We start from the raw sequence: 72,089 nt of genomic DNA on the forward strand, positions 1-72,089 counted from the left end.
ATGAAAAAGTTCCTGACATATTTATGTCTGTATAACAGGACTTAACAGAGTTTTCTCTCTGGCAAATAGAGGTTGGTCTGCTGTATACAAGACACCAAGTTGAACGTGGTTATCGCAACTGTGAGCATCCTGCTCCTCATCAAATATCAAACAATGGTCAGATGAATATTCACCAGAGCTTAATGGTGTTCTTACATTACGGTGAGAAAATATAATTCTGCTATTGTAAGGAAATTTAGTTCTGCTTCATAGATACTGTTGTAAGAAAATATAGTTCTGCTTTACGTTGCTACTGGAGCTTTGTCAAGATAGACTGTATAGAACTAGAAGGTAGTGGTCCTGCTCAGTTTATCATCTACAGAAGATAACAAGGGCTAATAACTATATACAGAGATTTTAATACGTTACCATTTATTATAGTGCTGATATTTAAGCACTCCCATGACCAATTAAGGTCACTGTGCTGTGAAGAAGACGCCAACTTGGGAACGGCTACTGCTCATTAAGTGTCCCATTCCTCATCAAGTGTGAGACAGTGGTCATATAACTGTTCTCCAGAGCTTAATGTTGTTGTTGTGTTGTTATGACAAGAAATATAGTTCTGCTACATAGTTGTTATTGTGGAAAGTTTTTGAATTTCGAACTGTACAGTAGGAAGTTAATATGCGAAGACACAAGAGCTGTGTCAAACTAGACAATATAGCACCAAAAGGCAGCAGTCCTTTATAACTACAGAAGCAATCATAAGCTAATGCTTATCTCTAGTAATTTTAATAAGTTGACATATTTTTATTGCTTTAGTTTTGCAATTTATTGAAGAAAAGTACCTCAGTTTTGATAGGAATAGTAGGAACTCGACAGGGAAGTCAGAAGAACTGCATCAGCATAGGTTGTATAGCACCCGGGGAGTGGTCCTGTTCACTTAGTCGTCTACTGAAACAAGCAGTAACTTACAACATTAATTATTGCGTATTTCTTTATGTATTCATCCTGACAAATGGAGGTCTTCCTGCAGTATTCAATACACCAACTCAAGACTGGTGTTACCTCTGTAAGCCTCCAACCGTGTTCGAATAAATATCCTCACAGAGGTTAAAGGTGTAAAAAATATTTTGATTAAATTATTATTCTCTTGTGAAGATACAGAAATCTGTTGGGAGTTTAGCACCACTTGTTGGCTCAAGGAGCAAAGACTTTTCATAAACTTAAGTACTGTATGTGATGCTTTACGTGTCATCTGAAATCATTTGCAGAAGGCGTAGCATTCTCAAGATCAAGAACAGAGTTTGCATTGCCACTTAATTTATTTGTGTCATGATCATGTTCGATCACGACCGGATATGAGACATAGCAACTACTAACAGAGAAACCTAAGGGACCAGACAGAGCTGGAAATTTTCTTTGCTATACTACACCACACGTTAAAAGAAATTTGATTTAAATCACAAACAAGGTAAATGGCAATGCGCCTTCTGCCTTAACTATGATGTTTGCCGACATGCAGTCAGTCCCTGGTAGCTGTATGAAAACTATAAAAACACCATTACTTCTGTTGTCATTAATAGGAGATGGATAGCATGGAAATACTTTAAGTAATAAGCAGCCACTACAGCATTTGCGAACACAGTAACCAATTTAATTACCTTAGTCAGTATTGCTAACAATAGGCTCTGTACAATTTCAATTTTCTATCTTGCTGGCTGTTTCTTTAAATAAAGTCCTTTAACATATTCAATATTTCATCTTAGATGCACACACAAATTATTACATAGCACTGAACAACAGTAATATTTTATAATAACCAATTAGTGGATGCAGACTGCGCAACATACATGTCCGCTGTCTTTAAAAAATATATCAGAGCTGTGGTAACGGAAGAGCAATACAATTCTTCAGCTGACAAAAAATAAGAAACACAAAATATTGCTATTGATACAATTTATGAACAACGCATATTCTGCACCGTGGCGCAGAAGATATTCTTTGAAATATCAGGTAATCGCTGCTCAGTGACGATCTGTGGTAGGAATCACTTGAAACAGTTGAATCCCTGATTCACTTTGTTTGTAAAGTAATATAAAACATCTCCTTTAGCTTTAACTAAGCACTGAAGAAAAAGGTAATGTGGATGTAAAGCCCCAGTTAGTTAACAAGAAAATAATAAATTTACCAATATTACAAAAAATATATGTACCAACACTTATAATATTTCTATAACATACAGTTTCAATAAACTGAATACGAAAGTTGATGTGCAGCAATGCCTAAGCATCTATGAGTCATTTGTTCAACATTAAGTTTATGCTCTGCTGTTAGATCAGTGATTACATTTAATACTAAGCTTTCTGTCAAAGCAGATGAAAACATTAATTGTGATACATAAATACATAAACTTTTTCCAGTAAATGAGAAGTAAATTTATGGCTAACTTTGCCTCAGTTAAGTAAACATAATCATATGACTGAAATAAATAAAAGTCCATTTTCCAACTCTGTGACTGGTGTGAGACACCCCTCATTGGTAATGATATTTTGGTACCCTCTAAATTAACTATCTTAACCTTCTCTAGACTGGTAAAATAAACAGAGCTTACATCCTCACCTCAACCTCTTAGATTAAATAATACACATATTAACACATACAGTCCATCTATTGAATGTAGCACAACCAGAAACAGCGCAGAGGTCACTACTAAAAAACTTTATTCCTTCAGTCAATGATAAACGACCTGGCACTTTATGTAACATGAATTCAGCACCCAATAATTCATGTGTATATTTGACCCATACTCATGCACTTACTGCCACAAAACTTAAAATTAGTGCATACTCCCTGGTAGGTCTACTTTTCTCATCTCCAGTGCACCTCAAGTGAAAATCTTCATTAGAAAACTTGTTACGGTTTAAAGCTTCCTTCAAATATTGATTTACATTCTCACACTGATTACCACAAAGCTTAAATTCATTATATCTATGGATACCTTTACTAGTTGAAATCAAAATTCACATCCTCTGCAGCACAAATATTTCTCAAACTGAGGGTCACAAGTGTCAGGGAATCACCATGATATATATATTCTATTTTGTTTTCTACAGTATTGGTCAAAGAATCGGGTGTAGAGATGACAAATTGAACTTTACATTATACTTTCTGCCTAACTAATGTCTATTTCAAGTCATCCAAATTAATTAAAGCATTTGGGTTACTGTTCTAGTTACTTGAAAAACTTTTGCATTGTGTTCTAGTGCCTTTTCATATTCTCACATAACTGAGATTAGGCCATTTATTATTACAAAGATATGAGTTCAAGAGTTTTCTAGCTCAGTAGGTAACTTCTTAGGTAAGTTTACCAAGGTGGCACCTGTATTGGAAGTTTTGCTATTTGAAGAGTCTGTTTTTCTAGATACCTCTTCTAAGGCCTGTCCTTGTGTTGTAATGCTGCATCATCTCTGCACAAACTAAAATGAAAGTGTGCACTGTGGAAATTCTCTACATGCTAAGTACCTAAGCAATAGTTTTACATGAACTTCTATTATCTGATTGTGAGGAAGAGGTGGAACAATCTGTTACTCCACATAGTAGATACAGTTACCAGTGATTTGCTGCCAATAGTGTAGTTTTGCAGTAGTGGATTTCTTTTCCTATGTGTGCACAATACTTTACATTTATTTACATCCTGGATCACCTGCCAGAGCCTGCACCACACAGTCATTGTCCAAACCAGTACTGTGTTCTGGGGTTGCTACTTTCTTGTAGCCAATGTCATCATCTGCAAACAGTCTTCAAGAGCTTCTGACAGTTCCTACTAGATCACTTATATACATTGTAAACAGTAAGGGTCTTATAGTAGTTTGTGTAGAAATATATGCTCTTGACTTTGTCTATTGCTGTAATCAGCCAAATGGCTGAAGACCACCACCACCACCACCACCACCACCACCACCACCACCACCACTATTATTATTATTATTATTATTATTATTATTATTATTATTATTATTATTACAACAACCCTTGTGGTACCACAGAAATTACCTTTACATCTGTTGATTATGCTCCATTAAGAGTGATGGGTCAACTTTCATCTGGCAAGGAAGTCTGGAATCCAGTCACAAATCTGGCCAGATACTTGGTAAGCTCATATTTTTTCACTAAATGGCAGTGCAGGATTGTGTCAACTGCCTTCCTGAAAACAACAAACTCGGCATCAACCTGAGTGGCACGGTCTACAGCACTACGAGTCTCATGGAGGAACAGAGCAAGCTGAGTTTAGCAAAATCTTTGTTGACTTTTATATCCTCAGTGAATATTTGATATTGACTACTAAGATACTCTGCAATTTGTATACCGTCACTCTTGTTAACTAAATACATTTTCCTAACTTTCTTAACATTCCTTATAATACTCATAGTCCTAGTTACTATTGAAGGCTTGTGATCACTGATACCTTCCTCTAAGTCAACTGATATAAGTGATTCGATTTTGCCACTGTAAGCATCCTGTTCCTCACCGAGTCTAAAGCGGTGGTTGAATAAGTATTTTTACAAAGCTTAACGGTGTTGACATGTTGTTATAATGAGACCATATACTTCTGTTTTGTCATAGGTATTGCAGAGAAAAATAGTTCTCCTTTACGATTGTTACTAATGAAAAGTTTCTTAATTGTGAAGAGAGTAATGTGAACTGATCATGGACAGTCACAAAAACTGTAGAGATAGAACATATAGCACCAGAAGGCAATGATCCTGTAAAATTGGTCATCTACAGAAGCAATCATGAGCTAATGCTCACGCGGAACGACGGCCAGGACAGACGACAGACAAGAGGTAGCTAACGTGGACGACACTCAGCAGGAAACATCCACCTCCCCGATAACGGTATCAATTGACATTGTCAAAATGTTACAGGAATTGATACTAGACAGACAGGAGAGGGAACAGCGCGAACGTGATCGCGAACAACGTGAGAAAGACAGAGACAAATTTATATCAGAGTTGAAAACGGATATGACAACACAGATTGACTCAGTTAGGAATGACGTAAATACCACCATTGATGTGAAAGTAGGTACCCTCACAGCACAGATAGATTCGGTTAAGGGTGACGTCACGGCACAAGTAACCACTTTGACAACACAGATAAGCACTCTGAATAACAAAATTGATAACATTGGTCAGAATCTCACAACTCAAATCGAAGCGTGTCGCAAAGAAACCGATTCGGTAAAACTTGCGTATAAAACAGTTGCACGACAGGTAGATGAGTTAGCGACAGCGGTAGCCACTGTAGAATCAAAAGTAAGTGCAATGGCAAATGACATTTCGGACCGAACTATTGAGGAAAGAGTTAACAGTAGTGTTGCTTCGCACACTAAAGCACTTACCGAACATTACAAAGAATGGATTGATGTACAAGAGAAGCTTGTTGAGGAGAAGGTTACACGTGACTTGAAAGATGTTGTTAAATCCGCAACCTTAGACATTATCTGCACCCGGCAGTTCAGGAGACACTGTTTGTTCTGAACTAGGCCAAATTAGATGAGTGTTTACCCGGGATTTGCCGGAATGGCGGAAGCAAGTAACAGATGAGATATCCGACCTGAAACAGCAAATTCAAACACTAAAGTATGATAACCAGAGTGACGGGAAACACTCACTACCTTCTGAGCCAGATGAACATCAATACCAGACAACACAACACACCACAGTACATTCCGCGACCGAAAAATGAATTTAACGATTCACACAACAACAACACTGAACAATTGACACTCACAACCCTCATGAAAGAGGAGAGTATTGAAACACAGAGTTTTTCAACCATTCCAAGCGGAAAAGCGAAATATTCATCCAGTCGTTTTCATAAAGAACTTTTCAGGAGTCTTTCCAGCTGCCTGGAATGACAAACAGAGAATACAATTCATTACCGGATACATACAAGGAGAAAGTGCTATATGGGGAACCGAGATGGTTGATAAGTGCAAAACATTTAGCGAGTTTGAGAAGAACTTTTTAAGCAAATTTTGGAGCGCAGGTGTTCAGCAACGCCTACGCAAAGAGGTCTACAACGCCGAACCTTTCCATTCGAACAGTGGCGGACTTCGCCAGTACTTTGAAAAGTACTTGAGAAAGATACAATATTGGGACACTCCCATAACAACAAAAGATGTTATGATTCTTAAGTCAAAACTACCCATTTCCATACGCGAAAAATTAGTGAACGTGTCAGAGGAAGATCAGGACGCATTTTTATCCGTCCTTGATTCGCTCGACCTTATACACGAAGATGCGCGTGCGAATGCTAACCGTAAGAACAACAACGCAGGCACGTATTCGAATGGAAACGGTAGTAATGGAAATGGCTCACACGAAACACAATACGGAAACAGTACAATAACCGCAATAGAGGCCGAAACAATGGTTACCGTAATGGTAAACACAAAAACAAGCATTACGGCAACCAACGGTACAATCCAATATACAACACGCAACAACAGTATTACGGGAATGCCCCATACCAATCAAACAATAACGGTAGTAACTTCTACCAGAATGGGAACAAATACAAGGGTAAACGTTGCAACAATCAAAATTGCGGAGGCCAGCTACCTCCACCACAACCCTATGGGCAGCCACAACACCAGCAACAACAGCAATACACGCGTCAGCAACAACCATTCATGCAACAAAAACAGTTCACGCCACCACAACAGGACTTTAGATACAATAACAATAAACCAAGAAAACAATACAATCCACCGGTATATTTTGCGCAGGCAAGTAATGTACCGATTTTTCAGCCTGGTAACCAAGTGCAGTACCAACAAGGGTTTGATACAAATCAACACACACAATGGGTAAAAAACCAGCGAGAATGGTCAAGTGATGTGACAGAAGAATCAAATCAGTCGCATCACAAGAAAGCGGAAAACTAAAGGCAGCACCTTTTCGCCTCCTTGGGGATGCTGCGGGACATAATGGGGGCAAACTCGACCTTGAACGACTTAACGTAATACGTTATGATCGCGACACTGACTTGAGAGACGATTTGTTGCAGGAAAATATTGAGACAGAATTGAATAACGTATGGGAAGACGAAGTACAAGCAATGACTAAAATTGACATAGCCAATACACCAATAGATGCTATTATTGATACTGGTGCAAACGTAAATGCTTTATCACTATGTATGTTTAAGAAAGTTTCTGCAGGGATGAAAATTTTAACGTTACCAGTACAAGGTTGTTCAGTAACAGGAGCGGTAGGATCTTTATCACAGCGAGTCAATTTGCAAGCTCAGGTACCGATAAGGATTAATTCTACTTCTTTCATGTGTGTATTTCTAGTAGTTAAGAATTTGTCAATGTCATGCTTATTAGGAATGGAGTTCCTGAGGAAGAATAAGGCAGTGATTGATATAGAAAAGGGTGTCTGTACAATCCGAGTAGGTGAACAGGAGGTAACGCTGCAATTGTTGCGCGGCAAGGTCAAAAGAGTCAACACTGAGCACAAAGTTAAGGTACGCAGACTGGTACAGCGAATGTTTTTGAACCAAGCACACATGACAAGACAGGGTAACAGTTGGACGGATTTTGATACTGATGACGGACTTCCGACTAGAGAAGAGATTTTGAATAAAGTAAGCGAATCAAGTGAACTTTATTACATACAAAGACAAGATTTACTGCACTTATGAGGTATCTTCATGTCTTTTCTTCAAAACCTGGAGTAATACGTGACTACGAATATGACACGAAGGTCGCTCCCCATTCTACTTTTTGCAAGACAACGTACTCTGTCCCGTATGCAAGGCGCGAGGCTGTGAAAAATGAAATACGTAAAATGCTTAAGTGGGAGATCATTGAACCGTCAGACTCACCTTACAGTAGTCCGTTATTGCCAGTTTTGAAGCAGGATGGTAGTGTATGTATAGTTTTGGATGCAAGAAACATAAATAAAATAATTATTCCAGTAAGAACTCGACCTGAGGCTATGGATGAACAATTACAAAGGTTTCATGGAGTAAAATTCCTCACATCGGTAGACTTGAGATCGAGCTACTGGCAGGTCAAGATGACATCACAGTCTCGAAAATATACAGCGTTTATATTTGCAGGTAGATCATACCAATTCAAAATAGTTCCATTTGGTTTGAATGTGAGTTCAGGCGTATTTATAGCTGCACTTGATCATGTATTAGGACCTGAACTGTTGGATCGAGTAACAGTGTATGTTGATGACTTACTGATTGCTACGAAATCTTGGGAAGAACATTTAGACATAATAAGCAAAGTTTTCCAGAGGTTTGTTGACTATGGAGTCACAGCTAATCTACATAAGTCTAAATTTGGTAAAAGCGAGATTAAATTTTTAGGACATCTTGTATCATCACGGGGAATTACCCCAGATCCAGACAAACTAGCAGCTATTAAAAACTTTCCTGTGCCCTCTTCTAAACGCCAGTTGAAAGGCTTCCTCGGAATGACTTCCTTTTTCAGAAAGTTTATTTCGGACCAGTCGATGAACAGTCAAGCATTGCATGATCTTCTAAAGAAAAATACTCACTGGCATTGGACGCCAGAGTGTCAGGCAGATTTTGATCGTATTAAACAAGCACTTCTTAACAGCAATATTTTGTTCCATCCAGACATGGATAAAGAATTCTGTATTTCGTCAGATGCTTCATTTCAGGGGCTTGGTTCTTGTTTGTTTCAAATAGAAGTAATTGATGGAAAAGAAGAGATAAGAGTTATCAGCTTTGCAAGTAGAGTTCTCACAGAATGTGAGAGGTCATACTCGGTGACAGAGTTGGAGGCTCTGGCCGTTGTATGGTCCTTTAAAAGGTTCAATTACTACATCCATGGTCGGAAAATTAAGGTCTTTTCTGATCACCAAGCTCTTAGTTTCTTGCTCTCGTGTAAACTTCTTCATCCTCGTCTTACACGATGGAGTCTCTTCTTGCAAGAGTATGATTTTGAAATAGTATACATCAAGGGTAAAAACAACATTATCGCGGATGCTTTGTCACGCATGCCGCAAGGACTTCCCGAGTCCAGTGAAGTTATTGAGCAGATGTCTAACTACCGAATTCTTCTAATGAAAGACCCACTACATAGAAAGTATTTCCTTCAGCTCTGCAAGCAGATGTGTATACTCCAAGAAACAGATCCCAAATGGCGTAAGGTCAAACAACTTCTTCTAACAAAACCCGATCACCACTTGTCCAAATTTTATAAACTACACAACGATGTTTTATTCCATCGAACTTCTCTCCTCTCTGGTAGATGGTGCGTGTGTATACCACACGCATACGTTGAACACCTTATCTGGTACACACATCTTTCCTGGGGTCATTGTGGACCTGAAAAATGCAAACGAAAGATTTCTGCGTATTGCTATGTACCAAACTTGCACCATCGAATCCACAAGTTGTTAAGTACCTGTCTTATCTGCCAGAAGGCAAAACCCTTCAACCATTCGAACCTCATTCCTCTGAATTCAATTATTACTGAGAGACCAAATCAAGTTCTGGCCCTTGATCTCGCCGGCCCCCTGCCGCAAGGGAGGGGAGGGGTGAAATACCTAGTCGCATTGTTGGATCTTTTCACAAAACATGTGAGACTTTATGCAGTGAAATCATCCAGTCCACTTCCGATCATCCGTCGAATCGAACAAGACTATATTCCTCGATTTGGCAAGCCGGAGGCCATTCTATCAGATAATGCATCGAATTTCACTGGCAGACAATGGCGCAATTTTCTTGCCAGATATGGCATCAAACAAATACTTATATCTCGTTTCAGACCGCAATCTAATCCCACCGAACGTATCTTCAAAGAATTCAATAGATTCATTCGAACCTACATACCTAATCGACAAACCCGTTGGATTGACTTTGTATCTTCATTCGAGCAGATTGTCAACAATCTTCCACACTTCTCAACTGGATTTACACCTGCGGAATTAATGACGAGTCATCGGGAAAGAAATGAATGGTTAGATCCCATACCTAAAATTGTAGAACCAGAATTAGATTTAGATGCAAAACTTAGGCAAGCATTGGTATCCTTAGCTGTGCAGGCGAATCTACGCAAGAAGTCTTATGACAAGAAAGTATCTAAGGCTCTTACATATGATATTAATGAAAAGGCGCTTTTACAGACATTTTAAGCCATCGAAGTTGTTGAAAAGAAATCGGAAATGGAGGCTATTGTACGACGGACCAGTTGTAGTAATTAGAAAACCACATACAGGATGTTATCTAATAGCGGATCCAGCATCTGGCAGAATTAAAGGATTGTATCACCACCAGGATCTCAAGAAGTATAACGAGGCAAAGTAACAAGTAAAGGTTTAACCTGTGAAACACTTCGGTATTCAAACACACCAATACGAGTACTCACACTTTGGCGAAAAACTATGGAGGTAATTGAAGATTTGATTTATTATGGCGTACGAAAAGGAAAGCACATTCCATTTGAGAGGACAGATTCTCAGTTTTAAGTTAGTCATAGGTGTAAGCAGTCCAAGTTGGCTGTTGGCATTGAGAAATGCCGTTATTGGTGAAAGGAGATACGGAAGGAAGTAGCAGATTGCCACCTTCCAACTCCAATGAATATATATGTGAAATATTAGGTTAAGCAATTTCTTTTTCAGCTCTCAAGATGGAATGTTAGTCTTTAAGTGTACAGAGTACAGCCTATTGCGTGTAAACTGTGCGTTATTGTAACACCGCCATGAACTATACCTTTTGTTAGCGCGATCTTTAGAATTAAACAGATTTGTGTAGCCAAGTGTTTGAACTGTCAAAAGCAGTAAATAACAGAGAGAGAGAGAGTATCACGTAGTATTTGAGAGTTTTCAGGAGATTCAATCTCAGATTCAAAGTATCATCTACGAACAATAAGCGTCAAAGATTTAATAGCTAAGCAACAAAGCATTTCCCTTATTCTGTTTTACAACAGCTGTTAGGTCATGTAGTCGAGAGTGCCACTACATGGAAACATACGTCGTACTGACAAGTCTGAAGTATTCCTGATGGTAAACGTTTCTTCTTTAAACATGTAAGATGCACTAAAGTAATTAGCTATTTCACAGCCAAACCCGACAATCGCCCAGAAGGAAGCGTGAGAAACTAGAAAGCTGTCACCAGATATGACTCACATTATAATAATAAAACTAAGATCTGATATTAGATTAAAGAATAGCCACTTGAAGGCACACGTGACGCATGTCATGCATCTAAGGTCACAAAAAATATCCTAGTGTAGTTGTGCTAGAATTTGTATATGTATATAGTGTATTTATGTTCATATTTGATCCTCTCCTCTTCCACTTCCCCATCCTATCCCATTAAAAAAAAGTGAGGATTAGAATTTGACAGGCTCATCTGAGTGCTCTTTAGACGGTTGAAGTGGAAACGAAATTTGTGGGAGAGATCCGTTAGCGAAAGTTTTGTTCTAATCGCGTATCGCGAGTAGCAATGTTGAGAGATTATAATACATTCCGCGAGTAGTACTTGCAGCCAGTAACTTTATGAAGCATGAATCTTCCGGAGAGAAATGCATGAGTATGCTCGACCAGTAGAGACAGAATTTGTTCAATCTGTGCTCTACATAAACAGTGACACTAAATTTTGAAGAGAAACGAAATAACAAGCTGCTTAAAAGATTTGTTTTAAGAAAAATTTTACCTTTGTAAAAGGGAGAGAGAATAACCGAAATAATCGTGCCTTGATGCACAAGTAGTGGTATTCAATACGCTAATCCGGCGTGGCGTGACTGAAAAGGTTAACAGAATTTTGTGACTGTAAGCAAACTTAAGAAATGTATGTATGTATGTATGTAATTTATGGACATTGTTTAATCTTGTAATGTATTTACCAGTGAGTAACTTGGACTGTGAACTTAGAAATCGCAATGTGAGATGGGAGATGTGAATTTGCAGACACTAAGACGTTCTAAACAAAATGCGAGTGATAAAGTGTACAAAATACGTGTGCAGTGACATATGTACACGCAAGTGCAGGTAGTGACAGCGATCACAGCAAAGCATTTTGCAAACTATATGTAAAACGTTGGCTTCACTTACCTGTGTGTAAGCAGCATGGCAGGTCGCAGGGACTGTCGTGTGAAATACTCGAAACAGACGGTGGTATTTTCTACCCAAGTTTTCGATACGCCGATCGACGATGGAGAAAGGACACTAGACGTGTGTTTTCCGCGTGTTCTCATTTTAGCAGAGCGCGAGTGACACGTTAAACTTCATACGAGCATACACGAGCGCGTGTTGCACTGGACTAGTAACCGGCAACAACGCGGAGCTGCTTGCAGTTGGACTCAACAATTAACATTTGAAACACAACCGACGCGCGCGCTGTGGAGGCGTGTCATTGACCTTATGAATGTTTTCCGTCTCGCAACTACGCAAGAGACATTGCTAAAGCTATCACAGTGAAACTTAATTATGAACTTTGTGTATTCTGTAAAAAGAGAAGTCTTAGCTTCAAATTAATTTCCATTTAATCAGTCACGTCGGATATTTTGCGATAGATAATTAAATAAAGACAAGGCATTACTGAGCACTGAAACGTTAACTGGAAGGGAAGGTTATCAATCCTGTCCAGAATCCTATAAAACTTTTACCTGTAAGTCCACATTATAGCACGAACCTAACACAGGTTTCTTTCTGTTTATTTGCATGTAAACGACATGACGCTTGATGCGAGACACTAGAGAGGCAACACGAGCGAACACAAAAAAGACGCTACCCAGGGTCGTGACCTCTCGGACGACGCCGCTCACCGAATGAGAATAGACGTTGCAGACTCCGGTTAAGTGAGCGCGTGACAAATAAAAGTGTACAGTGTAGTGTCAAGCGAAACGTCCTGATTAACAACATTCTAAAGGAATCTAATGAAACGGATAAAAAAACATTACGAGACCAAACAGGTCACAGACAATTTTAGAGGACTGTTTAAGTAATTATTTCAATGTATCTGTGTATGTTTGTCTGCTGACATGTTTTGTTTTCTATAGAGTATTATTCATTTATCTTTGTGTGTGTTAGACTTAAGATTGTTTTTTGTCATATTTTGTTTCACAGTAACAGCAATTAAGATAACAGTGCAAGGACACCTTACAATGAACAGAGAAGCGCCAAAGTGCACAAAAGACACTGAAAGACTTAATTTGTTTTCATAACTGTACTGGAAGCATAAAATAACTAGATGACAAACTCATTCCAATTTTATGTTAGAACGAAAGTTAACAGATGATAAACACAGTAATGTCTTGAAACTACATGTGAGTCCTGATGATCCTTCCGGAATCATCATGCCTCACATGGGAGGCATTGTGGCATTACAGCCTTTATCACTGCGATTTTTAATATGTAAAAGTTTTTTTTCTGTATTCGCGTCAGTATGTGCGAACTTTTAACATATACCAATGAATGTTGTAACCAGATATCTTTGCCGCGCTCCTGAAAAGCGCAGAATATCACGATAGCTATAAACTGTTATACGCTGCTATCGATCAGTAAAAAAAAAAAAAAAAAACGATGCACCTATGTTTCAAAATAACAATTGCCAGTTTTTACTTCTGCAGGGAGCCGCGCCGCTCTCTAGCTGTTCTGTGAATGTGTTGCGAGTCGGACGCGAAAGTATTGTGCTCCATTCTGATATAATCATTTTATTGTAACTTTAAGAGTTTAACTGATTAAAAAATATATGTAGCCACAAACAAGCGAGAATGTATATCATGAAAATTCGCTCCACCGCCACAATGGGTGGCCATGTTAATGTAAGTTTCCGTTTCATAATATAATACTTGAAGCCTTGAAGTTTATTTAATTTCAAAGAAAATCTCTCAACCTTATTTTCATTAATTATACTTGTGATAATCTTTCCTGTTTAAAAGATTTATGCAGCTTATGATCCAGCGTGTGTTCTGTCGGAACAGGAGGCTGTCGTGACGACATCGTTATAGTATTTATTCCAAGTTCTTTCAGTTCCTTTTATATGTTCGTACAAATCCAATTAGTTGGTCCCTTAGGTTTCTTTCATGTAACTTCTGTCTGTTTTCTCCGTGCGATCTTCCTCCGAAAAAAAATTTCGGTTCATTTTTTAGTAATTTTCGATATCGCGAATGAGAAAAGACAGCCGCCTCCTACTGCGAACGGAACACCACGACTTTTCTAACGTCGGAGAGTACCGCACGAATTTTCCGCTAAAAGGTAATAGAATTTCTTAAAGCTGGATCAGTTACACATGTTGCCGCTGTTCTCCGACAAATCTGGTGTGATTAACAGTAATTTATTCTGTCATGACAAAAGGAACCAATTTTATTTTTACCAAAGCAACAAAGCTTTCAGTTAAATTACTAGAAAAAAAAAAATCATACCAGATGCTGTACGAAACAACGTGGACAAGAAGGAAGTGCGGAACGAACCTGCTTCTGTGGTTGCCGTTTTCGCTGCGAGCGTGGCGGCCCAACGCGACATTGTTGACGTGAGTGAACCGCCGCCACATCGTCGTTCCCCTGTGAAACAGGCAAATTGTCCGTGTCAAAAGTTGTCTGTAGAGCGCCTACATCACGCCACGCGTCTATCTGCGCACCAGCAGCGTGAGACACTTCAAAAGATTGAGCGATGCTTAGCACTTCCGACAACGACGGGTTTGGTAGTTGTAAGGCACGTTGCCGAACTTCTTTATCAGGAGCAAGCCGTAGAATAGCGTCCCGAACCATTGAATCAGCATAAGACTCATGATGAGTGTCCGTGACAAACTGACATTTCCTACTCAGACCATGTAGTTACGCCGCCCAAGCCCGGTAAGATTGATGGGGCTGTTTACGACACCGGTAGAACGCCACACGGGCAGCAACGACGTGGGTGTTTTTTCGGTAATAGGTAGACAATAAGTCACACATTTCTTGGAAGGACAGAGAGGCAGGTTCCTGCAGAGGGGCTAACAGATAGCAGCTGATAGATCCGTGGGGAAATCCAAGATAGAAATAACGACTTACACATAGGAGCGTCGACAACGCCGAAAGCCAAGAAGTGTTGCCGCAAACGCTTCTCATAATCCTCCCAGTCTTCAGCGGCCTCGTTGTAAGGAGGGAACGGAGGCGGAGAAAAGGAAGGCAGACGATGAGTAAGTGACGTCGACAATGCCTGAATAGCAGCCGTCAGCTGTGTTTGTTGTTCAATGAGCGCTTGCATAAGCTGTTCCACGTCTGCCCCGACACGAACAGACAATTCCACAACGCAGGAAAAAAAATATCCGACTTCGTCGCCAAAAAGTGTTATAACCTTTAAGCACTAATAAATTGCGTGGATATGCAAATGTAGAACAATATCGGGTTACATGCTACCAACTCTGAATCTGTCATTAGACTGCCATGCCGTGACATGCGGCCGGCGCCGTTCATAGCCAGGTGGCGCTCCCGCGCTGAGCCGAGTTGCGGAGCGCCTCTATCGCCGTGTTCACGTACTGACGTAGCGGCACTGTTAAACTCGTGGCACTGTCACAACCTAAGCATGAGCTAATGCTTATATCTACAGATTTTCATAAGTTGCCATATTTGAGGACTGTATGGGAAAAGTGCCAGGGTGCCTAATTTTCAGATACTGCATTGAAATCTTTCTATTTACTGCTGGTAATACTGTATGAAACAATACTATTGCCATGACTTTCTCATTTAGTTCAAAGGGTTGTCCAAAGATGGCGCCTGGATTATCTCCATTACACTATCCATGGAGGCCAGTGTAAGAACCATCCAGTTGGACTGTTACTGCAGAGCCCTTCTTGACATTCTGTTCCCTGTGCTTTACCCATGAACATATACATGAATGTGCTTCTGTTCATTATTTATTAGCTTATTGCATTAAGATTGACCTAAATACAGACTCTAATACTGTTAGGAAGAGAACAGATACTTGGAAAGACTCAAGGATTTGTGGGAAGGCTTACATTACATCAATGCTGATAAAGAAAGCAGTAAACATTCCAGTAGGCTACAAGATGTGTGTATTGTTTTTATAATCACAAAATATGTTCTCTGAACCATATTTCTTCAATTTGTTATTATAAATTAAACTTTTGAATGTAATAGTGAGGATGCACATGAATATTTTATATTACATTATATATATTATATCATTGTTACATTATTTTCTTGCAGGTAAAGTGCATATGCAAGTAAAAATGTAAGGACCTCTCAAAGGAATGAAAAGAAGTATTATTTCTAGATTTGTACAAGCTTTCTGATGAACAAGAGACATACCTGATGAACCATATGTTGCAGGTAGGAGACATGGACAGTATGACTGTACAGCTGAAAATAAACAACAATTGATGATGCATTACAGTGTTCCCACAGGTGATTGCCTCAGGTAGGTATATGCTAAAACATTTAAAGACATTTTCTGTCTCACAAACTGAAGAATTCAGATGCTGATTGAGCAAAAGAGGAAACGTCTTGTGACATTCAGATGGTCAGGGGAAAAATACTTCATCACATAAGCAAAAATAACATTTACAGATGAAGACTGGAGTATTGTGAAGGAACACCCAAAGCCATTTCCATGCCAATAGAGACTTAAGAGTAGTAGACAGTATCTCCTAGGTATACTTAATACTTTCAACATTAAGTGTGTTAAGTCAAAAATAAAATTCAGATTTTATCAACATGTTTCAAAATTGTTTTCCAAAAGTACATTTTAGATTGCCTAAAACAGACAGGTGCTGAGGTTGTGACCATCTCCAGTGTAAGAAAAAAGACAAGTGAAAATACCAAAAGATTAATTTAACTTCAGAACAGCACTAAGTCTGCATCAAAAGAAAGACCAGGAAGGCTGTGAGTTTGGCAAATAAGTCTATAAGAGAGTCACAGCTTTCTTCAAGTGATGTATGTTTGATATCAATGGATGTAGAACAGGTTATATTCTGCCCCACACTCACACATAGCAATATGTTTTATTTGAGGTGGTTTTCTGATTATAAATTGTGTGCATATGTGGGTGATAGTGTTAAAAGTTTTGTGTGTGCGGCACAAGGGTGTCACAAGTTGGGGGAGGGGGGGGGGGGGGGCAATCACATTGCTTCCTGTTTCTTGAAAGTTTTAAAGAGTGGATTCACAGCAAAGAAAAAGCTGCAAGTGTGTTGTGACAACTGTGTGGTCTAAAATAGAAACAGAATGGTGCTGATGGCCGCTATGTACCTTTCCCGTAATGGATATTTTTATACTATGGATATTTAACCTCCTCATTACATGTCACAGATCTGCCTTGTGGTAGGGAGTTCAGTATAATCAAAAACTGGAAAAGGAAGTGAAAACCTATGGTTCCTGAAGAAGGTCAGGAAATGGTTAAATCACCCACATTGAAAAGCCTCCACACAGTTATTAACATGCAAGGTGAAGACTTCTTTGATATGGGTGCACTAGCAGATCTGTACATCAGTACACCAAAACTAGAGCTCACCCAACTCTCATTAATTAAAGTAAATAATTCCAGCAAAATTCTGAACAAAAATCTTCAGTGAAATTGAGGACTGGAATGGTTATTCAACCTTTAAGGAAGGTTCTACAATGCAAAATGTGACACATCTGGAGGATCTTCTTCAGTTAAACCCATCACCTTAAATAATTGAAAAAAGAACCTCTGTCTATGCTTCCTTACAAGGATAAGAAAACCACATGTTTTACAGAAATGTTTGTCAGTGAGGCAATTGAGTTAAACAGACAATTGGCATTAAATTTCAAAACACTTAACTCTTCCTTTTTTGTATTTGTTCTTTTGAAAGTTTTCCATTTCAGTACTAGTTATATTTCTGTCTGTCATTCAATGAAGTCATTACTAATGACAAACGAACATTACATAATATATGAGATGCATTTCTCATTTGCTGAAAAAAATACCATTTGGTACTGATACTATTTCCTAAAAACATTCCTCAGTTCTTATTGGTCATGCTTTTCAAGTACTCTCCCAGCTGTATACAAGATACCAACATAAAAGTGGTTATTGCCACTGTGTATGTATTTTTTCTCATTGAGCCTGAATAATGTGATCAAATTAGTATTCTCATAGTGTTTTGTGGTGTATGGGTAATTGTCTTGTTATGATAAGAAAATATAGTTTTGCACTATAGTAGCAACTGATGAAAAGTTTGTGAATTTTTAAGGGAATGGGAACTAACTTACTGCAGAACATCACAAGACAGACCATATAGCACCACGAAGCAATGGTTCCACACAGGTGGTCATCTATGGGAGCAAACATGGGCTTGCGCTTATATCTAGAGATTTTAATAAGTTACCCTACTTTTCACTGTTCATATTCTGTACATATTGTCTCTGACAAGTGGAGGTCCCTGTGCAGGATACAAAATTCATAAGTGCCCTAATCCTCACTGAGGCTCAAACAGTGGTCGAACAAGTGTCCTCAGAGTGGTAAATGGTATTTCTCAGCTGCTAAGATAAGAAAATATACTTCTGTTTTATAGTTGCTATTACAATAAAACACAGTTCTTCTTTACAGTTGCTGTTGAAGAAAAGTTTCCTAATCATGCAGGAAACAATAAAATCTTATTGCAAAATGTCACAAGAACAGTGTCAAGGTAGACCATATAGCCCCGAGAGATAGTGGTCCTGTGCAGTTCGTCATCTGTGGTAGGAAACATGAGTATATGTTTGTGTCTAGAGATGTTAATAAGTTACCATACTTTTTTAAGTATCCTCCATTAAAAAGTAGAATCTTTCTGCTGCATACAGTATGCTTACGTGGGAGGGTTTATTACCAGTGCAAGGGTCGTCTTCCTCATTGAGTCTGAAACAGTGGCTGAGTGACTATTCTCACCAAATTTAATGGTATTTTTGTATTGAAATGGCAGGAAAATACAGTTCTTCTTTGCAGTTGCTGTTGTAAAAAAAGCTGGTTCTGCTTTATGGCTGCTAATAAAGAAAAGTTTCTTGATTTGAGTGGGAATTGTAGGAACTTACGACTGAAAGTTATATGGGCTGTGTCGAGATAAACCACACACTGAGGTACAAAAGTCATGGGATATGATATGCATATATACAGCTGGTGGTAGTATCATGCACACAAAGTATAAAGGGCAGTGCACTGGAGGAGATACTCAGGTGATTTTTATGAAAAAGTTCCTGACATATTTATGTCTGTATAACAGGACTTAACAGAGTTTTCTCTCTGACAAATAGAGGTTGGTCTGCTGTATACAAGACACAAAGTTGAACGTGGTTATCGCAACTGTGAGCATCCTGCTCCTCATCAAATATCTAACAATGGTCAGATGAATATTCACCAGAGCTTAATGGTGTTCTTACATTACGGTGAGAAAATATAATTCTGCTATTGTAAGGAAATTTAGTTCTGCTTCATAGTTGCTGTTGTAAGAAAATATAGTTCTGATGTGACTTCTGAAATTTTCCCGGCGTATTTCTTCTTCTAATAATTTCCGGGTGTGCAGCCGGATCCTGTCGACATTCTGCCACGATATTTTGGCCCAGAGACGTCCGGCCATCATCAGATTCGGCATAAATACCGCGACAGCACCTGGGATCTTCAGTAGTTGTGTACTCACCTGATGATGGCCGGACGTATCTGGGCCGAAATATCGTGGCAGAATGTCGACGGGATCCGGCTGCATACCTGGAAATTATTAGAAGAAAAAATATAGTTCTGCTTTATGTTGCTACTGGAGCTTTGTCAAGATAGACTGTATAGAACTAGAAGGTAGTGGTCCTGCTCAGTTTATCATCTACAGAAGATAACAAGGGCTAATAACTATATACAGAGATTTTAATACGTTACCATTTATTATAGTGCTGATATTTAAGCACTCCCATGACCAATTAAGGTCACTATGCTGTGAAGAAGACGCCAACTTGGGAACGGCTACTGCTCATTAAGTGTCCCATTCCTCATCAAGTGTGAGACAGTGGTCATATAACTGTTCTCCAGAGCTTAATGTTGTTGTTGTGTTGTTATGACAAGAAATATAGTTCTGCTACATAGTTGCTATTGTGGAAAGTTTTTGAATTTCGAACTGTACAGTAGGAAGTTAATATGCAAAGACACAAGAGGTGTGTCAAACTAGACAATATAGCACCAAAAGGCAGCAGTCCTTTATAACTACAGAAGCAACCATAAGCTAATGCTTATCTCTAGTAATTTTAATGAGTTGACATATTTTTATTGCTTTAGTTTTGCAATTTATTGAAGAAAAGTACCTCAGTTTTGAAAGGAATAGTAGGAACTCGACAGGGAAGTCAGAACTGCATCAGCATAGGTTGTATAGCACCCGGGGAGTGGTCCTGTTCACTTAGTCGTCTACTGAAGCAAGCAGTAACTTGCGACATTAATTATTGCGTATTTCTTTATATTTGTCCTGACAAATGGAGGTCTTCCTGCAGTATTCAATACACCAACTCAAGACTGGTGTTGCCTCTGTAAGCCTCCAACCGTGTTTGAATAAATATCCTCACAGAGCTTAAAGGTGTAAAAAATATTTTGATTAAATTATTATTATCTTGTGAAGATACAGAAATCTGTTGTGAGTTTAGCACCACTTGTTAGCTCAAGGAGCAAAGACTTTTCATAAACTTAAGTACTCTATGTGATGCTTTATGTGTCATCTGAAATCATTTGCAGAAGGCGTAGCATTCTCAAGATCAAGAACAGAGTTCACATTGCCACTTAATTTATTTGTGTCATGATCATGTTCGATCACGACCGGATATGAGACATAGCAACTACTAACAGAGAAACCTAAGGGACCAGACAGAGCTGGAAATTTTCTTTGCTATACTACACCACACGTTAAAAGAAATTTGATTTAAATCACAAACAAGGTAAATGGCAATGCGCCTTCTGCCTTAACTATGATGTTTGCCGACATGCAGTCAGTCCCTGGTAGCTGTATGAAAACTATAAAAACACCGTTACTTATGTTGTCATTAATAGGAGATGGATAGCATGGAAATACTTTAAGTAATAAGCAGCCACTACAGCATTTGAGAACACAATAACCAATTTAATTACCTTAGTCAGTATTGCTAACAATAGGCTCTGTACAATTTCAATTTTCTATCTTGCTGACTGTTTCTTTAAATAAAGTCCTTTAACATATTCAATATTTCATCTTAGATGCACACATAAATTCTTACATAGCACTGAACAATAGTAATATTTTATAATAACTAATTAGTGATTGCAGACCTTGCAACATACATGTCCGCTGTCTTTAAAACATATATATTAGAGCTGTGGTAACGGAAGAGGAATACAATTCTTCAGCTGTCAAAAAATAAGAAACACAAAATATTGCTATTGATACAATTTATGAACAACGCATATTCTGCACCGTGGCGCAGAAGATATTCTTTGAAATATCAGGAATTCGCTGCTCAGTTACGATGCAAGAAATTTTTACACAAATTGTATGGCTCTTAAGAGTCTGCATGGTTAAATTATCGAATGTAAGTTTATTTAAGCTATTGAAACAGATACTAATATTACACTGCCTCCCATGAGGAGGGGAGACAGTCGTCCTTATGTCACTCGTAATATTAGTGGCTTTTAATACGTGTCTATTGATGAAATTGAGTAGTCACATAGTACTATACACTTGACGTTTCATTAAGTTACCATAATGGAGAAAATATCCATTGTGAAGACCATTAGTAAAAATTGTCTTTGTGCAGTTCATCTACATCTGTGTTTTGGTCACAGGGTTTATAACATCTACAACAACATGGAAAGTATTACTATTCACAATAAATATACATTACATGGAGGTGACAGGCATTGTCGCAGAGAAAAAAAATACATATACATAGAAGTACCTATATAATCCTAAAATGCTTACAAACTATGAAACTGACATGACATTTTCATTATTCTTTCACATGTTTTCCAAATTTTCAGTGTCTCTACAAGCTCATAGGCTCGTGTTAATTTCATCATAATATTCCTTCTTATTTTACACACATTGTACAGTGGTTCGTGGATCTCACAGTGCCGTCGATTTGTTTTTCAAGTATCGCTCACGATGAGAGTCCCTTTTCTACCACTTCAGTGAATGGAATTTGTGATTCTCCGTCAACTCGTGGAATATGGAACATAAATAGAGAACACTCTGCATTAGTATTACTTAAAATTATCAGTTTATTTACAATGGGTTCAGGATTGGTAAGAATAATTTCTTTCTTTCTTTCACTTCACACTGATTTCTGCTCTTGTTTATGACAGTGGTTAAGGCAAATATCAACTTCATTCTGACCGTGACAGAAATTTATTCTAGTCGTGATTAGGGAATTGCATACCTCGTTTTACAGTAAGTCTTATGGGGTAGCACGTCCATACAATACTCATATCCCTTTATTACTTCAGGTTTGTTGGAGAATATCTGCACATGACTAACTAGCAAGTCAAAAGTTCACTCCTTTGATCCTTAGTCAAACCAGTCGCTCCAAAAGCTTTGTTATATAGCTCAGTTTTGTCAGGTAGTAAGTCAACATTTCGTCCTCACAAATATCTACAGGATTTGTTTTGTCATCTGCCCGTCCGTAACTATGTGTGCCAGTGAAGTACCGCATCTTAAATAGACATTTATTAAGCACTGGTTTCAGCTTGTTGTGTAACAATGTTATTGTTACCTCCTACTGGTTCACCGTTAATCTAAAAGTTCCATTTTCAATGTCAAATTTTGCTTTTGTCAGTTTGAGAAACTCCATTCCAAGTAGGCATGGTACCGATAGGTTCTTTACTATAAGGAAATTGCACATAACAGAAACAGTCAATATTTACTCCAAGTTGCGCTTGCAAGATTACACACTGTGTCATAGTTCCTATTGCTCCAGACACTGTACAGCCTTGTATATGGAGAGATAAAACTTTACTCACTGAAGAAATTTGCTTGAACAAATATGAAGATAAAACATTAACATTGGCTCCAGTATCAATAAAAGCAATTATGGGCATGTTGACTATTGAAATCTTGGTAGAAGCCTGAAGTTGTTCCTTCCATATGTCGTCACTGTCATTATTGTCAGTCTCTTGCAATAAGTCATCACGTAAGTCGATGACTTTGTCATACCTTACTGCACCTATTTGAAAATGAGTTGATGGATTCTGTGCCCACATCTCATTCTGCAGCATTTTTGTGAAGGCTAAAAAATGCTGTTTCTAGTTTTCCTGATAGTGGTGGTTCTCCCTATCGGATATCACCCTTAACTTCTCCTCCGTTTCGTGTTGGTGTTGTGACTGTGGCATGAAGGGTGGTGGACAAGGATCTTGCCCTGTGTACGATCCAACCTGCGCATAATAGATTTGTGCAGTCTTTTGCCATTTCGGCTTCGGAGTTCCTGCATAATCATTTGAGTGATCGGAAAAATTTATATTTGTTGGAAGTCGGACTGTGTTCTGGGCCATGTAGTGTACTGTGTTGTCATTATTAGCAAAATTTTGTTGTCCTCCACTCGTCCCATGCCATTTATTTGATTTCCACTCACACGTCCTGTTAAAGGCTGGTCCGTTCTGATAATTTTCTTGCTGTGGTTGTTTGTTTCCATACTGATTTTGTGGATAATTGTGCGTTGAGTTTCCGTACTGTGGCCGTTGTGTACTATCCATTGAATTGTACCGTTGTTTATTATTATCCTCTGGTCAAAACTGTCCATTTCCATACAACACCTGTTGATTTTTCTAGCTGCCGGACAGTTGGCAGTAAGCATCGCTACGGCGCGCTCTTTCCTCACTGCCATTGTTGACCGCGTAACCTCCACTGTTTCGCCTGCTCACTGCATTCGGAGTGCTACCAACATTTGCTACTGTGTCTTCGTAAATCAAATCCAATGAGTCCAATATGGAAAGAAATGCTTTGGTATCATCCTCAGAAACATTAACTAATTCCTCCCTTGTAGAGAGGGGCAATTTAGTTTTCAAAATCATGATCGCATCTCTATTTGTAATTGGCGAGTCCCTGAATTTATTTTTTCCTAAATATTTTTTGAAATATCTTCTGAGGCTGTCGTGTTTCGAATTGAACATTTCAGCATTGAACACTTCTTTTCTTAAGTGCTGTTGAACACCATCACTCCAAAATTTGTTCAGAAACATCCGCTCGAATTCATTATAGGTCCCACTTATGAGTCATTTCTATTCCCCATAAGGCAGCATCCCCTGTTCTATACTGTGTTACAAACTGTATTCTTTTCTTGTCTGTCCAACTGTTGGGAAATATTCCAGGGAAGTCTCGCAAAAATACGATCAGATGTATGTTACGTTTTTGTGGGTGAAAGATTGGAAATGTTTTGTGTTTCAATACACTTTCTTCCTGCATTTGGGTTATTATTCGCTACCCATCAGATGTGAGGGACTTTCCACTTTGTTCTTTAGTGTCTGCACCTCTTCAAAGACCTGCTGCTTCCATTGAGGAAGGTCTTGTGCCAAAGTTTGCCTTATCTGTCCTAGCTCAGATAACACTGTCTCCCGATTTTCCTGGTTCCGCCAAAAGATCATAAGTACCTTCCCTTACTACTTCCTTCAATTCTGTCTTTACCTTTATTTCTATCAGATGGTCTTTGGTTTTTATCCACTCTGCGTAGTGGTCGGATAACGCTTCGGTGTGAGCCTTTACCGTAATTTTTACCTGCTCCTCTATGTCAAGTGATTCCACTTGTTTCGTCAAATCATCTATCTCCTTTCCCATATTAGTGACAGCCAGTTTCACAGTGCTGACCTCCTTTGACATGGTATCACAATTACCCTTCAATGCTACAGTTTTGCTGCGGTATGCTTCTACCGTGGCATTAATTTCATCCTTGGCGGCTTCTAGTGCTGCATCAAATTTACTAGATGCCTGCTTGATCTCAGCCTCAACCTGTTACGGATCTCAGTTTTTACTGCTTCGATTTGCCCACTTATTTCCAACTTGATCTTGCCCAATTGGGTATTCAGATCAGTTTTCAAGTCGGTAGTTATTTCAGTTTTTACTATGTCAAATTTTCCATTTACCACATCAAATTTTTCATTTACTGCATCAAATTGTTTATTTAAATCAGTAAAAGCTCGCATAAGTTCTTTTTTGTTTTCTTCCTCTTGTTCAGCTCTCTCTCTTGCCTTTCGCTCTTTTTCTAACTGAAATTGTTCCTTTTCCTGATTTTTCTTTTCCTTTTCTAACCGCAATTTTTTCTTTCCCTATCATTATTTGCCATCCAATTTTGGATTTGAAGGATCATTGGATTCGTATCTACAGTTTGGTTGCTACAAGCGGGAATCATTTCAATTGCTTGGTCTGTGTCAATCATACCACTGGCGTTAGCCTCCACCTCCACTTGCATGTTAATTGCACATGAGCGCAAGGAATACTGAGAGCCGTTCATATTGTCACTATCACCTGCTGTCGGGGTTAAAGTATCATTATTACTGCAGTATACTACAAGTGCACACTATGAACATTGTCAGAGTTACTGGAGAAATACATAGCGTAGTGGTACCAATGGTCACTACTAAAGGTTGATACAAGATAAGTAAAACTGTGAATGGTTCTTAAAAAACAGACCTGATCAAATTTTACAGAAAGTTACATGTAAATATACAGGAGTAAAAACTGCCACCACTGTTGACGTGAGAGTTCCCATAATGCTATAGCTAAAAGACAGCTTTTGTATGTAGTGTTTGATAATTCAGTATGGTACTTTTCCAGTAATGGGAAATAAAAATGTTGTGGCGCCTGTGCATAAGAGCCTATTTCATATTACAGTTAGTGACCCTCATGTGCACCTGTTTCACATTAAAAAGTGTTGTTTTAAGCATGTTCGATCAGAAGTGAAACAACCCTTTTAATGTAAAACATTGTAACATTAGACAGATGCATTTGTACATGTGTGATGTTAATTTCCTGTTACTGGAAAATGACTGACAATTCTAGCTACATTTTATGTAGGGTTTATTTGCTGCATCTGTGAGATTAGTAATGTTTACAGGGCTCTCTTGTCCCTTTTTATAGCAACATATGAGGGCCTGGCACTCAGTTACATTTCACAAAATACTCAAACTTACTACTTGCTCTGATTTGTTATGGAAGTCAGTTTCTAAAGCATATGACACCATCACATTTTTGTGTCTTTCTGTGCAGGCTCAGCTTGGCTGTATGTTTCAATTGTAGGATTTTCCTGACAGTCTGGAGTGAGGCTAGAGAGAAAACTACTGTTAAGACCATAACTCTAGTAATGTGTTTCCAAAATGTTAATAGCTCCTGCCAATGTTCTCTCTGTCTGTCTGTCGCTTCTTGTTTCAACAACTCCATTTGTGTGTGTGTGTGTGTGTGTGTGTGTGTGTGTGTGTGTGTGTGTGTGTGTGTGTGTGTTCTTTTTTGGTAAAGTACTACCATGTGTTCCTATCATGAGAAACCTCTTGTAAAATCTCCTCCTTTCTGTCGCAGAGATCTTATAAAATAAAAATGTTGGTGAAGGCTTGGGACATGGCTGATTAATTTTGTCAACAAGAAAGTCTGTTTAATACATAAATTGTTTTCCCAAATAAGTTGCTCCTCACTACTGCCTATATATGTGAAAAATGTTATGATTCCACACACAAATAACTTTCCAGTGGTGAATGTCTCTACCATCTTTCACGTCACCTACTATACAATAAGTGACCTTGAATGCCTTGCGTCTTATCCAACAACTCGTAATGAATGACTACATCTAAAAGCTATTCCCCAACCATTCCATCTCGTGGATCACACACACATTGATATTGTTTAATTATCCCTCACCATGCAGCTGGCTAGTAGTATTCATCACAACATAAAAATTAATATATTCCCCCAGAGACAGGAATTAGATATGAACCAATAAAACATCATGCAAAGATATTGCTGAAATCTGTACTCTGTTAAGTTCTACTAATTCCCTAACAACAAATGATGTAAAATGTCACCACAAGAAGTAATGCACTCCCTTTTGTACTGTTAGATACACTGGTTTCTAAGATACAAATGACAAGTTCGCCCAAGTGAAATAATGTAAATACACTTTTTCCACAAAGGGAATGAGTCCTTAGTAGCTTTTACCTTGAACTCTAACAAACTGGCAATCAACCCAGTAACTGCGGATGATGTGTGCACCATCTCTTGGAAATTTGTAGAACTTCATAAATTGGCACTCATACATTTAACTTAAAAATAGGGTCGATGGAAATAAAAATCCAATCACTAAACAACACCTCTTTGCATTGAGTGTCAGGCAAAACATAGGAAAGTTATATATACATATATCATCTAGCATATTAACTTGCATTGCTTTTTGCCATGTTTTTTGTGGTACCAACAGATCTGTCACTGTTCTGTATTCCATTGGCATTGGGATTCATGCTTGGAAAGGAAAAATTTCACATTCCTAGGTTCTTTTTGTGCTCCTTAATCTGAATCTGTATTAAATTTTCATTACATTGTTTCCTTGTCTTACAAAGAAACTGAGACACATTGCAAATTGTCTTGTCTGTGAAGTAAAACTTGGAGTGGTCATGGTGTCACTTGATTTTTCTAGTGAAATCAATGGGAATTATTAGATTCTGTAAGCTTATATGGATTTGGTTTATGAAGCTAAGTGGTACTTAATATTTAAAATTTGCCATGAACCTGTTACGGTGTTGTAATAGGCGCATCCCAGGTAGCAGATAGAGGGGTCCTCACCAGCTTGCTGGCAGACGTTAGTGAAATAAAATAGCTCTCGTGGACCAACCACACGTCCCATCAATCTCACTTTTTACCATCCATAATTCACCCATCACTTTTCCAGATCCATATGGAATTGTACCCCCCCCCATGAACCATGGACCTTGCCATTGGTGGGGAGGCTTGCGTGCCTCAGCGATGCAGATAGCCGTACCGTAGGTGCAACCACAACGGAGGGGTATCTGTTGAGAGGCCAGACAAACGTGTGGTTCCTGAAGAGGGGCAGCAGCCTTTTCAGTAGTTGCAAGGGCAACAGTCTGGATGACTGACTGATCTGGCCTTGTAACAATAACCAAAACGGCCTTGCTGTGCTGGTACTGCGAACGGCTGAAAGCAAGGGGAAACTACAGCTGTAATTTTTCCCGAGGGCATGCAGCTTTACTGTATGATTAAATGATGATGGCGTCCTCTTGGGTAAAATATTCCGGAGGTAAAATAGTCCTCCATTCGGATCTCCGGGTGGGGACTACTCAAGAGGATGTCGTTATCAGGAGAAAGAAAACTGGCGTTCTACCGATCGGAGCGTGGAATGTCAGATCACTTAATCGGGCAGGTAGGTTAGGAAATTTAAAAAGGGAAATGGATAGGTTGAAGTTAGATATAGTGGGAATTAGTGAAGTTCGGTGGCAGGAGGAACAAGACTTCTGGTCAGGTGACTACAGGGTTATAAACACAAAATCAAATAGGGGTAATGCAGGAGTAGGTTTAATAATGAATAAAATGGGATGCGGGTAAGCTACTACAAACAGCATAGTGAACGCATTATTGTGGCCAAGATAGATACGAAGCCCACACCTGCTACAGTAGTACAAGTTTATATGCCAACTAACTCTGCAGATGACGAAGAAACTGAAGAAATGTATGATGGAAATAAAAGAAATTATTCAGATTGTGAAGGGAGACGAAAATTTAATAGTTGTGGGTGACTGGAATTCGAGTGTAGGAAAAGGGAGAGAAGGAAACATAGTAGGTGAATATGGATTGGGGCTAAGAAATGAAAGAGGAAGCCGCTTGGTAGAATTTTGCACAGAGCACAACATAATCATAGCTAACACTTGGTTTAAGAACCATGAAAGAAGGTTGTATACATGGAAGAACCTTGGAGATACTAAAAGGTATCAGATAGATTATATAATGGTAAGACAGAGATTTAGGAACCAGGTTTTAAATTGTAAGACATTTCCAGGGGCAGATGTGGACTCTGACCACAATCTATTGGTTATGGACTGTAGATTAAAACTGAAGAAACTGCAAAAAGGTGGGAATTTAAGGAGATGGGACCTGGATAAACTGAGAGAACCAGAGATTGTACAGAGTTTCAGGGAGAGCATAAGGGAACAATTGACAGGAATGGGGAAAAGAAATACAGTAGAAGAAGAATGGGTAGCTTTGAGGGATGAAGTAGCGAAGGCAGCAGAGGATCAAGTAGGTAAAAAGACGAGGGCTAGTAGAAATCCTTGGATAACAGAAGAAATATTGAATTTAATTGATGAAAGGAGAAAATATAAAAATGCAGTAAATGAAGCAGGCAAAAAGGAATACAAACGTCTCAAAAATGAGATCGACAGGAAGTGCAAAATGGCTAAGCAGGGATGGCTACAGGACAAATGTAAGGATGTAGAGGCCTATCTCACTAGGGGTAAGATAGATACTGCCTACAGGAAAATTAAAGAGACCTTTGGAGATAAGAGAACGACTTATATGAATATCAAGAGCTCAGATGGAAACCCTGTTCTAAGCAAAGAAGGGAAAGCAGAAAGGTGGAAGGAGTATATAGAGGATCTATACAAGGGCAATGTACTTGAGGACAATATTATGGAAATGGAAGAGGATGTAGATGAAGATGAAATGGGAGATATGATACTGCGTGAAGAGTTTGACAGTGCACTGAAAGACCTGAGTCGAAACAAGGCCCCCGGAGTAGACAACATTCCATTGGAACTACTGACGGCCTTGGGATAGCCAGTCCTGACAAAACTCTACCATCTGGTGAGCAAGATGTATGAAACAGGCGAAATACCCTCAGACTTCAAGAAGAATATAATAATTCCAATCCCAAAGAAAGCAGGTGTTGACAGTTGTGAAAATTACCGAACTATCAGTTTAATAAGTCACAGCTGCAAAATACTAACACGAATTCTTTACAGACGAATGGAAAAACTAGTAGAAGCTGACCTCGGGGAAGATCAGTTTGGATTCCGTAGAAACACTGGAACACGTGAGGCAATACTGACCTTACGACTTATCTTAGAAGAAAGATTAAGGAAAGGCAAACCTACATTTCTAGCATTTGTAGACTTAGAGAAAGCTTTTGACAATGTTGACTGGAATACTCTCTTTCAAATTCTAAAGGTGGCAGGGGTAAAATACAGGGAGCGAAAGGCTATTTACAATTTGTACAGAAACCAGATGGCAGTTATAAGAGTCGAGGGACATGAAAGGGAGGCAGTGGTTGGGAAGGGAGTAAGACAGGGTTGTAGCCTCTCCCCGATGTTGTTCAATCTGTATATTGAGCAAGCAGTAAAGGAAACAAAAGAAAAATTCGGAGTAGGTATTAAAATTCATGGAGAAGAAATAAAAACTTTGAGGTTCGCCGATGACATTGTAATTCTGTCAGAGACAGCAAAGGACTTGGAAGAGCAGTTGAATGGAACGGACAGTGTCTTGAAAGGAGGATATAAGATGAACATCAACAAAAGCAAAACAAGGATAATGGAATGTAGTCTAATTAAGTCGGGTGATGCTGAGGGAATTAGATTAGGAAATGAGACACTTAAAGTAGTAAAGGAGTTTTGCTATTTGGGGAGCAAAATAACTGATGATGGTCAAAGTAGAGAGGATATAAAATGTAGACTGGCAAAGGCAAGGAAAGCGTTTCTGAAGAAGAGAAATTTGTTAACATCGAGTATAGATTTAAGTGTCAGGAAGTCATTTCTGAAAGTATTTGTATGGAGTGTAGCCATGTATGGAAGTGAAACATGGACGATAAATAGTTTGGACAAGAAGAGAATAGAAGCTTTCGAAATGTGGTGCTACAGAAGAATGCTGAAGATTAGATGGGTAGATCACATAACTAATGAGGAAGTATTGAATAGGATTGGGGAGAAGAGAAGTTTGTGGCGCAACTTGACCAAAAGAAGCGATCGGTTGGTAGGACATGTTCTGAGGCATCAAGGGATCACCAATTTAGTATTGGAGGGCAGCGTGGAGGGTAAAAATCGTAGAGGGAGACCAAGAGATGAATACACTAAGCAGATTCAGAAGGATGTAGGTTGCAGTAGGTACTGAGAGATGAAAAAGCTTGCACAGGATAGAGTAGCATGGAGAGCTGCATCAAACCAGTCTCAGGACTGAAGACCACAACAACAACAATGGAATTGTAAACCCTGACCTTGGTGAGACACTTTATCATTGATCAGACAATCAAACAAATATGAGGAGTCTTCTATTGGAAGAATCCACTGGTTTAGACAGTCACGACGAGATTATCCAGGTGGAGACACCATTCGGATACAGTGGGTTGTCACATAGCACTGAATGAACAAGCAAACATGCAACATAATCCACATAAGAAGGTGCTAAAATTTAACAAACCAGGAAGATTTTCGTATTTTGCAACAGTAAATATTAATTCCTTAAGCAAAATTGGTAAACTGAAACAGTTAACAGATGTCTTAGATCACAGTCCTTCAAGGGTTATGCAATACTGACCAGGACCCAATTGAATCAGGAGGATATCGACTTTATAAGGGGACACCAGGAGAAAAGGTAATAGAAAATGTTCCTAAATGTGGGTTTCTTGGTACATAATAGAATATTGGATTCCACTGAGGATTTTTCACCCAATTCCTCAGGAATAGTATTGTTAACAATTAAGGTGGAAAACAAAAGATGCACACTGATAAATATTCATGCTCCAGCTAATGTTAAAAATAGAACTGACAAGAATGGAATGGAAAAATTCAGGGATGAACTTGATCAATTAGTAAGGACCATACCGGATACTAACATTAAAATTCTGCTTGGAGGCTGTAATGCGAAGTAGGACGAGAGAAGAAATTTCGAGATGTGGTGGGGTGATGGCCTGCACATAGACTTAGAAACAAGAATGGGGAGTGGTTAATTGAATTTTGTACTACAAACGGATTGGTTTTAAAGACGACAAGGTTTAAGAGAAGACCACATAAGTTAATGACATGGAAATCCCCTAATGTCAAAGTAGGAGTGTTCCAGATAGATCATGCAGCCTTGGATCAGATATTCCATGAGAAAATCTATAATGTTAAAGTGCTGCATGGCATCAATGTTCAGGCCACTGCATTTCTAAAATTAAAATCAATCTGACACCTAAAAGAAAAAACAAACCTCAAAAGTTAGATACAAAGAGAATATATTGTAACCGCCCTTTAGAGAGTGGGTATTCAGAAACGAATATTAGATTAAATTCTGTAATACGAAATGATCCAAGAACCAAAAAGAGGTAGTTGTATTTTGAAGTAATAGTTAGTTAAAATTTCACAAAGAGTAGATATTTGAAATAGAGTAACACAAAGTAGTACAAAGGGAATCCAAGGAAGACATAACAGAGCTGCGTTTTGTTTTGAATATAATAATATAAACCAATACCCAGCATTGTTAGCTCTCTTGAGTCTTTGTTTTCAATGGTGCATTTTCGCAGTCTTCTGTGGTAGTCGGAAGTTAGGAATTATAAGCCTAATTAATATCATTCTGATAACTGGATTAGACATTGGAGTGTGGGATAATAGATTATTTTGAGATATTGGGACAGAAAATAGTTGGCTCTTATCATACTAATATCTTTGCTGATCGCTGTCAAGGCGATTCTGCTAATAAATGAGACGTGACATATTGTGCCCATGACAAGACCAAATATGTGCTGAACAGACATTGAAAGAACTCAGACTTATAATTAACATCGTGTCGTGAGAATTAAGAAGCTTAGACACTGTAAAGCCAGAGACATATTTATGATTTATCAGATATTAATGGTAAAGGTCAGTTTCATGGGAAATCATATATTAGGTAATAGGAACATGAAGGAATGTGGTACGGACTGACTGTTATTATACCGAAACGATACACACTAGGATCAACTCCTTCGTCATTCATTCCCCAGTGCCATCTCTCATTAATTTAAGAAGTGAATTGTGTCAATGAAACAGAATATATACAAGACTTTCTCCATGCTTTCTAAATACCAAAAATATCTGAATATTCAAAGATTATTGAGAAAAGCTGATCAACCTGTTACAAACAGGTAATAGGATTTAACGAAGGCATATTGACTATGAAGGTATTGAGGGAATATAGTATAGTTGTAGGTAAACAACTAGAATTCTCTCATATACAGATTTATTCACACTTAGCGTCTACACAGATACAAGTCCAGAGGGTAACTGCCGTTAGCATCCAACATCCTGCCCAAAGCCCTCTCCTCAAAGATAGCACACTTACGCACAGAACAAATATCGATATTTATGGCACTCTACGCCACATCAGCCCCCCCGGCCCAGTATGGAGTACGTCCCTGTGAATGGGGGGGGGGGGGGGGGGGGGGGTGAGAAGTTAGGAAGGTAACGCACAGTTCTTCTGCATCAGGCAGAAGCGGTCGACTGGTAGGAGACCGGGGGGGCTAAACCCAGTATGTCGACGGTGAAGTCAGCAAGCGACGCCGGCGGCTAAAGACGACGTCCCGTCCTGGAGTGGAGGTGTAGCCCTTCGTCAGCTGGCAGACAGAGAATCACCTTGCCAGAAGGCCTAACAAAGGCACGCAAATTGCCACACGCAGCGCTTCTGCTCAATTTAAAATGGCACACCACACGAGACTCTGCACCTCCTCCCTCAGTATTGTCACACGCGAGTACCACACACACCGTATCGCCATCTATGACAACAGGTAATTTATGTATGTCATCAGGGTGCACATGTGTTGTGAATTCTTGGATGGCACCTGTACGAGCATTGGTAGGGAGGCAGGGAGGTGTGGGAAAGCCATGGCAGGGGGAAGCATCTGCTAAGAGGGGGGTGGCAGGTGCACTGGACTGCGCAGGAGACAACCTCGGGCGATCAGCTGACAGACGAGGGAGTGTGACCAAAGGCAACGAGGAGCCAGCGTGGATTGAACGGCATGACAAAGAGCTGTCACACGAAGATGGTAACACAATGGTAGAATCCGAGTGGTTGGCAGTTCGACTGCGAGGGCTGTGAGGAGTGAAGCCCCAAAAAGATTGGCCACTAGAATTAGATGAATGCGGAGAAGGAGCAGTGCTCGGCAGAGAAGCACACTGTGGAGAATCAATACCCAAATGCATGGTGTGGGAAGATGGATGGCCACTCGAAGCAGGAGTGGGAGAAATAGGGGCAGAATCAGGGAGGTTCACCTGAGGCTCAATGAAAGCTGGTTTCACTCGGTTGAGTGAGACCGTGGTTACAGAGCCTTTAATGAGGAGATCCATGTTGTTCTCAGAGCGTTTGACGGCCTTGTAAGGACCTGTGTAGGGCGACTAAAGCGGGGCTTTGACTGAGTCGTCTCTGAGAAACACGTACTCACAAGAGTCTAGCGTGCGCGGTACGTACACGCGTGGAGGTGTATGAGCGGCCGGAGGTGGCGGCTGAATTTTGCTGCAGTGCAAGCGCACCCACTCGAAAAGTGAAGGGAGTTCAGAGGGCCGTGGAAGTGGGGTCGGAGTGACTAATTCTCCAGGCAAAACCAGACGTTGGCCATACACAAACTCGGCTACGGAACCCTTGAGGTCTTCCTTGAAAGTCGCATGAAAGCCAAGGAGCACGAAGGGCATTGCCTCTGTCCATAGTGAGTCATGGCAACGCAGGGCAGACTTTAAGGTGCGATGACATGCTCGACGAGCCCATTGCTTTGGGGGTGGTATGCAGAAGTATGAATTTTGACAATACCACACATTTTACATACGTCAGAGAAAACTGAAGACTCGAATTGTTACTGGTGACCCCGACGTGATTTGAACACGCAACCTTCTCACTCCAGATCAGAAGGTTGCATGTTCAAATCACGTTGGGGTCACCAGTGAGGGAAATAGTATAGTTGTAGGTAAACAACTAGAATTCTCTCATATACAGATTTATTCACACTTAGCTTCTACACAGATACAAGTCCGGAGGCTAACTGCCGTTAGCGTCCAACATCCTGCCCCAAAGCCCTCTCCTCAAAGATAGCACACTTGCGCACAGAACAAATATCGATATTTATGGCGCTCTACGCCACAGTATCTAAATCAAATTATCTGGGAAACAAAAATTAGAAAAAATATACTGGAGCCCAATTGCTTTGTTATTCCCGAGTAATAAATAAAATCACTGTCTTTGGATCCATGGTGGTTGACAGTGTATGAAATATCTCTGGAAATAGAAAATGAGATCAATTTTCAACTTCTAGTTCACACAATTAGATTCACAACGTGATTCAGAGATGTTTTATGCCCAACCAACATGGCAGGGAATGGTTCTTAACTAGCCGGGACAATATATACACAAACTTTTGAGATCATGTCTGCTCCTGGGGTGGGGGGTGGGGGGTGGGGAGGTGGGGTGGTGGGGGGAAGGGGGGGAGGGGGGAAACGGCGAAGCGATATCTGTGAAGTTGCAATGACGGTAGGTGAGCAGGCATAATATGACACTAGTTGTATTATTAATGATGAGATATATTATGAGAGATCAAGAATACCTTTAAGTTACAATCTAGTAGCCACTGTCAATTAAAAGCCTTGGCTGAAGAAGTAGCTCCTGTGCGGAATCACAGGAAACATGCTTGGCGGAATGAGGGACCCAATGTAGCAATTCAACATAGACATTAGGCCTGGTTTAATGATCAATGAAACAGAACTGAAAGCTCCAGGAAGTAATTAATAAATGGTAGACGATCAACTGCCAAAGAAATTAGAAGGGTCAAAAATCTATTGAGGATGCTTCCAGTCGCCACAAGATAAGAGATTACTATCAGAGATTCAAACAGTACCAGTCGAAATACACTCCACCTACTCTTATGATGAAGGATACAAACAGAAAGGTAGTCCATAACAATTACGACAGTTCAATGATATTGGCTAAATATTTCAAACAGGTACTAAACAATGTGGAACCTGAACATCATTTGGAATTTGACCCCTATCAAAGAAACAAAACACATTTAGAAAGAGTTATACCACCACATCCAGATGAAGTACAAGCAGCAGTTAACTCACTTCAGAATTATAAAGCAACATGTGCCAGAACTTTGGGAATATGGAAATGTACAAACTATTCGGAACTTACACAAACATCTTACTGACCTTTGGAATACTGAGAAGTTACCAGGGGAATGGAATGTTGCAATAATCCACCCACTACACAAAAAAGGAGATAGCTCAGATCCAAATAATTATAGGGGTGTATCCCTGCTGGATATTACTTGTAAATTTTTTTCCAACATTTGAGAATTCATGAACAGCTTGATGGTGAACTAGGCAAATATCAAGGAGGCTTTCGTCCAGGACAAAGCTGTCCTGATCAAATTATTAGTCTCAAATGGATAAGGAAACATCAAAGGGTCAGGAACAAGAAGCTAGTGATCACTTCTGTTGATTTTAAAAAAGCCTACAGTAGTATCCATTGCGAATCTCTACTGTCAATTCTTAAAGAATTTTTCTTACGTCAGTAACTTGTCAACCTCGTTGCAGTCACCCTAAGCTAGAGTACAGTTCAGAAATGAATTCTCTGAACCTTTTGAGATTCATACAGGCCTTTGAGAAGGCGATGGTTGTCTCCATTATTGTTCAATTGTGTGCTGGAGAAAATCATCTGTGAATGGAACAAGATATGTCCACCATCTGTTAAGATTGGAAGAAAGACTTGACTTAACTGCCTTGCATTTGCAGATGATTTGGCGCTGTCAGCAAACAATATTGATGAAGTAAAGGTTCAGATAGAACAATTAGCGGCAATGGCTGGATTGCAAATTTCGTTTGAGAAAATAGAAATGATGCCCAGCTTCCCAGTTGACAAATCCCACATCATATTCCAAAACGATCAAAAAATTAAAGTAGTAAAAAAGTTTAAATATCTTGGTGAGATTATTACCTAGAATGCTAATGAAAGAGCATCAATAGATAACAGAACATTAGAAGTACAGCGAGCGCAGAGAACCATATGGCCAACCTACAAAAAACGATCTCCCTCAATAAATGTTAAATTTCAACATTACTCCTCCATCACTAAACCGGAAGCAACATATGCAAGTGAAACACTATTCAAACTAAATACCCAAGGAACTACTGACAAATTGCAGAAAGTTGTACAGAGAATACTCTGAACAATTATCAGTAAAAAACATCAAGTTAATGGGTAGTGGAGAAAGTGAATCCAATATGGATACAATGCGGAAAAGAAGTATTGAATTTTTTGGCCACATATCTCGCCCACCAAATACTAGAATCCTGAAGCAAATTTTTGACTACTTCTGGAACAGTAAAACCACAAACATCTGGTTTCAAGAAGTATTAGGAGATCTGGACGAATTGAATGTCACACCAAATTCAACACAGAGAAGAGAAACTGCTTCTGAAGAACAAATGCCCACGACCGATATTCAAACCATCAGAATGGAAGAAGTATGTCATATCTGCAGAAGAACAAGCAGCCAGACCACAGCGAACGAAGAAATTTTGGGAAACGAAGAAATTGATGAATGCTAAGACCTAAACTTAATCACTGTAGACTCTGTTGTATTAAGTTTGATTTTAGTGCTCCAATGTTGGCATAATCTATCTAAATTAATAAATTTGAAATTTGATAATCTTGTAATGGTTGAATACATAAGACATTTTTGTGTACTTGTTACTAAATACATAGGATTTTTGTGTAAATGAACTCTTAAAAACTACAAAATGTATTTGTATCCATAAACAATGTGGCATGTCTCACATAAATTGTGCAGATGAGCAGTGTAACGTCTGATGACACGAGAACATATCAGTACATATGTTATGGATGTGTATGATGTTCTTAATGAAAACTGTAATCATATTGTTTGCCCAATAAAACCATATTTTGATTCTTTTTCTGCTTTTATTTCTAAATACTTTGTAATATGGATGGCATAAGTTATTACATTCTTATTGAAGGTAATATTTTGCAGATGTGCAAATTGTGGAAAAATATGAAGGATGAGATGAATTGGAGAAAGCATTAATTTGTTGAAAACTGACTTTCTGAGCCTAAAGGTGTGTACAAAATACAGATTCAGCATCTATAAATGTCAAACCATGCAGGTCATGTCATCCATCATCTCAGATTTTCATGACACTTTGCACACTTGCCTATACTTATAACAACATCTGCAAAATCTTTTTGCTCTCAGACTAAAAGATTTTTTTATATTTAATTTTAATGTAGTGATATTTCTGATAACTGGGCTCTGCAAGAATGTCAATGTAAAATTGTACTTATATATCTAAAAAGAAAGATGATGAAACTTACCAAACAAAAGCGCTGGCAGGTCGATAGACACACAAACAAACACAAACATACACACAAAATTCTAGCTTTCGCAACCAATGGTTGCCTCGTCAGGAAAGAGGGAAGGAGAAGGAAAGACAAAAGGATATGGGTTTTAAGGGAGAGGGTAAGGAGTCATTCCAATCCCGGGAGCGGAAAGACTTACCTTAGGGGGAAAAAAGGACAGGTATACACTCGCACACACACACATATCCATCCACACATACACAGACACAAGCAGACATTTGTAAAGGCAAAGAGTTTGGGCAGAGATGTCAGTCAGGGCAGATGTACAGAGGCAAAGATGAAGTTGAAAGACAGGTGAGGTATGAGCGGCGGCAAATTGAAATTAGAAATTAGCGGAGATTGAGGCCTGGCGGATAGCGAGAAGAAAGGATATGCTGAAGGGCAAGTTCCCATCTCCGGAGTTCTGACAGGTTGGTGTTAGTGGGAAGTATCCAGATAACCCGGACGGTGTAACACTGTGCCAAGATGTGCTGGCCGTGCACCAAGGCATGTTTAGCCACAGGGTGATCCTCATTACCAACAAACACTGTCTGCCTGTGTCCATTCATGTGAATGGACAGTTTGTTGCTGGTCATTCCCACATAGAACGCTTCACAGTGTAGGCAGGTCAGTTGGTAAATCACGTGGGTGCTTTCACACGTGGCTCTGCCTTTGATCGTGTACACCTTCCGGGTTATAGGACTGGAATAGGTGGTGGTGGGAGGGTGCATGGGACAGGTTTTACACCGGCGGCGGTTACAGGGGTAGGAGCCAGAGGGTAGGGAAGGTGGTTTGGGGATTTCATAGGGATGAACTAAGAGGTTGCGAAGGTTAGGTGGACGGCGGAAAGACACTCTTGGTGGAGTGGGGAGGATTTCATGAAGGATGGATCTCATTTCAGGGCAGGATTTGAGGAAGTCGTATCCCTGCTGGAGAGCCACATTCAGAATCTGATCCAGTCTCGGAAAGTATCCTGTCACAAGTGGGGCACCTTTGGGGTTCTTCTGTGGAAGGTTCCGGGTTTGAGGAGATGAAGATGTGGCTCTGGTTATTTGCTTCTGTACCAGGTCGGGAGGGTGGTTACGGGATGCAAAAGCTGTTTTCAGGTTGTTGGTGTAATGGTTCAAGGATTCCGGACTGGAGCAGATTCGTTTGCCACGAAGACCTAGGCTGTAGGGAAGGGACCGTTTGATGTGGAGTGGGTGGCAGCTGTCATAATGGGGGTACTGTTGCTTGTTGGTGGGTTTAATGTGGACGGACGTGTGAAGCTGGCCATTGGACAGGTGGAGGTCAACGTCAAGGAAAGTGGCATGGGATTTGGAGTAGGACCAGGTGAATCTGATGGAACCAAAGGAGTTAAGGTTGGAGAGGAAATTCTGGAGTTCTTCTTCACTGTGAGTCCAGATCACGAAAATGTCATCAATAAATCTGTACCAAACTTCGGGTTGGCAGGCCTGGGTAACCAGGAAGGCTTCCTCTAAGCGACCCATGAATAGGTTGGCATACGAGGGGGCCATCCTGGTACCCATGGCTGTTCCCTTTAATTGTTGGTATGTCTGGCCTTCAAAAGTGAAGAAGTTGTGGGTCAGGATGAAGCTGGCTAAGGTAATGAGGAAAGAGGTTTTAGGTAGGGCGGCAGGTGATCGGCGTGAAAGGAAGTGTTCCATCGCAGCGAGGCCCTGGACATGCGGAATATTTGTGAATAAGGAAGTGGCATCAATGGTTACAAGGATGGTTTCCGGGGGTAACAGACTGGGTAGGGATTCCAGGCATTTGAGAAAGTGGTTGGTGTCTTTGATGAAGGATGGGAGACTGCATGTAATGGGTTGAAGGTGTTGATCTACGTAGGCAGAGATGCGTTCGGTGGGGGCTTGGTAACCAGCTACAATGGGACGGCCGGGATGATTGGGTCTGTGAATTTTGGGAAGAAGGTAGAAGGTAGGGGTGCGGGGTGTTGGTGGGGTCAGGAGGTTGATGGAGTCGGGTGAAAGGTTTTGTAGGGGGCCTAAGGTTCTGAGGATTCCTTGAAGCTCCGCCTGGACATCAGGAATGGGATTGCCTTGGCAAACTTTGTAAGTAGTGTTGTCTGAAAGCTGACGCAGTCCCTCAGCCACATACTCCCGACGATCAAGTACCACAGTTGTGGAACCCTTGTCCGCCGGAAGAATGACGATGGATCGGTCAGTCTTCAGATCACGGATAGCCTGGGCTTCAGCAGTGGTGATGTTGGGAGTAGGATTAAGGTTTTTTAAGAAGGATTGAGAGGCAAGGCTGGAAGTCAGAAATTCCTGGAAGGTTAGGAGAGGGTGATTTTGAGGAAGAGGAGGTGGGTCCCGCTGTGACGGAGGACGGAACTGTTCCAGGCATGGTTCAATTTGGATAGTGTCTTGGGGAGTTGGATCATTAGGAGTAGGATTAGGATCATCTTTTTTCTTCGTGGCAAAGTGATATTTCCAGCAGAGAGTACGGGTGTAGGACAGTAAATCTTTGACGAGGGCTGTTTGGTTAAAAACCTCTCTCCCAATCCGAAACCTCTGTCCTATCCAAAGGCCTCACCTTCAGCCCCACTCCCAGATTTAACCAAACAGCCCTACTGTGTGGGAATGCTTGGTGGTCAACAATGCAACCAGTACATGCCCACAATTTTGTCAAAAGGTAATAGATAGTAACTACTTACTTGTGAACAAAAAATTAGTGCCTTGGAATCACCCACTAACAGATAGAATTATAATTTAGCTTTCATTTCATTGTAACCACTGAGTGTGGTTAGTGCAGTAGTTACTGTGCTAGCTTCAGATTCAGGAGACCAAGGTACAAACCCCAGGTTGGCTGTTCAGATGTAGGTTTGCCATGATTTTCCCAGGCAAATCAGCAAGGCCACTTCCTTCATGACCAAAAGCAAAAAATAAGTGGAAGCTCTGTTTCTAAGGAGTATTGCCACAGAAAAAATATAAAACACCAATCATCCTTTCAGTAGGAGCCCGTCAAATGAAATTTGCATCTCACGTAAGAAGGAAAATATATTTCCTCTGTTTCTCTTGCATATATTGTAATATTTCAATTGGAGACAAATATTTCTCTATAAGTTGTTACCTTGGAAATAAGTATTTTTATCCCACCCATTAAAACTCCAGTATCTGAATCAGTACTGTTTGCGAGTGTGATGGTGGGGAGTTCCTTAAGTTTTTGAATCTTCTACAGAGAGCTAAATGCTAGTAACTATGGGTCGGCTGAAGCGTCCTATCCCACCCATCGGCTCTGACCTGTGATGTAAGGCTCTTGTGGTGTGTGACGTCATGGAGTTTGGTTTGTGAGTGTGGCGTGGTTGTAGGTGTCGTCATGTTGCTGTTCGTGGTGCCCTCTGGTGGTGTGTTAAGCGGTTTTGTGTTGTGTGGCGTATTGGGTTCAGTTTGGTGTTACTGCTTCTTCTGGCTGGTTCTCGTTTTGGCTGTGTGTGGTGCGGAATTGGTTTCAGTGAGTTAACGATTTAGTGTTTTGTGTGAAAATTATTGTAGTGCTGTTCACTGTAGGTTGAGTGTTAATTTGAGTAAATTAGTTACTGCTCTTGTTACGCACAGATATGATGGATAAAATTAATAGTGTGCACTTGCATGCTATGATGGGTGTTACTCCATTGGAGTTGATAAAATTTCTGCAGCTGTTTGGGTTGTTGGCGGAGGTGAAGTGTGCACTTTGTGGGCGTGAAATGACATTGGCAAAAGTTCCGAGATCTCTCACCAGGGACGGTGATATGTAGTGGTGCCATAGGGATAACCTATGGCACTCCATACGTTGCGGTTCCTGGTTCGAGAAGTCTAGGTTGGGCATGTGTAAGATTGTGTGCTTGATGTATTATCTTTGTTATAAATCCTCTCACAGTTTTTGCTGTAGCATGAGTGAGAGGAGTGGTTTTCGTTTTGTTGTGAAGTATGTTATGAGTTTATTAAGTACAGGGGTAAGTTGGGTGGGCCTGGGGTTGTGGTGGAGGTAGATGAGTTGCAGTTTGGGAAAATGAAGTATGGGAGGGATAAGCCTGTGGTTGGTCTCTGGATGTGGGAGACTGTTGTACTGGGGGGGTGGGTGGTTGACATGTGTTTTTATGGTTGTGGACGCACTGTATAAGAGAGAATTAGTGGGTTAATTGAGCAGTTTATAGAACCGGGTTCTACTGTAGTTTCTGATGCTTTACCTTCTTATAGGGGGTTAGGTGAAAGGAGGTACAATCATTTAGTAGTGAACCATAGTTTAGAGTTTAAAAATTATGAGACGGGGGCTCGTACGAATACCATAGATGGGATGTGGGGGGCCGTTAAGTCAGTTCTTGGGAGGGGGAAGAGGCGCTTGGGGTTTAGTTGTTGGTAGTGTTTGTGGGGGGGGGGGGGGGGTGTTGGTTTGTGATTTAGTTGTGGAGGACCTATTTTGTTGCAGTTTTTGTTGAGTTGTAGTATGTGAATGAGATTTTTTTATTTTGTGTTTGTTTTTTGTTCATGGGTATTTTATTTTGGAGTGAGGTGGGAGGTATGGTTGGGAGGTAGGGTGTGGGTGGGTTGGGTCTGTATTTGTTGTGTGCTGTTGTGGCTCTGTGTTGTGCGGTTAGTTGTATTAGTGATTTGGTATCGAGTGTCGGTTTGTAGGTATGTAGTTTAAGGGAAGTTTTAGATTCTAATTTGTGGTCGTATCTGTGGGTTTTTTGGTATTGGGAGTGGCTGTTGACCTACGCAGGTGAAGGGAACTGTTTGATCCTAATGGGTGATTGTGGCTGTGGGTGTTCTGGTATCGGGAGTTGCTGTTGAGCTATATAGGTGAAGGGAAGTGTTCGATTCCAACGTGTGGTTGTTGCAGGTGTACTGGGATCAGTAGTTGCTGTTGAGCTATATAGGTTAAGGGAAGTGTTCGATTCCAATTTGTGGGATCGGGAGCTGGTGTTGAGCTATATAGATCAAGGGAAGTGTCCGATTCCAGAGAATCTGTTTAATGGAATTTGGGGAGTTTTGTGTTGTCGGTTTTTTTCGTCGTTTTGTGTGGTTTGGTATGATGATGTTTGTCTAAATTAGTTTATATTTACTTCGTCCCCACCCAAAAACCCCCAATTTCCCACGCTTGTCTCGATAGTTTCATTAGGTTTTTTGTGGAACGCGTGTGTGTTGGTTTTCAATGTATTTTCGTGTTTGTTGTCATGTTAACGTAGTGACGTCATAGGCGCCATATTGGAGTCTTAGTGTATGGTCGTTTCCGCCATATTTGTGACTTCCTGGGTCAAAGCAGATGGGTGGAATCGGACGCTTCTGTATTTCTGTAACTATTACCTCATCTGGTGGCAGCATCTGAGGCAAAAATTCAAACTGTCGTTCATAAATTTTATATGAATTTGTATCATTTGCGGCACACATTACAAATTAGTAGAACATTATCAAGTCATCTGTAGGAAACATCCACTTGCTATAACCAAATACTGAGATGTCTGTCACCTTTAAGCACCAGGTACCCACAGCATCTTAAACCAAATAACTGGGCTTACCGTCCAAAGTTTCGTTTAAGTCCTCTCAGCTTCAGTCACACTTTTCCCATTAAAAAACTTCCGTTTGTTTGTAATATGGATGAAGGTGATAGTGTTCTGAGGCATTAAGCGTTTTCTTAGAAGCATATGAATGTCAGCCACAAACGTAATAGACAATTTATGAGTAACTGCATATTTTGTTTATCAATACACAACAGATGAAGTTCCTTTTAAAGAAAGTTTGTGACCAAAGAGTACTTGTGAATGCTTCTTGCACTATGTGATGTTTCATATGTGATGGTGGCATACTGCGTTTGTTTATTCTCTCAATAGACATGGCATAAATTTTGGGGGTGTTATAATGACTGTAGCTATTTCCATATTGAGTAAAAGTCATACAAAAAGTAGCTAAAATGGCGCAGCAGTCACTGCTTTCAGTTGCTTAAAATGCTGGTAAATGTGACTTACTTGTTACTGTTTTTTTTCACAATATACAGCTTGTAAAGAAAAATTATTACGTATGTTACAAAAGGACAGTACATTATGATCAGCAGTCATTTGTTTATGGAAATCTAAATTTTCGTAGTTGATTTACAACATGAAGGTAAAATTAGATGGAACTAGATGGTTTGATATTTCCAGCAACATTTGGAGTTATTTTCGAAACCACTTCAATTTCTCATTTTAACGTTTCCGCCCATATGAATTATGTAAAATTAACTGGATTTTATAAAAATACTTTAATTTCTTTCTATTTCACATTTTTATCCACATTATTTATGCAAGATTAATCGGATTAAAAAAAACGACTAGACATTTTTTTCTAACTTTTATTATGGTTATGATTCCTTCATTCAGATATTGGTTATGTTCATGAAACACACAATAACATCCTACATTCTTTGGATTGCAGCTTAATTATTTCACGTTTCTGTCCACACGATTTATGCACGATTCATCGGATTAAAAAAGAAAAGACTACAAGCTTTTCTTTTTTACTTTCGTTACGGTTCCTTCCTTCAGACATTCATTATGTTCATGAAACACACACTACCATCCCAATAGTGATGGGGAGCTCGTGAATGAGTCGTTCAAATGAACGCTTCACTTCAGTGAAGTGTGAACTAACCACTCAATTTCAATGAACTGGTACTTCAAACTCTTCACAGATAGCACACTCCACACTTTTTTCTAGTTCACTCCCTCTCTTCCCCTCTCCCTCTCCCACTACATCGGCGCTACGTCACTCATTCTCCCTTCACTGCTGCCTGTTGACGAATCGCGCGGGGTTTGTGGGGAAAGATAGGTTTACGAGCGGTTGGGGTGGTGAGGGGTGAGGGGAAGGCAGCGTCAGCTGCTACGCGCAGTGCTGACATTAGTCGTGACTATTTGTGCAGTTATACTTCGCGTCTACGGGTAGCCTACCGTTGGCAGCGCTTGCAGACAAATGAATATTAAAGATATAAACGAAGGGGCTGGCTGTGTGAGCACGCACAGCCAACATGAAAATAAAAGGTTTGTTAATAACACTGAAAGAGGGATTTTACCTGAAATCGTATCAATGACTACAGGTGACAGTTTACGTTTTGAATCTGGAGGGTTATTATTCTCAACAAAAATAAAATCTGCAGGAAAACTTCTGAATAATTACTTAACGTAGGTATATAGACTGTGAGAGTGGTAAACATACTCATTCTATTTTGGATTAAATTTTACAAGGAACATAAAATTGGACTGCATTTCGTTGGTAGCCCTATTTTTCAGTTCATGAATACAAAAAATAATATTTCATTTGGCAGATAGACTTTTTTGGACGCTTCATGAGAAAATTTCGAGCAAGATTAAATGTAATATCTTCTTTATATGTGACTGGCTTCTCTGTTTTTCTTTCCTTTGTCCCCTTCGACCATGCTCTATTTAAGTTAACTCAGACGCTGTAAGAGCGTAAAACGTTGCTTGCACGTTACTGCATAGTTCGGCCATCTGTTGGTAAAATTATGAAGTATTACGAAGCTTTATTGTACGAGCGAGGCGAAGCGAGCGTAGCAGCGGCTGAGCGGCGAACTGGGCAACTTCGCCAGGCTTCCGTACTTCACGAATGAACTACTTCATTTGAACGCTTCACGGCAAAGAGTGAAATGAATGAAGTAGTTCACTGGAATGAACGAGTTCGACCCATCTCTACATCCCAAATTGTTGGGATGACGTTATCGATAAAACTGCAAAGATCGATACACATACTCATGTAGTCGGTTTAGGTTATTGGCGTCACGATGACGTTCGTTACGGGTAGCATCAAGGAGGTATAAGGTAGCATTCATCTCACGCTAGGTGAGGAGAGCCCTACGTCATAGTGGCGCACGTCATCATGAGTTTCACGAGTTGTCATATCGACTGTTGTGTGCATTCTGTATATATCGACTGTTGTGTGCGTCTTGAATCTGCATTGTTATTTGTTTATGTGCTTTTCATTGTCCTATTGTCCGGTGTCGCTAGCGTGTACGTCGTTCTGAATATGGGGTCTAACGGAGATGAGAGAAGTTTCGAGCAGATCCATGAAGATAGTCTGAAAGATGTCACTATCTTTCTTAGTTGATTTACAACACGAAGGCAAAATTAAATGGAACTAGATGGTTCAATGTTTCTAGCAACATTTGGAACTAATTTCAGATCCACTTCAATTTCTCAGTTTAACGTTTCTGCCCACATGAATTATGTACAATTCATTGGATTTTATAAAAATACGAAACAGTTTAATTTCTTCCTATTTCACGTTTTTATCCACATGATTTATTCAATATTAATCGGATTGAAAACATGACTAGACACTTTTTTAACTTTCGTTATGGTTATGATTCCTTCATTCAGATATTCGTTACGTTCATGAAACACACAATAACATCCCATGAGTTACTTTTAAGTAAACTTGAGTTATACAATGTAAATGCTGCATCCATGCAATTGCTGGCTACATATTTATTTAACCACATGCAGTGTACAAAGCTGACTTATAAAATCAATAATCAGATTATTAATTTCCAGTCCAAATATGAGACAGTCACACAAGGTGTACCCCAGGGCTCAATTTTGGGCCCTTTCCTTTTCCTAGTGTACATAAATGATATAGAGCAACCTTTCAACTCCCAATTGGTAACCCATGCAGACGATACCTCACTATTATTTCTTGGTAGACAAAATGATGAGTTAACGTTGGTAGCAACTGAGGGACTACGTCAAATAACAACTTATTTCCAAGATCAAGGTTTGAAAGTTAATATCAGTAAATCTCAGTTATTGCCATTTAAACTTACAAACTCACAGCAAACCTCTATCAGTGACATAGGTGAAATTGAAGTAGTGGACACAGAAGGCTGCAGATTTCTAGGTATTCACCTAGATGTAAATCAAATTTTTATGCTATAAAATCAGCAGTTCATTACATGTAATCAGCCACTTATCAAAAGTAGTTCCACATAAGACATTAAAAACAATTTATTATGGAACCATTTTTGCACAGATTAATTACGGGATAGAGATACGGGGTTGTGCTACCGACATACATATGAACAGAATATTAACCCTACAGAAAAGAGCAATCAGAATTATCCATGGGTTAGGGTATAGAGATTCATGCAGGGAAATCTTTGTCCATCATAAATACCTCACAGTCTACTCACTGTATCTTTACAAGTTAATTATATTTTTTGTGACACATCAAAACAAAGCAACAAAGTGCTCTGATATGCATGCCTATAATACAAGAAATAAAGACTGCTACTACAGACAAAGAACAAAATTAAAAACAACAGACCATTGTCCATGCATTATTGGTCAAATATGGTACAACAGATTACCGAGCTCTATAAGGTGCCACAAAGGGAACTTATTCAAAGTGAAACTGAAATATTTCTTGATTGAGAAGTGTTTATTCTCTTTAAGTGAATATTAATATTAAACTAAAATAAATTATTGTATATATATATATATATATATATATGTGTGTGTGTGTATAAAATGCTATGACGTTGGCAAAAAAATGGTATGACGTTTGCAAAAGACACCAGTTGGTGTCTCCATGCAAAAAAAAAATACAACAACAATAAACGACATTCTTTGGATTGCAGCATAATAATTAATTACTTCACTTTTCTGTCCACACGATTTATTCACGGTTCATCGGATTTAAAAAGAATGACAAGCTTTTTTTATTTTGTTATGGCTCCTTCGCTCAGACATTAATTATGTTCATAAATACACAATAACATCGCAAATTGTTGGGATTACATTTAACAATTCATTCAGCTGGGATGAGCATATCACACAACTCCTGCCACTTCGTTTGTACACATGTATTCACATTTAGCTTTGACGTTATCGGTACAACTACAAAGATCGATATACGTACTCATTTAGTCGATTTAGGTCATTTACGTCACGATGGCGTAGCGTTACGTAATTATGACGTAGGGTTCTCCTCACCTAGCGTGAGATGAATGCTAGCCGTTCGTTACGTCACTATGACATTGAGTTCTCCTCACCTAGCCTGAGATGTATGCTACCTGCACTTCGAGATGACAGCAGCTGCAGGAGATGGCGGCGGCAGTGATCTCTATACTGGATGGCGAACTTCGGATTGGTGAAATGAAGCTCTCCCGTCGTCGTCTGTTAGCGCCACCATATTGCAGATAGGCGAGAAACTGGATGTGATATTTCAATTAGAAAAGCGGCACTCGTTTTCGTTCGAAAGTATCTACATTCTTGACAATAATAAAACTAACTACGTTAACGTTAATGCAACGAACTACCAATTTCGTTTTACGCTCATGAACACTAAAGTCTACTGTAATATCGTAAATATAAACTACCTAAGAGCGAAGCAATATTTTTCCCAGGCGTTAGGAACAGTTTTATTCACTTATGTAATGCACTTATTATTGACGAACTCATCCTTGGCGTGGAAAAATAATGGAGTTTATTTAAACGTGAATTTGGATATCCACAACAATGTGCTAGTTATTGGCAGGCACCGAATGAAACAACCAAAATTGTGTGTGACACTGACACGAAAATTGTTCTCTTCTTTTACTGAACTAATTCACATGTACCAACGTGGAGAAACAGTGTTCAAATGTGTGTGAAATCTTATGGGACTTAACTGCTAAGGTCATCAGTCCCTAAGCTTACACATTACTTAACCTAAATTATCCTAAGGACAAAAGCACACATACCCATGCCTGAGGGAGGACTCGAACCTCCGCCGGGACCAGCCGCACAGTCCATGACTGACCAACGTGGAATTTGCGATGAAATCAGTTAGTTTAAAGTGCATATTTAACTGAGAACCAACATATATGAACAGTTCAGTGAATCTGGGTAACTTTACACCACTTTTTTCCGTCTTTTTGAAAGTACTGCACACAAAATCTTCATCACAACAGACATTGAAATTTCACAGGTATTGCTAAGGTGTGCTTGGCAATGAGGAAATATGTACTAGAGACACTCTTGGAGTAAAATTGCAATTTTAATACTGGTAGAAAATTACTCAGTCATTTTGGGTAACTTTAGTTTTAAAAGATTTAGCATTTTCCCATTTCTAATGTTCTGAATAAATTTACATCACAAAAAAAGGAAATCAGGTGTTAATAAGAAGTAAAAACAGTGTTGATTCAGTTTCCAGATTTACTTTGAAATATCAAGATATTTGCATCAACCTGGCAGTGTTCAACTTAAATCACTGTCAGAAGCTTACTTCAGTCAAAGCAATTGAAAAATCACAAGCCTAAGAGCGTTTAGGGAGGTAGAACGACATTTGAATCCCTCACAGAGGTAATAAAAACGTTTGTAATGTCCCAAGAAACACCTTCATATGTCTATGTACTTTTTTATCAGTTGTAAAATGATGAATACTGTAAACATTAAGAATGAGCAAGGATATTGAAATGAAAACACAAAAACACATTGAAACACAAAATATGAAATTTATTTTTGTCATTTCCATACATTTTTAACCACTGCTGCAATGTTACAGGCACAACATTACATATTACTGAATAAAATAATCTTACTGAAGCTGAATGTACCCTGTGGGGCGGTGGGTGGAAAATAAAGTTATCATTTCTATTATTTGTTGCTGTTCTCAACACAGGCTCTCTGACTACAATGTTGACAAGCAGAAAGTAATTAGCAAAAACGTGATGCCTGCAATTAAAGTTCTCCTGTGCCCATTCTGATGGAGAATAAAAGTTCTTGATTATTGAATTTCATTACCCTGAGGATTTAGGATGATGTCTGGGATTCATAGAAAATGCAGTTTACTATACCAATTTTCACTATATTCTGAAAACGATAAAGCGTAAAATTCCAGACCAATGATTATCCAAATCAGCTATTGTACTATCAGAGCTGTTCAGAGTCTATTGCGCAGATCCTATTATCCCTAGATAACGAACTGTTCAATAATCATTATCGATGTAAATGTTCAAAGTAAATGCTCGCCAAAATTTGATGTTAATACTCATCAAACGCCACGCTAGTAATGGTAGAAAGTCTGTCCTGTGGCGACACGTGAAAATACGGCATATGAAAACTGAGAGTAAATCACTGTATTCGTTCAGTTGTTAACTCCTTACCACAATGCGAACTCATTGTTAAGCACATTTCGAGTTACGTAATACGGCATCCAAGGCTGTTTGTGTCAACTGCACAAACGCGACGCGGTTTCCGACATGGAGTGCGCACTGATACGAATCTAGAAGAGAACTGGGCCTTACTCTAGCTTGCACACTCTTATTTATATAGCTGGGGTGCTCACCGCTGAGGGTGCAGCTGACAACATGTGCCTTACTTACTAGCCGCTGGGCTAGCAGAACACCAAGTTACTAAATAATTAATATCTTCATTCACTGAAGGCCTATGAAGCTCTCGATATAATAGTGCAATCAGCACACAGGTAAGTATCTATAATAAAATTTTAATGTGGCTACGTTAAATACTTTTGGCGAGAGAATTATTTTACTTGTACTGCACCCAATAGATGAGCTCTGAACTTGTCCTTTGGAGAGACGCTACATTTTTGGAACTTCTACCATCTTTGTTATTGTAGTGTACCTCCCTTCTACCTAAATCTAAACATCAGCTTTATCTAATCTCTTACTTAATCTATCTTGCTTCCTAACTTTTAGACACAAAAACAGAAAATCATGAATTTCAACCAAAATATTACTTTGTGAGATCCAGCATGCTGTTTCCATTAAATTGCAATGAAAAAGGAATCTGAATATAAATTTTGAAGTTTCTAGCTCCTTCCTATTGCGCCGATGATTTTTACATAAAACGTCCAAATTTCGAAAACTGTTTAAGTTACAAAACTGAAACTTAACACATTATTATTTTAGCATTACTCCTGACATGCTATTAACTTTCAGATTATTTATTTTATTTTTAAGGTATTGTGCAACATTCGTGACATCATTGCTAGTTACTGAGGACTAGGCTGGCACACAATGGAAAGCATATGAATTTTATATGGCGTGAGTTGGCTGCTACCCTACACCACCCTCTACTTAATTTTGTAAATGTTGAATGTAAATGAAAAAAATTAATTACAAAAAAGAGAAGCAAGAGCACAGCTAAACTCCCTATGAAAATGGAAAAAAATGATGTTCAAACAATTACAAATATTAAAAGAAAACTTAATATCTACTTCAATTATTTAGATTAAAATTGCAAAACTAATAAGAACATCTATAAAATATGTGAATTGCAAGTCTGCAAAATTCAGGGCCTTGCATATTAAATTATTCATGAAAAATGTATTAAATGGACAGCATCATACTGCCTAGAAAATCAGTCAAAGTTTTAAGTAGTTTCGAAAAACAATGAAACAATTTGGCATACATATTGCCTCAAATACATAAACACATTAACGTGTAAAATTAAGAAAATGTCTACCTCAAGTTTCATTTAATTAGGTGAAAATCTTAAACCTATTAAATTGTCTGTAGATATTTTTACATACATAGGTACAAAGAAAATGACATGGTTATTCTTATTACATAAATAAATAATGAAATTTTAGCAGTCTTTTCTATACCTGAAAGAAAATTTCACTAATAATAACACTTCCTCTTTTACATACATTGTGGTAGCCGCTTTGGCTGGCATTCTACATTTTGATTCACAAGGGTAGATGAGGAGGTTGCTATGGTGTTTGTCCTTCACGTCCACTGTATACTACATCAGAGATAAGGGGGGGGCTCACTGTGAGTTGTGTCCAATTCACTCCATGCATTCACGCAGCTACCAGGCTGCCATTATCTGTTTGCCCTGTAGAACAAATAAAAAGAGTGCCTCAGACTCCGTTTACTTAATAACTAAGGGAGGGTCACAATGAAAAGGGGATATATATACATTTTACCTCTCACTTGTTACTGAAACAAAGTTAACAGAGCTGTTTTCTATTTCAATCTCATGGTTAATTTACTGTAATTAAAGGTAAACAAATGGCTCCATACACCGTTAATCACGTATTAAAGAAAATTTTATGCCCAAGGCATACCATCATGAAACCTTTAAATCTCAAATTATTATTTCTGGACCGGAACACTGAACCAATGCTCGGTACATTCCTGACACCCCTTTATTTATTTACAGGCTGCTGTTCATAACCTCTGAAACTATCCTATCATATTAGTATTTAAGTGACGGAATATGACTTAAGGATTGTGACTAATTTACGAAAATCACGAATAAACAGTGACCTCTAAACATAAAATGGAACAAACAGAATAATATTCTAGTAGAAGGTATAATATTATGGCATTATGTAAACAGAGTGACATAAAGATGGACTGAACAGAATAGAGTATTATATTTAAGAATAATATAATATGAAGTGACTGATGAAATAACTATTTGATTATAGTTTATGATTTTATATTTAGTATAGAATATTTTTACCTTTTTTGAGATGTGATGTAGACGGGGAGCGTTTATATCGATTTTGAAAGGGGTGGATAGTATAGGTGCAAACATGAAACATGACTAACACTACACACATACACACACACACACACACACACACACACACACACACACACACACACACACACACACACACACCTTTAAAACGACCGTTGCAGACAAGTGTAACTGATTCGTCATCATTTGCCATTCCATAGGAGTTGCTAAGATCTTTCTTTGTGGACTTCAGAGGTGAAAGTGTCTGTTCTGCAGGAGACATTTAACATCATACCTCGTCCGGCTTCTCACTCAAGTACCAGTGAAGTAGGGATCCTGGGGAAGGGGGGTGGGAAGGATTTCCTGTGTTCAGGGCCATCTCCTTTCACTTCTTCGATCTTAGCAACTGTTTCTATTTTTTTCCTTTCTTACTTCTCATCTGAGTACATCTTTCCCTCTCTCCATATGCATACACTTCTATAGCTGGAGTCCTCCTTACTTTCTGTGGTTTCCTATAACCTTCAGCTTATATTGAAGAACCAGGCTACACAAACACATTCCCACATACATCCAATCAAAGACGGAAACACAAACAGTAAATAAGAAAACAGGGCAATAGCTTGTAAGAACCATCAAGTGTTGTAGCGGGAAGTACGTGCACATGGTAAAACATGAGCACATGGTATTATAGGTGATGGTTCTACATCGAGTAATTAAAAAAATATATACGTGTATGTATATAAATAAGAATGACTTGAAAACTTGTTGAATAGTGGGACTCTCTGATAACCTAAGTAAAGATGATATACCCTTTGATAACCTAAGTATATATAACAAGTAACGAATGGTATATAGAGGTATGGTAGAGAGGGTGGAAAGGAAAGGAGGACTCTAGGATACGAAATGAAGTATTATTGAGCAATATTGGAGATTGAAGTAGATTTTTTTAATTTTACCAGATAACATTTAATGACAGTATACATGAAGGTGTATAATAGGGCAATGAACCATGGGGCCTACTCACAAAGGATAAAGGAGGGGCGCACCCAGCTTTTAGTGAATGGAAAAAAAGGGGAGATAGGCAGACCAAAGACAGGCTGACCTATACTGTGTGGGCAGGGGCACCAAGAGGGGGATTGACCTGTACCATAAAATATAGGAAGAAGAAAGGGGCGTACCTACCAGAAAGGCAGGAGGAAGGTTACCGATAGGATCAACCCATAGGTACTGTTCCTAAGGTAAAAAAGGAAAGTACAGTGATAGAAATCACATATTTGGTAGGAATTATTCTGGTAAGTTTGAATTCGTAACACCTCTATTATTATTAAGATTTATGTATGTTGGAAAGAACAAGCTCATAGATTTTCTCCAGACTTCCTCCAGACGATATAAAGCTGTAAAGGATAGTACTAGTCCGTACAAACAAAGGAAGGAGTAGCATAAAGGATAAAATGTTTAAGGGTCCATGACACCTGAAATTTACAAATGGAATTGAAAGGAGAGTCCTCAAAATACAGAAGTAAGAGTACAGAGGATTGATGTAGTAAATAAAGGTTTATATTCTTCAAAGATATCAACATAGAGTAATGAGTCAGTGGAAAGAAAAAAATATAGGGAGCTTACCCTGTGAAGTTCAACAATTCATGAAAAATACGTGTATGTCTAGAATTATGCAGTAAATGAATATATTAGAGGGGTGGATTGTCATTAAGTATGATGTCTATGTACATATTGAATATGTATAAAATATCGAGTGTTCGAGCTAAGGGGAGGGATATGTAGTGCCTCGAGAATTTCTAAGCAAATTGTAGAGAGCCTCGGCTTTCCACCGTCTCGAACACCAAATTTTCACGTACGAGAGTGAGAGACGGGAGAATGTCTAGCTCGCGCCGGTTTTCTGTGTGCACAGGGTGGACGTGTATCAAGAGAATGCTACAATGTGAACGGTTGATCGATGCGGGCAAGTGGTTGCCGCACTCGCCACAGAAGCTACATGCCCAGCACAAGGAGCAAGCACGCCTTTACTCCGTGACGGTGCTACGTCAGTCATTACTGTTAACAGCTGAACTATGTTATAAGAAAAGAAAAGGACACTTACTTACTTTCTAGAGATGCTGATGGTGGACTTGTAGCATTCTCTTGATACACGTCCGCCCTGTGCACACAGAAAACCGGCACGAGGTAGACATTCTCCCGTCTCTCAGTCTCGTACGTAAAATATCGGGTGTTTGAGACGGTGGAAAACTGAGGGTATCTAGAATTCGCGTCGCAATTCCCGAGGCTCTACAGCGTATTGTGCCATCAGTCAGTAATGGGTCTGATAATGCGATGGGAGGGGAAGAGAGCTGACATCTGCAAATAATGTGCTGCCTTGGATGGCTTATGGTCAGGGAGAATACCTGTGCAGAGTGGGAACTATAGTGTCAGCAGTCTAAGCAATCGGTCGTTCAGACCTGTACGCTAACTTGTGCGCAGACACTGCAGCGAGACCGTGCAGAGGGGCATCTGCAGCCGACACGAGGCGCTGACCTGGCTGAGAAGTGGCCACACATGGGCACATCGAAGCTCAGATTTATGCAAAGCGAATGCTTGCGTCGCAAGCTGGGGACCAGAAAAAAGGCACATTTTTATGCAAAAGGGTGTGCAGTGGCTTAGTGACAGTGGTCGCACGCGGTAAAAATGTGCTGCTTTACCTAGAAATGCATGCTTCAGTGGAGGTCGGCAGCAGCAAAGCCACAATTGTGTCAACATGGCGATGTAGCTTCTCGACCTTTATGTGGGAAACCTCAAAACGTAGGTACTCAGTTGACGGCTGAAAAAACTGCAAGTTTGCGAGGTCGCACTCGAAACCTGCAGACTGCGAAACAAAAACCAAATCGACAAGATAATTGGTGTTTTAAAAAACGCTGACAAATTGCAGGCGACGGTCGGTATCGTTGCAGGCAGAAAGGTGTATTGACAACGAGAAGGCATGTAGCGGCCTCTCCCGAGGGAAGCTGCAGGTACTCTTCTGACAAATCAGTCTCGGAAGAGCAGTGGTCGCCTGATAATTTTGCGAAAACAGAGATGAAAACTGAAGAGCGGAGAGACTTTACTTGCCGATATGGAACTGGAACTGACACTAAATTTACATCAGTGGCAGCGGAGAAACCAACAAGGTTAAATGCATCCAACCCAAACCGATCAGTTTTATGGAAAAAATCCACAATGAGGAAGTTGAGAGGGTGAACGACAGATTTATAACAGACAGGAGGAGAGAACTGACATGGGACTGGAATCTGCCCTTTATCATAGCTAACCAGCTTCTGTGAAACCCTTGCGAGGGGAGGGAAGCCCTAGCACGCGTACGTTTGTGCAGTTTACTAAAGTCACTGCAGGCCGTGTGCCCATTTGCATTTTTAGTAGTTTAGTAAACACACAATTCAATAAACAATTTTTTTGGGGAAATAGTCATTGATGGAGGGGGGGGGGGGGGAAATTGAAGTAGCCAAATTGAGGTTTCTATGATACAATTTGGAATACATTTGTGTTAATCACGGCTGAAATGGAGATAATAGAAGTGAAGAGTACACTGGAAAAATTTGAAGTACATTAGTTAACGGGATACATGTAATGCACAATACTCATTTCACATCAGTAGTGAACAGTGGAACTGTGATTACATGACGTTGCAACATCATCTACTTTGGCACTTTTCATTCTCATGAAAGACAAAACCTGAGTTCAGCTATTTTTCAAGAAGCCCATACAAATGTAGGAGTTAGTGGAGTAAACGATGCCTGGTTACAACTGGTAGGAAATATTTTCCAGTAAATAACCTAAGGGGGTGATGCAGATAGTGCAGCACACGTGAGTGAGACATAGAAATTGCGTCGTAATTCAATCCTCAAGGATTCCTACTGAATATTCCCCTAACTAGTCACACACCTACGTTCGGCGTATGGAACTCTTCCTGGTAGTCAAGTAGCTTGATTCCGAAGCACCAATGTCAGTTTACTGTAACACTCGCACCCTCACATTGACGATTTGACACAGAAATTACGTCGCTATTCAATACTCACATTCCGACATTTCCTAGAGTGACTAACGCCGCTACTTTAGACGTATGTAACACTTCCTGGGCGTCATGTAGCTTTTTTTTCCGATGTACCACTGCCTGATTACTGTATCCTCGCACCTTCACATTGACGGTTTAACACAGAAATTGCGTCGTTATTCAATACCCATGGATCCATGCAGAATTTTCCCCTAACTAGACACACACCTACGTTCGACGTATGGAACTCTTCCTGGGAGTCAGTAAGATTTTTCCGATGCACCACTGCCAGTTAACTGTAACACTCGCACCCTCACATTGACGATCTAACACAGAAATTGATTATCTATTCAGTACTCAAGTATCCTAGCCGGCTTGTACCCGATTGAGTTTTGCAAATACTTTCTACGTATATAGCACTTCCTGTGAGTCATGTAGCTATTTTGCGATGAGCCACTGCCAGTTTAATGTAACATTCGCACCCTTAGATTGACGAATTAACGCAGAGATTGCGTCGCTATTCAATATTCAGGGATCCGTGTAGACTTTTCCCGGAGTGAGTAACGCCGCTACGTTAGACGTATGTAACACTTCCTGGGCGTCATGTAGCTGAATTTCCGATGTACCACTGCCTGATTACTGTAACCCTCGCACCCTCACATTGACGGTTTAACACAGAAAGTGCGTCATTATTCAATACTCAAGGGTCCATGCTGAATTTTCTGCTAACTGGTCACACACATACGTTCGACGTATGGAACTCTTCCTGGGTGTCATGTAGCTTTTTCCGAAGCACCACTGTCAGTTTACTGTAACACTTTCACCCTCACACTGACGATTTAAGACAGAAATTGTTTCGCTAATCAATACGCACTGATTCATGCAGAATTTTCCCCTAACAAGTCACACACATACGTTCGACGTATGGAACACTTCCTTGGATTCATGCATTTGTTTTCCGATGTACCCCTGACAGTTTACAGTAACCTTCCCGCACTCACATAGACAATTTAACACATAATTTGCTTCGTAATTCAATACTCAAGGATCCATGCTGAATTTTCCCCTAACTAGTCACACACATACGTTCGACGTATGGAACTCTTAATGAGGGTCCTGTAGCTTTTTTCCGATGAACTACTGCCAGTTTACTGTAACACTCACACCCTCACATTGAAAATTTGACACAGAAATTGTGTAGCTATTCAGTACTCAATAATCCATGCCGACTTGTCCCCAGGAGTGTTTTGCAAATACTTTTGACGCATGGATCACTTCCGGTAATTCATGTAACTCTTTTGCGATGACCCACTGACTGAATTTCCCCCTAACTAGTGACACACCCACGTTCGACGTATGGAACGTACTCTGTGAGTCATGTAGGATTTTCTGATGCACGAATACCAGTTTACGGTAACACTCGCACCCTCAAATTGACGATTTAACACAGATATTGTGTCGCTATTCAATACTCAAAGATCCTTGGCGACTTTTCCATAAGTGAGTAACGCCTCTACATTCGACGTATTGAACACTTCCTGGGAGTCATATAGCTTTTTTCCGATGTTCCACTGACAGTTTACTTTAACACTCACACCATCACATTGACGTTTAATTAAGTTGTTATTCTATAGTCAAGGATATATGGTGAATTTACCCCTAAATAGTCACACTCCTACGTTCAACGTATGGAACTCTTCTTTGAGTCATGTATGTTTTTTCCGATACTTCAATGCCAATTTACTGTTGCCCTCGAACCCTCACATTCACAATTTAACACAGAAATTGCGTCGCTATTCGATACCAAATATCTATGCTCAATTTTTTCCTAACTAGTCACACACCTATCGACGTATGGAACTCTACCTGAGAGTCATGTAGCTTTTTTTCGAAGCACCATTGAATGTTTACTGTAACACTCTAACCGTCACACTGACGATTTAACACAGAAATTGCCTCGCTTTTCAAAACTCAAGAATCCATGCCGACTTTTCCCCGAGTGAGTAACGCCTCTACTTTCGACGTATGGAACATTTCGTGGGAGTCATGCAGCTTATTTACGATACACCACTGCCAGTTTACTGTAACACTTGCACCCTCACATAACGATGAAACACAGAATTTGCGTCGTTATTCAATACTGAAGGATCCATGCAGATTTTGTTCCTAACTAGTCACACACCTACGCTCGACGTATGGAACTCTTTCTGGGAGTCGGGAAGATATAGTAAACTGGCAGTGATGCATTGGAAATAACACTCGCCCCCCCTCCCCCCCCCCCCCCCCCCTTGACGATTTACACTGAAATCGCGTAGCTATTCAATACTCAAGGATCCATGCTGAATTTTCCCATAACTAGTCACACACCTACGTTCCACATATGGAAATGTTGCTGGGAATTATGTAGCTATTTCCCGATGCACCCCTTCCACTTGGCTGTAACACTCGCACCCCCACATCGTCGCTTTTCAATACTCAGGAATCCATGACGACTTTTCCCCGAGTGAGCAAACGCCTCTACCTTCGTCGTATGTAACTCTTCCTGGGAATCGTGTAGCTTTTCTCCTATGCACCACGGCCAGTTTACTGTAACCCTCGCACCCTAACATTAAAGATTTAACACAGAAATCGCGTCGTATTTGAGTATTCAAGGATCCATGCTGAATTTTCCCCTAATTAATCACACACCTAAGTTCGTCGTGTGGCACTCTTTCTGGGAGTCATGTGGCTCTTTGCCGATGCACCCCTGCCAGTTGAGTGTAGCACTCGCAGCCTCACTCTGACGATGTAACACGAAACTGCGTCGCTATTCAATACTCATGGATCCATGCTGAACTTTTCCTTAACTAGTCACACACCAGCGATCGATGTCTGGAACACTTCCTTTGAGCTATGTAGTATTTTCTGACGCATCTCTGCCAGTTTGCTGTAACACTCGTATAGTCACATCGATGATTGAAACAGAAATCGCGTCTTTTTCAGTAGTCAAAGATGCATGCTTAATTTTCCCCTAACTAGTGACACACCTACCTTCGACATATGGAACTCTTCTGGGAGACACGTAGAATTTTCCAAGGCACCACTGCCAGTTGAAAGTAACACACGCACCCTCACATTGACGATGAAACACTGAAATTGTGTCGCTATTGAATACTCAAGGATCCATACAAAATTTTCCCGTAACTAGTCACATACCTACGTTTGACGTATGGAACTCTTCCTGGGAGTCATGAGATTTGTTTCCGATGCAGCAATGCCAGTTTATTGTAACACCCGCAGACTCACATTGACAATTTGACACAGAAATCGCGTCGCTGTTGAATACTCGAGGATCCATGCTGACGTTTCCCAGATTGCGTAACGAATCTACTTTTGACGTATGGAACACTTACTCTGAGTCATGTAGGATTTTCCGATGCACCGATGCCAGTTTGCTGTAACACTCGCACCCTCACATTGACGATTTGAGACAGAAATTGCGTCGCTGTTCAATACTGAAGAATCCATGTATTTCCCCTAACTAGGCACACACCTATGTTCAACGTATGGAACTCTTCCTGGAAGTCGTGTAGCTTTTTTCCGATGCACCAATGCCAGTGCACTGTAACACTCGCAACCGCACATACACGATTCAACATTGAAATTGCATCGCTATTCTATACTCAAATTTCATGTTGATTTTTTCCCTAACTAATCACACGCCTACATTCGATGTATGGAACACTTCCTGGGCGTCATGTAGCTTTCTCCCGATGCACCACTGCCAGTTTACTGTAACCCTTGCACGCTCACATTTATGATGTATCACAGAAAATGCGTCGTAATTCAATACTAAAGGATCCATGCTGAACTTTCCCCTAATTAGTCGCATACCTACGTTCAACATATGGATCTCTTCCTGAGAGACATTTTGCTTCTTTCTGATGCACCACTGAAAGTTTAATGTAACACTCGCACAATCTCACTGACGATTTAAAACAGAAATTGCGTCGCTATTCAACACTCAAGGATCTATGCCGACTTTTCCTGCATGAGTTTTGCATCTACTTTCGACGTATGGCGCACTTACTGGGGTCATGTAGCTCTTTTCCGATGTACCACTCCCAGTTTAGCGTAACACTCGCACCCTCACATTGACGCATTAACACAGAAATTGCGTCGCTATTCAATACACAAGGATCCATGTCGACTTTTCCTCGATCGTGTAATACTTCTACTTTCGACGTATGGTACACTTCCTGAGAGTCATGTAGTTTTTTCCGATATACCACTGCCAGTTTACTGCAACCTGTCTGAAGGAGGGTGTTTTACAGTAAATATCGTGAAGTACGAGGCAGTTCTGCCGGCCTGTGTGACCGAGCGGTTCTAGGCGCTTTAGTCTGGAACCACGCTGCTGCTACAGTCGCAGGTTCGAATCCTGCCGCGGGCATGGATGTGTGTGATGTTCTCAGGTTAGTTAGGTTTAAGTAGTTCAAAGTGTAGGGGACTGTTGACCTCAGATGTTAAGTCCCATAGTGCTTGAGAGCCATTTGAACCATTTTTTCGAAACCTTCCAGACACTGAAGAAAAAACATCCACAGGGGCCCCTGTGTGTTGAGAGACTTCACAGTGTTGACACTGAATGCAGCTTTGAGCCGACTGACGGCAGTCCTTCTGCAGCCCCGGTCCAACTTTGTCTGACGCAAACGTTGTGGACGCCCTGATCACTAGGTGCAATAAACTGTGGACTATGTCAAAAGCACCACGATGCTGCCTTCCCGGGATGAACAGATGGATCCTGTTGTTTGCTGTGTCACACCGGAATCGTAGCAGGATGCTTTTCAGGTGCAATTCAGTCAAAGCAGGTTCTGCACAACAGTGCAAGAGGAAAGGGTCAGCCTCCTGTTCATTATCAACTGTCGCCCAGTGAGTAACGCAGATTAATACGCAGTTGCAAAATAAACAGTCGGCTATCACACATAGCTGCCCGCAATGATGTCTGTAGAAAACTGTGTGCCAAATTTAGCAGGGTGCACATGCCATGGAGAATTAAGCTCAGCTACCCGTCTGAAAATATAAACCAGTGTTTTGTTGTTCGTATAAATTTTAAACACTTGGCCCTCCAGCCATGGCCAGAAATCCCTGAGCACAAAATAAATGACCAATGGTTCCCTCTCAGAGGCACCTTAGTTTCTCTGTCGGTCTGACAGGTTCATTGAGAAATACGCCAAAGCTTGCCACGCCGATGAAATCTGCATCCTCTGACATCTGCACTGCACCCACTAGCAGGGCGATGGGGGTGTCAGGAGCAGAATGGATTAACAGAGTAGCATTAGCTAAAGTTAAAGCTGTTTTGATTGGCTTATATGCTTAAGAAGCCTCAGGATTTCGTGGGACTTTTTTGCATCCTGACGTGTTCTTGCCCTTAAGCAATTCACTGATTGGCCTTTGCACCCCTGCTAAATGGGGAAAATGCCTATGACAGTAATTCTGCATTCCAAGAAAGCGGCGCTAGGATTTAAAAGTCACAGAAGGTGGCATCCGTACGTCATCAGCTACATTATCAGGATTGGTAGAAATGGCAGCCCACAAAACAGTGTAATCAAGGAATTTAACTTCTTAGTCACAAAACACACGTTTGTCTTTGTTAATTTTAATCTCATAACTATCCAGTCTCTTATGTAATGCATTTAATTGCTCGACATTCTCCTCTTTCATACGGGAAAAAATAACATTACATCATCAGTATAAGAAAAAACGAAAGGTAGGCCGTGGAGCATGTCATCCATGAAACACTGCCACATCTGTGCCGCGTTTCGAAGGCCAAAAGACATCGCATTATGCTAAGAAATGCCAAACAGTGTAATCAAAGGCGTCATATATTTGTCATGAGTGGCAATTGAACTCTACATGAAAGCTTCAGCACGATCGGCGACGCTCGCTCGAGAAACGAGCATCATTCACATTGCTGTAGAGATCCGACACTTTGGGCCTGAGGTACCTATCAGTTACAGTACGAGCGTTAAGGGCCCTGTAGTCCTCACAAATTCGCCATGACCCGTCTTTTTCCTTCACCATCTTTAGTGGCGACACCTATCTGCAGTGGCTGTGGGTGAACCTGATGCTGCCCCCTCGGCAATCACTTCATTAAATACAACCTAGGCCATGTACAGTTTCTCAGGAGACGGACACCTAGGCTGGCTAGCCACAGTTTGAGCAGGAGTAGTTTTTATGTGATGTTTAGTAGAATTTCACAGCTTACTCTTAGCCACTATGGCATCTGTCTGTGCTCAGAATTCTCACATTAGCAACTGACTGAGGTCATTGTCCTCCAATAGCGTGCACCTGGAGGAGGACAAAGGGGAAGGAGTAGAGCCCCTGTGCAGCTCTTGCGTCAGACAGGTGACATAAGCCCTCAAGTGCTTTTTCCAGCTGTTCCTCCAAAGTCACCACATTTAGTTTGAAACCAACATTTTTCCCATGCAGCACCTTAACGTACTCAACTTACTTCTCGTATAATACATAGGTCTCGCCAATTTTTCCAACAATCATTACACATGCTTCATGTAACTCAGCCAGTGCACAATTGTCATGCAAGCGAGGAATCGAAGGCGTCTCGAGTAATGCATGAGAGTGCATTCCACGTTGACGATAACGTAAACAAATGCAATTCATCTGACACAGTAGATGCGGAAAGCGCTGACGCGTTCAAAAGCTAATATCGGCAGCATCGCACACTATGCGGCCTCGTGCGGTCGAGAGATTGGAAGACAGATGTATTCTTATCACATAGCAGTCACTAAATAAGATACCATGGAAAAATGCCTGACAAAATCTGCTGCTACGACTGGTCCTGAAACATCAGCAACCACAAAATTCCAAGTAGCGCAAAATCCGTCATCAGATGTCAATCTCAGTGTCATCTTTCCAAAACGTTGGAAGGTGAAAGTTATTAGAAGCTGTCAATATAGGAATGCCAGTGGATCGGTGAAACTCATTTTTCCCCTGTGGAACGATACTAATCTCCAACCCAATATCAATAGGAAATGAGCTCCCGAGATTTTGTCTCCGACGAATAAACTAGTGGAGCCGTCAACTGCCAATACCGTAGCATTCTTGTTAAATGGTAGGCACTATGTAAAACCCGGACGACCGTGAGCCCCTACTGGCGCTTGTCGACAGCGTTTGAGTGCTCACACGGATGGGCGCCTGTGGCTACGGTACCAGGATCTGTGGCGTGTGGCAGAGTCACCCTCTTACTGTCCTCATTGCGTCATTCTTCCCAAGCCGTGAATAAAGCGTGGCCAGTGCACTTATCAGCATGTCCATACGTGTCTCTGGCGCCGAAACACTCGCTAGGTACTGTGAAAGGCGCGGCTCCGTGCCCGCCACTGCTCGCATGCTCGATTCGGAGCCGTCAGCCATAACCTCACTCATCGGGGCACACGAAGTAATGCCTGAATAATAATTGTAGCAGCATCGGCCTTACGTGCCAGTTCATCCACACAGAGGCCGTAGAAATCAGAGGGAACAGTTCGTGCATTCTGAGGCAGTCTAGAGAACCAAAACATGTTCAATGATTGCTGTAATGACAATTCGTTTACCGCCAGCGTGCATAGCAACCAGAGCATATGGAATGGGGAATCACTTGCACAAAACTCACTATCCATAATACCTTGCAGTCGTGATTCCGACGGCGAAAGGAGATGCTGCAGCACAGTTTGTTTAAATTGTTGAGCCAAAACAACGCCGTGTTGTTCAGTGACATTTAATTACAACTGGGAAATAACCAAAGTAAAGTGATCAGCATTTGAGGCGATTTCAGTTGCATAAGCAGAAGTTGTGCTCTTGTAAGCCAGAAGAGTGGAATTTTTGTCTTGCAGACTCTGTGAACGTAGATGTTGTCTGAGCCGGTGATGGGACCTGCAGTAGGTGGCGGCGGTACAACATCAGTAGTTGACGGCAAGCGTTGACACTGGGTCGTCACACGGTTTTCCGTGAGGAACCATTGTGTAGTGTGTGCAGAAGGAATCACCATTCAGTTCTGGGTCACCGCTTTACGGGGTACTAAATCACATCCTTTAATGCACGAGCTTGTTAATACAAAACATTTTATCATGTCTTTCCAATTCCTTCTCAGATCAAAAACACACTAGACAGAAACTGTGTGAGTGCAAAGGACATCAAAATACAAACCATACAAAACTAAAGAACACTCTCACACTCTTAGGTCAAGGAGTGTTTTTGGCTTAACAACTACCCTTAACTTTATGATGGAAGGTAGGAGACGAGGTACTGGCACAAGTAAAGCTGTGAGAATGGGGTGTGAGTCGTGCTTGGGTAGCTCAGTTGTTAGAGCACTTGCCTGCGAAAGGCAAAGGTCCTGTGAGGCGGCAGGTGGAATAATAGAATAAATGTTTTGTATTTATGCTGTTTGCCGTTCTCAGCACTGGCTCTCTAACTACAATATTGGCAACCAGAAAGTGATTAGCCTGTAATTAGGATTCCTAGTGCCCACTTCATCTGAAAAATACATTTATAACTGCAGCTTATAGCTCTGAGGAATTAGGAGATTGTCTGGGATTCATAATCAAAAAACATTCTCTCTAAAATGTTCACTATATTCAGAAAGTCACAGACCAAAAAGAATCCACACAATCCAGCTACCAGAGCAGTTCAGAGTCTAATGCGCTGATGCCACTATAACTGTTCAAATTAAATGTTTAAGTGAATGCTCGCCATAATTTGATGATAATGTTCATCAAACGCCACGCTAAATAATGGTAGAATGTCTGTCCTGCGGCGGCACGTGAAAATACAGCATACGCAAACTGAAGATAGATCATTAAAGTCATCCCAGAATTAACACTTCACTCGAAAACGATTTCATGGTTACGCGTATCACGAGTAACTTATTATGGCATCCGAGGCTGTTTATATCAACGATACTGACGCGACGCGACTCCCGGCACAGGTGATGCGCTAATCAGCGTCTGGAGAGAACTGGGGCCTTCCTTTTCTTGCGCAGCGTTCTTACATATAAAGCCGCGGTGTGGACGGCTAAGGGAACGCCTGATGAAATCTGCTCTCCCGACTAGCCGCTGGGCTTGTAATGCTCCATTTTAAGTTATGGAATAAATCATTGCTTCCTTTGCTGATGGCCGATGAAGCTCTCAATATAAATGTGCAATCAGCACACAGGTAAGTAATCATAATAAAAGTCTGACGAGGCTAAGTCAAATATTTTGGGGGAGAGAATTAATTTAATTACACTACACGCAGTAGACGAGCTCTGACCTTGCTCTTTGGAGATACGCTATAGCTATAGTTTTATAGTTATTCTGTTGAAACTTCCCACATTTTTATGATTATAGCGGATCTCCCTTCTACTTAAATTTAAACATCCTAGCTTTATTTATTCGCCGACTTAATCTATCTTGCTTCCTTAATTTCTAATACAAAAACCAAAAAATCATGAATTTCATCTAAAATTTTAATTTGTGAGATCCAGAATACTGTTTCTACTAAATTATTATGCAAAATGAATCTAAATATAAATTTTTAAGTTTGTAGCTCTTTTCTGTTGCGCCAATGATTTTTACAGAAAAACATCCAAATTTCTAAAATGGTTAAAGTTATTGAACTGATATCCAACACATATTGATTTTGTATTACTCCTGACATGCTAGAAACGTTTCAGGTTATTTACTTGATTTTTAAAGTATTGTGCAACATTTACGACGTCAGAGCTAGTTACAGCAGACTGGCTGGCACACAATGGAAAGACTAATGTGAATTTTATAAGGCGTGAGTAGGCTGCTTCCCTACAGTCCCGAGTTCGAGTCTCGGTCCGGCACACAGTTTTAGTCTGCTAGGAAGTTTCTTTATGATTCTCAATTCGTCTACCACAATAGTTACATTTTGTTTCTCAATTCGAAGAATACTTTTAGAGAAAATGTTTAAATTGCTTGCAGGTAATTCAAAAACTGATTTTCAAGCAAAATTGTTGGGGGTGACAGGACACTTATCAAGGAACAGGAAGTAGGAAACATGAACTTCTACATCTTCATCTACGATGTTCCAGGAAGAACAATTCTATATGGACTCGAATCTCTCTAATTTTATCTTGATGGTCTTTTCGCAAGATGCGCTTAGGAGGAAGTAATATATTGGTTAACTCTTCTAGGAAGTAAGCTCTCGGATCTTTAACAGTAGACCATAATGTGATGCAGAATGCCTCTCTTGCACCGTCTGCCATTGGAGCTGGCTGAACATCTCTGTCATGCTTTCACACTTACTAAATGAAGATTAACGGAACATCCTGTTCTTTTTTGGATGATCTCTGTTTCCTCTATCTGCCCTACCTGGTACGGATCCCATACTGCATACTGACGAGCAGTATTCATACACTGGTCGAAATAGCGTTTTGTAAACTACTTCCTTTTTTGGTGGATTATTTTTCCTGATGATTCTTCCAGTGACTATCTATCCGACATCTGCTTTACTCATGAATAATTTAAGTGGTCATTACACTTCAAATCGCCCGTTACGCATACTCCTAGACATTTTGTGGAAGTGCCTTCTACCATTGATAGTTCTGCAATTTTATAATCGTACAATAAAGATTATTTCTTTCCTAATACGTTACATTTGTTTATGTTGAGGATCAGTTGCCTCTCTCTGCACTAAGCGTCGATCTGCTACATTTCACTACAATTTTTTAGCATCGCGATTGTTCTTTATACACCATCATTCGCAAAAGGCGTCATGAAACATTCGATGTTACCTACTAGGTGATTTATACGTATATTGTGAAAATTAATGGTCCTATAACACTTCCCTGGGGCACACCCAAAATTTCTTTTACGCCTCTAAACTTACCTCCATTCAGAATGTGTTCTGTTTTCAAGAAACTCTCCAGTCCAGTCACACAATTGGTCTGATATTCCATACGCTCGTACCTTGTTCACTGGGCGGCAGTGCGGAACTGTGTCGAATCCATTCCGTGCGTCAAGGAACACAGCGGCTACCTGGGCGCCTCTACCCACCGTCTTCTGAGTCTCGTGGACGAACAGAGCTCGTTGTTTACCGAATCCATGCTGGTTCCTACAGCGGTTTTCGGTATCGAGAAATGTCTTATAGCATGAGCATAAAATATGTTCTCCACGATTCTACGCGAGACTGGCGTCGTGGATATAACCTATAGTTTTGTGCGTCTGTTTGATAACCGTTCTTGAAAATGGGAATGATCAGTGTATTTTTTCCAATATTTAGAAACGCTCCAGTGCTCTAGAGAGTTACGGTACGCTGGTGCTAGAAGAGGGGCAAGTTCTACTAAACACTTTGTGTAAAATCGAACTTATATCACATCACGTCCTGTGGCTTTTCCCCTGCTAAGTTTTCAGTTGGTTTTCTAATAGACGATCACTTCTTTCCAAATCTGTCATTTGTTGTTCTTGCAACGATTTACTGGACGAACTACAGTGTGATCCTATGAAACAGTTTTGGAAGAACAAATTTAGTATTTCGGTCTCTCCTGTGTAATTTTGCGTTTCAGTGCCATTACGGTCACAGAGTGTCGATCCGTATTCTGATTTAACTTAAGACCAGAACTTCTTAGAATTTTCTGTCAAGTTGACAGATAGAGTTTTACTTTCATATTCATTCAACGCTACACTCATAGTCTTTCTTACACTAATTTTGGCTTTATTAAGTATTTGTTTGTCTGTGAGTCTTTGGCTACGTTTCAATTTTCTGTGAGTCTCTCTTTGCTTCTGTATCAGCTTCCTCAGACCGTTGTAAAGTCAAGGTGTGTCTTTTCTATCCTTCACAATGTATTGTGCCCGGTACATACTTGTCTAAACTGTGTTGTACGACGATCTTGAACAATGTCCATTGATAAAACTTCCTAGCCGATTAATACTGTAAGCTGGACCGAGACTCGGATTCGGGACCTTTGCCTTTCGCGGACAAGTGCTCTACCATCTGAGCATCTGCAGCATCGCAGCAGAGTTTCTGTGAAGTTTGGAAGATAGGAGACGAGGTACTGGGGCAAGTAAATCTGTGAGGACGGTGCGTGAGTCATGCTTGAGTAGCTCAGATGGTAGAGCACTTGCCCGCGAAAGGCAAAGGTCCAGAGTTCTAGTCTCAGTCTGCCACGCAGTTTTAATGGTTCAAATGGCTCTGAACATTATGGGTCTTAACATCTGAGGTCATAAGTCCCCTAGAACTTAGAACTACTTAAACCTAACTAACCTCTGGGCCTCACACACAGCCATGCCCGAGGCAGGATTCGAACCTGCTACTAGAGAGTGAAAATTTCATTCGAGAATGTCCATTGATGCTTAACATTGTCAGTGCTGGGGCAGAAATTTTCCTGATGACTTGCCAGGTAATCTGAAATCAGTCTCTTGTCGCTCAGCCAAACAGAAAGATCTTCATACCTTTCATTGTATTTGTGGTGTCACCGCCAGACACCACACTTGCTAGGTGGTAGCTTAAATCGGCCGCGGTCCATTTAGTACAAGTCGGACCCGCGTGTCGCCACTGTGTGATCGCAGACCGAGCGCCACCACAAGGCAGGTCTCGAGATACGGACGAGCACTCGCCCCAGTTGTACGGACGACATTGCTAGCGACAATACGGACGAAGCCTTCCTCTCATTTGCCGAGAGACAGTTAGAATAGCCATCTGCTAAGTCCATGGCTATGACCTAGCAAGGCGCCAATTGTAACAGTGCATGTATCTTACGAGTCTCATTTGTATAGTCAAGAGAGATGTATCACAAGGAGTGATTAAAAGTATATTCCAAAGCTACGTATTTTCTTGATAGCAGTCATAACGTATCCTGTTCCAGACTTGACGCCAGTCGACGTGTGTGTACGCGTGCCTTTCGGCTCCCTTCTCAGTGTGGCGTAACTAGCTTGTTACGCCACAACAGTATTCCCATTTACAGCTGTGTTCAGTGATTCTGTAACGGTCTTATGATCACTGATTCACGCTAAGTCGATAAGTTCGGGTCTGTTTGTCACCAGCATCTCTAAGATCTTATCTTCAAGAGTCGATTCTCTGATTAATTGTTCAAGGTAATATTCGGATAAGGCACTTAAAACAATCTCACAAGATTCTCTGGCCCTACTATCCGTTCTAATCACTTGAGTCTCCTAGTCTATAGCAAATCAATGACTCTTTCAACAGCTGACAGAAGAGATAACCATCTGATTTTATTATGACTTAATAGTTTCTTGTAGCCTGTTCTACTTCAGAAAATTCATAGAACGATATTTGGTTTCCAAGACGTGCAGCATAGCTATGATAATGTTGTGGTAGAACTTAATGCTTATGAGCTGTACACCAATAGATAAGTCGTCTGTGCCGGTTTGGATCGTTTTATGCACGATACGAGAGGGACATCCTACACCTGTTACGTTATTTTCATTCTTTTCTTGCAATTTTTACCACCGAAATTCACCAACTCCGACACTACAATGACTTTATCTTCATGGTTAACTTATAGGTTAAGAAAACAGCTTGAAGTCCACGTGAGTGGAAGAATCTATTGTCACTGAAATAAAGTGTGCTTTTTTCAGTTGCTTTAGTAATTGTTCAGCTGCAAAACGCACAATCACGTTCGTGAAACTGAGGTGGTTTCCGTATGCCAACGCGAGGACTTCTTACTGAAAAGTGATTCAGTTATGTCAGTGGTGCAGTCCATGTGTTCAAAAGTGGTTGTCCATCGCTCTGTGGTATACTTCTTGCACTGAAAGTAGCTTATCCATGTCCTAAATTACTTTCACTGATGTTATCAATTTTTGGACTTGAAGAGTCAACCTCAAGTGCAGCTTTAGGTTTGTTGGATTTCCCCTGCTCGTCCATCCCGTCCCCCATGTCCATTGGTGCTAGGACTCATGTTTAAAAAGCTACCTTACTGTAATCGCTAATTGTTGTTGCATTTGCCTTGTATTAATATAATCTGTGAGTATGTTCTTATCTGACTACTATAATTTTCGTTTTCTAAGTCTAGTACGAAATGATTACTGTGATACATCAATGGATATAGAACGCCTAGTTAGGTGTAAGAGAGGGGCTGATGTTTCCAGGCCGAATAAATAAATAAATAACCAAAGCAGATCTTGCAAAAATAAGAACTTGTAGTGTCGATTGATACATTATGTGATGAAAAATTCACTTCTATGTTTTTTATACGTGAGCAATACGCGTAGTTAAAAAAGAACATAACAAAAGACTTGTTCTCAACTCATAGCTAATCAGTTGTATAAATCAAAGATAAGGTCTGAAATCCTGTCACAGTGTTTGTTCTCAAGATTTTCGGGCTGGCATTGTCCAAATGGGGGGACAAAAATCAATTGACCGCTTGAGAGTATTATGTTGGTAAAATCTGACATTTGTAATAAAGAATAATTTATAAGTAGGATAGTAGCATATGATCTGGTTCCAGACCAGTTGTAAGTAAGATACGGGCATCTGGCATCAGGTTACCCACTTGATCGACTTGCATTCAAAGTCAGCTGTCCTTTGGGAAACCACTGGGAATTGTTCAAGATCAGACTGTGGAAACACCCTGGCAATTACGTGAGTTGTACTGAAAATGATGATGTAACATTACGGCCGCAAACCACTCTCCTCCTCCTGTCCTCAACATCTCTGGACCTTCCACATCGTAAACTGTTATAACTTGAGTGGTATTGTTTCTCTGGAGCTGGACTGGATAGGGAGAAGCTGTGTCTATTTGTTAATAACTAATCACTTGACTCTGGGTCTATTTGTAAGTTATAATTTAGTATTGTGTGGCACCAGCAGTGACCACATTCATGCAGATATAAAAGTACTCTCATTTTTAAGTATTTTCCATATTTCCCACAATTTTATACATTTTCATCTATTTCCGGCTTTTCCACAATTTTACGTATTTTTTCCAATAAAGTGAGATGTGCCCCACGGTACCCGACATGTGTCGACGTCATTATGCTCGTAGACAATCGCAATGTGGTATCTGGCTGAATTTCGAATCACTGAGAACGAAGCATACCACACCAGTACCATTTATTATAACACATGAATGGGCAACACGGGGATAGGTCCGTGATTAATAACAAATTATGTCACTCGACTTATGTTAAATAATAACTTATTAATGTACCGAGGCACTAGCAGGCACCACACCCTGACAGAAATGTAATTACTCTCATTTTTCCGCAGTTTTATGCTTTTTACCCTATTCCCCGAGTTATATTTCAACATCGCGGCAACACTGCGTCGTGTCGCGTCACGACATCACCTCATGATGTCGCATCGCGT

Source organism: Schistocerca piceifrons, chromosome 5, assembly GCF_021461385.2.
Source record: "Schistocerca piceifrons isolate TAMUIC-IGC-003096 chromosome 5, iqSchPice1.1, whole genome shotgun sequence".
In the NCBI taxonomy this organism is placed as follows: Eukaryota; Metazoa; Arthropoda; class Insecta; order Orthoptera; family Acrididae; genus Schistocerca; species Schistocerca piceifrons.